Raw genomic sequence first — 72089 nt, forward strand, 5'->3', positions numbered from 1 at the left:
AACAATAATAATGGTATATTACCTGTCGGATCGACCTTTTTAGGGAGACTTTTTTGAGCTCCCTTTTGCAGTTTCTTTTCCCGCAATAAATCGCATTATGATTTTAGTTCGAAGAATAATGTTTGATGTGTATACAGTACATAAATAACTGACGACAACAGCGAGTATTACTGAAAGCTGCAAGCTGCGGATTTAATTTTGGGAAAATGCGAGGCACCTTTAGTAACACGGGTCGCGGCGCTGCTTTGTACAACAAAAGCAAACACGGAATTACGCAGAGAGTGCTGCTAAAATGCAGAGACATTTACATGAATTTCAGAAGCACGCGTATTTGTTACCACTTTGCATAACTTTTGCTCGCTCTACATGTTATTATGCAGTGCTGTTGGTTCCCCGCTTTCCTAGCTAACTGTATGCTGTGTTCATCTATGACGGAGTGTACTTGGTTATATTGTGGGCAACGCGAAGCGTAAACAATATGTTTTTATTTTAAAAGTTTAGAAGTTATTGCACGTTCGTGTCATTTGTGTTCACTGATAACCTACTGACTCAGTCAAGTGTATGTCAATTTACTGATTGATAGCGGAGCTGTTAATGTGTTCTGGTTGTTCACGCTCATCAGAGTAAATAACGAGAAATTTTCTGTGTGACGGATGTTGATTTAGTTACAGCTCAACTGCTTACTATTTTTGGACGAAAGGATTTTTCTTTCTTACCGATGACTATCAAATAATAGAACCCAATAAATGAATATCGTTAATACAACAATACTGGAGTTTCATGCTGTCAGTAAACTATTCAATGTGCTGTTTCTCGTCATTTGGTCCCTTCAGGATGTTATGTCGTACAAATATATTTTGATCTGATGGAATTCACACTCATACTTCAATTTCTAGTATTATAAATCCATATGGGCATAATAAATTGTGTATACAATCGCAGAAGAGAGATGTTAAGAATCTTTTACGGAAGGTGTTAACTTAGCTAATGAAACATTAACGCTGGCAAGTCCATGCACTGAAAAATGGAAAATAGAAAAACAGCATGACGAAACATATATAACGAGTGATCCAGAACACCAGATACTGTCTGTTGACTCAGAAACGTTCCCTCAGAGGATTCTGCCTGGGTGCTAACAGAGACACATGTTCCAAGGATCTACACATTTTTGTATACAGCTTAACAATGTTTAAGAAAAGGCAGAGAATTATTGTGTCCCAGTTTCGTTAGAACTGTAGTGGTGTAAAAGTCATGGATTAGCATTGAATTTATTCAAAATAGTCTTCCCTGTTTCAATACACAGCTGAAACCATTTGAAAAATGATTTGAAACAATCACTGTAGTCTTATTTTGGAACTGCATTTAGTACGGCAGTAGAACTTTTTTGGATGTCTTTAACTGCATCGTAACTGTGTCAATTCATTGCCAACTCCAGTTTTATGAACAACTAGAAATCGGTTGAGTCCTGATTCAGGTGAAAACGGTGAGTGACGTAGGAACTGTGATCCGTTTGTTGGCCAAAAACTCGCCCTCAATCGCCGCTTTGTGGGCTGGGGCGTTGTTGTGGAGGAGTAACGATGAACATAACGCTCGGAATTTGGGTCGAATTCGATGGATTCACGCCACAAACGTGATGTTGCCTCATTTCTCAGCCATTTATCGACGACTGTTAGCGACTTACTATTACATCTGCGGCCAGGACGGCAGCTACAGCCATACTTCAAGGATCGTAATACCGCAACTCGCCCTGAGATGGCACTGCAGTTTGGAATTTCACACAAGCAGTCCTGATGGACCCGGTACACACCGTGTTTCAAATCTCAAACACTTCGCTTCTCTCTTTTCAGGTTTTCCCTCAGTACATGTTTCACTTCTACACAGTGCTCTATCCAAACGCACAATTTCATAAATTTATTCCTCAAATTATGCCGTATGTCTGATGCTACTAGGCTTCTTGTGATCAGATGTGGCCTCGTCCGTCAGGTTCATTTGCTTTCAAAGTAGCAAAATTCCTTCGTTTCTTTCGTGGTTACTCATTTTAATGTTAAATTTATTGCTAATCTCAGGTTTGTTACTCCTCAACAGTTCCTACTTTCTTGCGCTTACTCTAACTTTTTTTTCCTTTTTTTTCTTTCACTACTTCCCCGCCCATTTCCCCCTCCCCACACTTCCGCATGGGAGATGCGGGCACGTAGTGAGCATGTTGCTCTTTTGTGCCTGATATTGTATTATGTTGTAGAGATCGGGAACATTTATGCCTTGAGTGAGGTTTCGTTATTGCTCTTCTATCTGTAGCGTGGTATATGGTTGTATATGATTGCTGACGCTAGCATTTGCCCAAGTGCTGACGGAGACCTTACTAAAACCTCAGTGCAGATCTCTTACTTCTTGTTTAGGTTTTTATCTTTTTTTTCTTCATCTTGTGTTCTATTTAGCTATGTATTTGTTTATTACGTTTAATTATTTGCTTCATCTTGGTTTTCGTTTTCCTTCTGGTGTTTTATTTTGATCTTCCTTGCCTACGGCGTGCACGTGACTGTTATCTGTGTATCAGTTCTTTTAATGTAGTTTTTTACGGTTTTTGGAGGTTAATGGTGTTTCTTTTTACGGTAACTAAATTCAGTCTATTGTTCCTTGATTAGTGTGGTTCTGGCTTTTTTTGTTGTAGCTGTTAGCGCCTGTTTCCGGTGTTACTTCAAGCCAATTAGATCTAACGTAATATTTTTGTTGGTGGTTCTGGGGTTGATTTTCGTTGCTTTTTTTAGTATTCTTATATCTGTCGTCAGTATTTTTTTGTATAATGGTTCCGTTTGTGATCCTCACAGAAGCAGTGTATTCAATGCTGGGGCAGACGAAAAGCTTTTTAGGTGTACACAGTGCTGTCTTTCTTTTTCTACATTTGTCATTTCTTCTGCCTCTCAGTATTCACAGTGACTTAATATCACTCTGTTCTTGATATCCTGGATATTCTCATTACATGACTCAGCAAATGAAAAAGTCAGCCCAATGCAATGAAAACGTACGTGATTGTCTTTAAATATAACAAGTTATCAAATTCGAAGCAAACACCGCAAATTTCAAACAAAATTTGTGTGGGAGACAATCCTAACAAAATACATGACGAAATACGTAGAGAAGCCTCTGTGTAAACAAACAAATAAAACTGCTTACCTCTTTCAAACGCGAGAACATGCACACTTATCACAAAATATTATCCTCCATGGAACGAAAGGACTTTCCTCAGAACACTGCTGACTCGCATTACTAAGTACCCGCGTAATAAGGCCGGTGTAGATCGAACGAATGGATCATAAAAGCGACGCGCCTCCGCCGTGACCGGAATGGTCGCCGCCAGCACGGAGATAGCTTTTGTGGGTCACGCCAGCGCAGCGCCTGGAGTGTGTGCTACCCGGCGCTCTCGCCGGCGCCGTAAGACGGGAGTGGTGCTGTCTGCACTGCCGGGTCCCCACGGGGGCATCAGCGCCGCCCGGGAGGAGCCGCTCGCCTAACTGCGGCCCTGCTCGTTGCGCTGTCCGCGCCGGCAAACATACGGCGGAGCCACGACCAGGCGGCTCCCGGGAGGAATAAGGAACGCCCGCTCCTCCAGATAAGCCCGCGCCATGGACCCGTCGGCCATTTCTCTTCGGGAATCCCGCCTTCGCACCGCCTCCTTTTCCGGGAGTCCCTCGCGCATCTGATGGCAAACGCCGCAGCGCGCCGTTGGTGTCGCCTCGCGCTCTGGCGGCCGTCGTTCCTGTGTCGCTGGATTGTCTCCCGGCTCTTCCGGCGCCCCCTGGATTAGCTGGGGCGGCGGTGCCCTGCAAGACTAATCCCCTGTGCGCTCTCTGGCGTGAAGCGGCCCCCGAAACCTGCCGAGATAAGCGAGATCCGCTCCGTCGCTCTGCCACTTTCGAGGACAGGTACTTCAGCCGCCTACTAGGCGTAATAATTAGATTGTCCGTAAAAAAAGTAGTTTCAGCGAGTCACCTCCGGTATTCTGTCGTTCCGTCGAGGGATGAAATCCTCGACTCACTCCGTTGAGCGCTGCCATTCATGGATTATCGTGTTTGTAATCCTGCATTCACATATACTCTTTTTTGTTAATGCTATATGTGAGGATTAAAAATATTCTACACTAAAGTTAAACGACAAATTGCGACCATTGTTCGCAACATTGCGATTTATTCACTTATTATTATACTAATGATTGAAAGGTAATTAATATACACCCTACTAGAAAAAAAATACAAAAAGAAAACTCCACACCACGAAGAATTTATCCGAGAAGGACGCAAACAGGTAGATGTGATGTAAATTAACAGACTGATATATGTTCAATAAAAATCCGCTGCAGCTGTCGTAAATTCTTTTTAAAGGCACGACCGGTTTCATAGTTTTAAATTACATCATCAGCTGCAACTCAATAAAAAAAGAAAGAGACCATAAACAGCTCTCGCAAAGTCCACATGACAGTGATAAAAAGTGTCCGGAAGATGAAATACTTACGTAACCTGGTGTGACAACTTTTACTGCACAGTCCCAATCCTTTCTTTAACACTTGGGAAATTTAGAAAAATACTTTGGTCGCGGATTAGAAAACGCGACATGAAACTGGAATCAATGAACAAATGGACGATAAAAAAACGATTATCAAACGTAGGGGAAAGAGGGGGGCGGGCAAGGTATAGAGTAAAGTATACCTCAGCTGAAGACTTACCGGGACGGAACTCTGCGACTTCCATATACTGACTGACTGGATATCAAATCCTAGGCCCCGGGAAGAAGAGGCGCATGCGCGGAAGCGTAAAGAGCCTCCGAGTTAAGGAAAAGTTTGGGAACTGAGTATAAAAAAGTAAACGTATTAATAAAAATTCGGCCTGGTATCTCATTGACTGTTGTGGAATTGTATTCGTGATGAGTCCTACCCTGAACTAAGCACTGATGACCAGCAGAGACGTTCCTGGAGACCCCTCACCGGACAGCTGTAAGATAATGAGCTGATTATCGCCACCTGTACTATCTAAAAACCAGGAGTGATGGACTGGGGTGCCATTGCTTCACATAGCAGAGCCGCTTTTGTTGTTCTTCTAGCACAATGACAGGTCGACGATATCCTACGCCCTGTTTTCTGGCCCTTCATGGCAAGCCATCTCTGCCTACATTCCAGCAAGTTTATGCCCGCCCGTACTCGGCGAGAGTTTGTACTGCTTGTCTTCGTGCTTGCCAGACTATACCTTGGCGAGCAAGGTCGCCGGATCTCTTTCCAATTGAGAATGCTTAGAGCATTATGGGCAGGGCCCTCCAACCATCTCAGAGTTTTGACGATGTAACGCGTCAAACCGAATTTGGCACGATATCCCTCAGAATGTCCTCGAGCAATTCTATCACTCAGTGCCAACTGTTTGGATAATGGTCAGAAATGCACCAACGCTTTACTGAATTGCTCAATTTGTGAAGTTCTTTCTCTTGAATAAATCATCCAAATTTTGTGAAATTATGATCATTGTTTGTCTGTACATGTACATGACAACTACGACTTCCGTCCCATTTGGACAACTCCTTTGCAGTGCCTCGTTTTTTGTCCTGCATTTCAGTGTATTATTGACCATAACTGAGGACTGGCACGTACATAAAATTAATTCTTTTGTACTTAATGAATGTGGAAGATCATTAACTTATTTAGAAGTTCTGTAATACATAAATTTCTTACTTTGCTCGTCGTCCCTACTTTCAGTTTCAACCATCTCCTGTGAATAAAAATTTACCTTTGCTCTGTCTTTTTTCAGCCTTCTGTCGTTTATGCCCTTCTCCTACTTTGCTGCCCGCATCTCGTGGTCGTGCGGTAGCGTTCTCGCTTCCCACGCCCGGGTTCCCGGGTTCGATTCCCGGCGGGGTCAGAGATTTTCTCCGCCTCGTGATGGCTGGGTATTGTGTGCTGTCCTTAGGTTAGTTAGGTTTAAGTAGTTCTAAGTTCTAGGGGACTGATGACCATGGATGTTAAGTCCCATAGTGCTCAGAGCCATTTGAACCATTTTTGAACCTACTTTGCTGGTACACTAGCTAAGCACCCACACCATTCTCCAGTCTCTGCATCCATCATTCTTGACATAAATGTTCATGCAGTACGAGTTGGATTTAGTTATGTGTTATGCACCTGCTGAACATGTGAGAACTCCTGACAAGTGGATTTTCTCTTAATATGCTGTAATGATTAATAGAAACTCTGATCATTTAAATTACGTGCAACTGAGACTACGAAAACGGACATTGAAGTTCACAGTCATATGGACATTCAAAAAAGTTGTTGTAATGAATGAAGGCACCAAAACGGTCGTACTCTATTGTCCTTGATTATTAAATATGTTGAGACTCTGTCAGGAAATATAAATACTACAGAACATCGAGTTGTGATATTTTAAAAGTTGTTTGACAACAAGCAGAACGAAATAATTTTACTCGTCTATGGGACAGTTGCTCTTAACAACAGCCCAAATTATCATTCCAGTAGACGCCTGTGTGCTTCACTTTTCTACACTATATGCGTAACTGGTGATTTTATGAATTACTTCCAACTTTGATTTTCGTTGAACATGTTAATTAGTTTATGACTTGTTCTTCAGCATCTCAGTCCAGGTCGTTTTTTGGTCTTCGATCCTACTAGATGCCATGATATAAATGCTGTCAAAAATTCTCAACGACATTAATCCAAACACATAACTAACACACAAAGATAATGAAATTAAAAGGTTTATGTGAGTTGATATAAAATTTTGGTGCAAGTTTTTGCATACATGATACGATAACTGGAATCTACAGAAATTAATTATATGAAAGAAATTAATTTTAAATTGTTATTATGAACAATAAACAAATAAATTCTGAATATCTGCCGTTTAGAATGTGGCAATATCACACAGTCAGTCATTATTTATGAAATCATTACAAAGTGAACTCTTCAGTAATGCAATGCAATGTGAACCAAATATCCTAATACCCTATAAAAATGAACTCCTGTAGCTCAGGTTCATATTTTGGGTTATATTCTCCCATCGTCCTTTCAGGGATTAGGCTCTTCAGCGTGTTATGCTCTCAAGTTACCTTTGTATCAGTGTTCCTAAGTCTCTTCAACCAATATATCTGCATTAGAGCGCTGTATTCAGAATCCTTGTATTACATCTTTTTTCTAAATCCTCTTCTAAGTTGCTTCAATGCAAATCAGCTATTCTCCTATTATATAATTTTTAATCTACTCCCTATATGCAGTTTCTTATTTTATCAAGGCTCATTCGTCCCTGTAATGTCCTGTCGAATTTCATTTCTGTAGCTTGTGTGTGACTGTGGTCCTTCTGTCTTCATGTTCGCATTTCACTACCATGTAGAATAACTGGCACTGCTACCATTTTCTACAGTTTCAGCTGTGTTTTGATAAATGTTATTTTCAGTTTTCTTTGAATAGTTCTACGGACTGCCTGGTATCTTTCTAATTTATTATTTGTAGCTCTAGCATAATTATGTGTGATATCAGAGCCCAAATAATTAATATTGTTACAAAACAATGCCATCCAAACAAGTCACTGATTTTATAGGGTGCCTGCCTTGAAAGGATGGGTTACTGATTATGAGATAGAAATTTGAACTTTATATTCCTTAACAATCTTATGTAATGAATAAATATTTCTGTGATAATGTTAATAATTTTCATTATATCTAAAACATATTTCAAATAGTGAAATGAGACTTTAAACATTAACTTACCATGTTGTACAAAGTAATGCAATATTTTGATGTGAAAGTTCAAATTTTTCGTTGTTGACAATGCTACACTTTGACTGGCAGTCAATGTTCATGTAAAATAATCTCAGACCATACTTAGCATTTGTCAAGACACAATAAGTTTTCCACATTATTCAAGTGATACTAACCAAAAAGCCATTTACTTCATTTCCCACTACAGTTAATATTTTTACGTACTTTCAGATACTACTCATTATAGCCAGCAACAAAATTTCTTCATTAGCGAATCCTTAATTAATCCTCATTAATCCATAGTCCCATGTAATTTTAATGAACATTAACATATCGTTTTAAATCATACATTACAACACATTCTTATCACAGAACAAACAGATGCACAGTTACATAACATTTATTTTTGTCTCTGTCCATACCTATAGTTACCAACACAAAATACTTATTTTCTTCCATTAATATATTTCCATATGATCTATGGAACATAATCCATAACATTTTACGATTGATAATCCCTAAATTAAACTTCATCATATTCTTTACAATAATTGAATACTTCTTACAGTAACTCACAATTGAACATTATCATAATTATAATCATCATCATCAGCAGCAGCAGCATTATCATTGTCACCATCACAATAATTCATAGAGAACGCTAAGACATCAATACAATCTAAGAATGATTGTAACATTTCTTCACCATCCTGTCATCTTGCAGTAATTCTCATTATTTCAACCCAGAACTGCTTGCTCAAACATGAACATGGTACATAAATGTATGTTCCATTACAGATACACTAAAGATAAGAAGTATTCAACTACATAACTAACGTTTATTTCAACATTATTTCATCCTTAATTAAGACAAGAACGCATATTACCGACTTCTAAGATTTTCATTAACTTAATACAAAAATAACAGTTTTCCTCTTGCAATAATTAACAAGTGTTTCAAAGTATTAATGGGATTAATTTGAAAGTTGTTAATATGGGTTTAATACTCACATATTTATATCACCAACAAAATACCCAACAACTTCTGCTCTTCCATAGTATTGGTCACGAGTCATTGACTGTGAATATGACATGACTGTAAAAACAATAAGTCTGACTCCCCATCTGCTATTAAGTAACTGAACATAAATAGAATTTCCTGAAATACAGCATAATACTTAGTCAAAGATAGCCCCAGTTATTAGTATAACTGTAGTGTAAATCTACTCCAAAAGATATGGCAGTGAAAACTGTATGTCAATAGTTGTGAGCTATAGCAAAATGATATAAATCCCATTTCATCATCATTGCTACCTAGCAAAGAGAAGACAGAAATGACAGAGAGGGATAGCTTCGACCAATGGAGAGAAAATATCTAGATTGCTGGATCCTATTACAGTAGTGAACAAATAAACACAACATAACAAAGATCATAGCACAGTGTAAACTGTGGATCATCTTTAAACAGTCAAGTAGACATCGTACAGCAAAAATCCTAGCATTAACCACAACGTGGCAAAATCAAAACTTTATTTAGCAAAATAGTGAAGAGGTCTTTAATTTCACTTAAATACACGTAGTATGTAAAGTTCGTTTTTGGTCACACAGTAATTTAACTGGTGGATTTTTTCCTTAAATAATGTACACTGCGGTACATTTTCGATTATCGTCCCATACCTAGACACAATCACACCTGTACATTTTACAACTATCTTTCCCTTAGGTTATGTGTCAGACACAAGCTGGCATGGCTTTACATTCATATACGTCAGTTAATTTTCTCTCAATGTAACTGACAGGTCAAACAAATTAGACCATTTACTACACTACTAGAAAGTTTCTTTCAAACTGTCTTAAATGGTTTGCAAAATTAATCCAAATATTAATCCCACCAGACAATCTAATGTTATTTACTAAATTTAGATAGCTTTTTCCAAATCCATTCTTTATGTATAAAAAATTTTGAAGAACTTCTGTTCTCATCATTGAAAACCAGTCACCTGTTACCAATACAAATGCCACACTTCCACATTCTTCCGACAAAAACTCATCTTTCCTGAACACAATCAAGTACTTGATTCAGAATATGAACTTCTACGTAACCATTAAATTAACTCTCTGCACAGAACACCAGCCTTTGGCACCGGTATAATTTCGAATTTGGGCCGTACAGCGCGCAGGATGTCGCCCTCCTCACCCCTCCTCCAAGGGAGTCCCAGTAATCCTTCGGACGGCAGGTGGGCTCTATTAGCATCCAGATCTTTGCACCGAGCTGTCACCCATTCCCACTTTATTCGACACCTACTGGATCTCATGGACCAGTGTTCCCTAGAAAGTAAGTTTCCTATCAGTGTGAGAGACTATTATTCCTCTTTGTTATACACCTTGTCCCAGGGCCTCGTGTTCCCTTTATCTGGAAGTGATCTAGGAGACCAGCTTTCGTCTTTACATACATTTTGGAAAGACTTTGCTTCTAGCGTTTTTTATTCATATTTAGTTCTGTGTTGAAAAGTTCGATATAGTAGATGTAAGACAAGTAAGGATGCAGTTAGTTCATCCTACGCATGGAACATCTTTCTTCATGAGTTAAGAGGAACACCGGTTTCTCAGACCAGTATAACATGTCAGACGTTTTCAGCCTATAAAATAGGTTTCAGAAACTAGTTCGTTAAAGAAACACTACAATATAATATATGAGTTCTTTATTGTGTTGAAATTGGGTGTTACAAAAAGGTACGGCTAAACTTTCAGGAAACATTCCTCACACACAAAGAAAGAAAATATGTTATGTGGACATGTGTCCGGAAACGCTTACTTTCCATGTTAGAGCTAATTTTATTACTTCTCTTCAAATCACATTAATCATGGATCGGAAACACACAGCAGCAGAACGTACCAGCGTGACTTCAAACATTTTGTTACAGGAAATGTTCAAAATGTCCTCCGTTAGCGGGGATACATGCATCCACCCTTCGTCGCGTGGAATCCCTGATGCGCTGATGAAGCCCTGGAGAATGGCGTATTGTATCACAACCTCCACAATACGAGCACGAAGAGTCTCTACATGTGGTACCAAGGTTGCGTAGACAAGAGCTTTCAAATGCCCCCATAAATGAAAGTCAAGATGGTTGAGGTCACGAGAGCGTGGAGGTCATGGAATTGGTCCGCCTCTAGCAGTCCATCGGTCATCGAATCTGTTGTTGAGAAGCGTACGAACACTTCGACTGAAACGTGCAGGAGCTCCATCATGCATGAACCACATGTTGTGTCGTACTTGTAAATGAGTCGCATGTCAACACAAGCACCGAAATCAACATTACCTTCCTTCAGTTGGACCAACTGGCGGTGAATCGAGGAAGTACAGTACATACTGACGAAACTAAAATGAGCTCTAACATGGAAATTAAGCGTTTCCGGACACATGTCCACGTAACATCTTTTCTTTATTTGTGTGTGAGGAATGTTTCCTGAAAGTTTGGCCGTACCTTTTTGTAACATCCTGTATATATAGAAGAACACAAATAAGGAACTGAGTCAGATAAATGTGTGGCACCTGGAGAGGGAAGCAGCTTTTCCAATAGCTGCAAGGGAACAGTCTGGATTGTTGACTGATCTGGCCTAATAACATCAACCTTGCTGGTAAAGTGAACAACTGAAAGCAAGGAAAACTACAACTGTTATTTCTTCCGAGGCCATGCAACTCTTCTGTATGATTAAATGGTGATGGAATCCTCTTGATAATATATTCCAGAGGTAAATAATCCCCCATTCGGATCTCTAGGGGCGGGGAGGGGGATTACTCAGGAGGATATCATTAGCAGGAGAAACAAAACTGGCGTTCTACGGATCGGATCGTAGAATGCCAGATCGCTTAATCGGACAGGTAGGTTGGAAAATTTAAAAACAGAAATGAATATGAAAAGGAAGAGAAGGAACAGTAGTAGGTGAACATGGACAGGGAGAAAGGAATGGAAAAGAAGCCACCTGGTAGAATTTTGCACAGAGGATAATTTAATTGCCACAATTTAATTACCACAAACACTTGGTTTAATAATCATGAAAGAAAGTTGTATATGTGGAAGAGGTCTGGAGACACTGGCGGGTTTCAGATAGATTATGTAATGGTTAGACAGGGATTTAGGAACCAGGTGTTAAATTATAAGACGTTTCCAGAGGCATATTTTTATTCCATCCACAATTTTTTGGCTATGAACAGCAGATAGAAATTGAAGAAATAGCGAAAAGGCAAGATTTTAAGGAGATGGGAACTGGATAAACTGAAGGAACCAGAGGTTGTAGAGAGTTTCAGAGTGAGATTTATGGAGCGACTGACAAGAACAGGGGAAAGGAATACAGTAGAAGAACAATGAGTAGCTTGGAGAGATGAAATAGTGAGGGCAGCAAGGGATCAAGTAGATTAAAAGACGAGGGCTGGTAGAAATCCTTGGGTAACATACGAGATACTGAATTTAGTTGATGAAAAGAGAAAATCTAAAAATGCAATAAATTAAGCAGCGAAAGGGAGTACAAACGTTTAAAAAATGAGATCGACAGGAAATGCTAAATAGCTCAGTAGGAATGGATAGAGAACAAATGTAAGGATGTAGAAGCATATATCACTATGGGTAAGACAGATGCTACCTAGCGGAAAATTAGAGAAATATTTGGAAGAACGGGAACCACTTGCATGAATAACAAGAGCTCAGATGGAAAACTGGTCGTAAGCAAAGAAGGGAAAGCAAAAAGGTGGGAGGAGTATATAAAGGGTCTATACAAGGGAGATGTACTTGAGGGCAATGTTATGGAACACGCGAGACAATACTGACCCTACGACTTCTCATAGAAGATAGGTTAAGGAAAGGCAAACCTACGTTTATAGTGTTTGTGGACTTAGAGAAAGCTTTTGATGATATTGACTGGAATATTCTCTTTCAAATTCTAAAGGTGGCAGAGGTGAAACACAAGAAGCGAAAGGGTATATACAGTTTGTACAGAAACCAGATGGCAGTAATAAGAGTCGAGGGGCACGAACGGGAAGCAGTGATTGAGAAAGGGGTGAACAGCGTTGTAGCCTATTCTCGATGTTATTCAGTCTGTATATTATGCAAGCTTTAAAGGAAACATAACGAAATTGAAGTAAGAATTTAAGTCCAGGGAGATGAAATAAAAACTTTGATGTTTTCTGAAGACTTTGTAATTCTCTCAGAGACAGGAAAGGGCTTGGAAGAGCAATTGATTGGAATGGAAAGTGACTTGGAAAGAGCATATAAGATGATGATCGTCAAAAGCAAGAAGAGGCTAATGGAATTTAGTCGAATTAAATCAGGTGATACTAAGGGGATTAGATTAGGAAACGAGACACTTAAAGTAGTACATGAGTTTTGCTATTTTATGCTATTTGGGAAGCAAAAAACTGACAATGGTAGAAGGAGGGAGGATATAAAATGTAGACTGGCAATGGCAAAGAAAGCGTTCCTGAAGAAAAGGAGCTAGTTAACATCGAGAATAGATTTAAGTATCAGGAAGTAATTTCTGAAAGTTTTGCTATTGAATGTAGACATGTATAGAAGTAAAACATGTACGATAAACATTTTAGGCGAGAACAGAAAAGATGCTTTGGAAATGTAGTGCTACGGAAGAATGCCGAAGATTAGATGGGTACATCATGTTATTAATTAGGAAGTGCTGAATAGAACTGAGGAGTAGAGAAATTTGTGGCACATTCTGAATAGAAGAAGGTATCGATTGGCAGGACACATTCTGAGGCATCAAGGGATCACCAACGTAGTACTGGAGGGAAGTGCAGGGGGGGGGGGGGTGCAATAGTTACTCGGAGATAAAAAGGCTTGCACAGGATAGAGTAGCGTGGAGAGCTGCATCAAACCAGTTTTTGGACAGAAGATCACAACAACAACAACATACAGCTGCTATCTGTAAATAAAACGTAGAATAAAAAGAAACTGGAAATACACATATCTAAGGAAAAAACATAAAGTATGGAAGCAATTTAGACAAAAAATTCATATCACAAGAACACATAGATCAAATGACTGAATGCTTGACACACACTCTTTGCATATTTTCATTGAGTACTGCAAGCAATTAAAAGTGTTGCACTGCATGAAATTGTAACTAGTCTTCCTCTCCCTCTGATATGGGCACTAGCGACATGTTTCTCTTTCCTCAAGACAATCCGTCCTTGATTAATTCGATGAAGAAGAATCGACCTCTCCAGGATGATTGGTTGTCAGGCAACTTTTTATTACTGTCGTTTCAGGTACCGGCAAGTTCTGAATAGTAAGCCGTCAACTAAGATGGTTTTCTGCCAGTGAGGATCCTAATTTGAATATGAAGTCAAACCGACATAAATTTATAGTTTCGTCATATGTTCTGTAGATGATGTAGCCGCTTCTGCAGCTAATGGATATCAAATGATAAAAATTTGTCAGTGGCTCTCTTCCGATTTTTCGGTTGACCGAATACAGGCAGCACTTCATGCAGAGCATGTCGCCCCCAGAGTCGTGCAATTACAAAATGAAATTATCTCCGGCTTCTTATTGTTATTCTTACTTGTCTTACATCTAATATATCGAACTTTTCAACACTGACTACAGTATTTTCCTTAATTATCAACCCAATTTCAACTTCAATTACGATGGGCTTCATCACTGGTTATTCCAGTAATTGACTTATTTATTAACATTGCTTTTATCTAGTTTCTCCCATAAAGTTCCTAATTTCCGTTTCATTTCGTCTTTCAAGAGTGTAAACTGCTACACTTAGTCAACTATTCTTTTCTTTTATCTGACTAGGCATTCATAATTCATTTGTTCCACATTAAAACATATTTTCGTTACGTTCTTGTCCATTTCTTCTAATTTCTGACGCAAATTATATTTAGTGTTTCAATATTTGACTACTTTATAGTACATTTTTTGTTTATAAGGTTTGTGATTACATTTTGTAACATGTTAGTTAATTTCTTCATTTCCTGTAGCAGATATTCCATTTCCATTTAACTCAATCCAAAATTATAGTTTTAGTCTAAATTCACTACTCAGTTTTTTATATTTGAAAGCATATGTTGTGCCATGAATTAGCAACTCAGAGTGCAGTTGAATTCTCTCCCCGCTTAGCATTTTGCATTAGTGCTGATAGTGTATTTCTAACAAAGAAGAGGGTGATTGTTGCTACTGGTTCACCTAATGCAGTGTCATTCGGAGGCTAGACGTGGCCGTGCGTGATGGCAGAAGAACAAGATGACGCTGAGAAGAAGAACTGGCAATAACTTGGATCCAGTGCCTGGGGCCACGGACAGTGGCTGGAGAGACTTTGTTGTCTGCCGAGCTGTGCATGGCACACTGGCCGGTGTAGTTTATCTAGACTGACTCAGGGGGTTAGTTGCTGATGGTGGACCCATGTATTTGGATGACGGGATGGTCGCTATCATCATGGAGACCGAGTGGAGCCTCTGTGGGCAGAGGCAGCATCTAGACGACCAGTAACGAGACAAAATAGCTAGCAACTTCCTAAGAAGACTTTCAGCTGGACAAAGCAAAGCTGGAAATTAGTGCAGCAAAGCAGCGAGAAAGCGTGAAAGTCTCCGGAGTCTCCGCTTGTATTCGCTTTCTGTCAACAAGAGGCACTGGCTCCAGTCTGCATCCAGCAGATGAAATTATGCAAGGATACAAGTTGTTAGCTGCAGTCTGTTAAAGGCGGGTGTGCCACACGTGTTCAGTGTAAACCTCTGTAGCGTATACGACTGTGTCGGTCTTGTTCAATTTGAACTGAGCAAGGGGTCACATTGCAACCACGGTGAAGCTGCTGTAGTGGCTATTGAGATCAATTACATTTTGACTTCACACTACTGCTGGCGTTTCCTGAGTTTATGTTCTCAAATATTGTGGCTGTGGTCAGAAGCAGTCGTTCTGGGGTGTTCTTTTATTTACATTCTGTTCTCTAGTACACTGATGAGCCAAAGAAACTGATAAACCTGCCTAATAACGCTTAGGGCCTCCGCAAGAACGCAGAAGTGCCGCAACACCACGTGGCATGGACTCGACTGATGTCTGAAGCAGTGCTGGATGGCTGTCCATAAATTTTTTAAAGTACAAGAGGATGGAGATCTCTCCTAAACAGCACGTTTGCAAGGCATCCGAGATATGCTCAATAATGTTCATGTCTGGGGAGTTTGGTGGCCAATGGGAGTGTGTGAATTCCAGAAGAGTGCTCCTGGAGCCACTGTGTAGCAATTCTGGACGTGTGACGTATCGCACTGTCCTTCTGTAATTGCCCAACGCCTTCGGAATGCACAATGGATATGAATAGATGCAGGTGATCAGACAGAATGCTTACGCACGTGTCATCTGTCAGAGTCGTATCTCGACGTATCAGGGGTCCCATATCACTCCAGCTGCACACGCTGCACGCTATTACAGAGCCTCCAGTAGCTTGAACAATTCCCTTCTTACATGCAGGGTCCATGGATTCATGAGGTTGTCTCCATACCCGTGCACTTCAACATTCGGTGAGGCAACATGTTCCCAGTCACTACAGTTCAGTGTCACTGTTGACGGGCTCATGCGAGGCGTAGACCTTTGTGCTGAGCAAACATGAAGGGTACACGAGTGGGCCTTTGGCTTCGTAAGCCCATATCGATGACGTTTCGTTGAATAGTTCGCACGCTGACATTTGTTGATGGCCCAGCATTTAAATTTGCGAAGGATTGCACTTCTGTTACTTTGAGCGATTCTCTTCAGTCGTTGTTGGTCCCGTTCATGCAGGTTCTTTTTTCCTTCCGCAGAGATGTCGAAGATTTGATGTTTTACCGAATTCCTGATAGTCACAGTACACTCGTGTAATGGTTGTACGGCGACTATAACACCACGTCCAAACTCACTTAAATCTTGATAAACTGCCATTCTAGCAGCAGTAACCGATCTAACAACTGCGCCAGACACTTGCTGCCTTATATAGGCGTCATCGACAGCAGCGCCGTATTTTGTTTACATATCTTTGGATTTGAATACGCATGACTGTACCAGTTTCTTTGGCGCTTCAGTGTAAATTGACTGTGTAATATTAGTTGAGGGTGTCAGCACTTGGTGTGGTACATTTTGGGATACAGTCCTTTGAGCTAAGTCATGATCATTGCGAGTGTCTCTTGTCATCCTTTTACTGTTGCATTACTACTTGAGGTACATCGTTTGTGCCCCTTACTGCGAAGTCGAAGAGATATTAAGGGGTAGATGATTTTACCATGTGCTCTGTTGTGTTAGATAGTAAGTTTAGCATTGTGGTAATTTGTGTGCTGAATTCTTTAGTTGTGCATGCAATCGGAGTTGTTTAATTTGAGTAATAAATATATTTAAAATTTTTTGAGGACTTACGATTTCTTAAAACCCAGTCAGTTCACATCCCTATCGATTTCGGTCCCACAACCGATGGCCGAGCGTGGTCATGCATTGTGGTGGCGTGTTGTTAGCACCTAAGGTAGCAGTATATTTCTAGTATTTGCACTTCTTTGTTGTCGTGTTGCAGAAAATGAGGCCAGGGACGTTCGTGACGTGAACTGCTGCGGAAGGACGAGTGGCCTATGATCCATGATGTTGCCATTCGCGGACAGGCCATCATAGGTATGATGCCCTATTTGTCCCAACATCTTCGCCAGGTGATGGTGGAACCAGTTGTGGATATCGTCAGGGGCGTTGCAGGTAGTAAGTATCGAATGTGCTATAATACAGTTAGGCTTGACTGAAACTTAATTGTTCATCAAGTTTTTGGAAAATGAGGTCCGATCACAGTGACAGTTACTAGGTTGAAGGGTAGGACAGCTCATTTCTTGAACTGGTTGAGTGACGTGAACTGGTTAATTAAGGTTGGAGTATACTATGATGTAGAAGACAAGGGCCGCACAAGTAGGACTGACATGAAACGATATGCTGCCAGCTACTCTGGAGCAAACTAGTAGGGCTGATTTAAATATGGTGCAGGAAGATGACAACTGTCTGGTGCAGAAGTAAGTGGCTGCAGTTGTAGAGATGGGACAGTGGAGTAATCAGTTCACTAGGTTACCCCACCCTGTATCAGGGATAATGGAAGAAGAGCGTTCTCAGTGAGTTTCATGCCGGGTATGGTACAGTTTTTGTCCTTGAGTCGAGAAGGTTTGAGCGTATGTAGAAAACGGTTAGTGAGCTCAGGAGGCGATCTCCATTGTTGATTTCTCTACGGTGCTGAGAGACACGGAACAGCAAATAGCGCTGCGCCAATGTGTCTCCACTTAATCCCCATCATAGCCCCACTGAGATGTAACATTTTGTTCCATACCTCGGTGTGCAGGCACTGGCGTCTCCTTTATACACGAAGCAACATGTAACTCACGAAATGGGGTCATTGTTAATCCGATTTATCATGTATTGATTAATGCAGGATACAATACGGACCTTTTAGACGTGAGCAGCCTCAGAGGCCCAAATGTAGATTCCGACCACATTTTCGTATCGGTACGAGTGAGGTCTAAAATCTCCAGTGCTTCTGAAAGAACCCAAACCGACAAACTCAAATAAAAGTAGGCACTCTAGAACCATCTGCAGTCAGAAAGAAGTACCAGGAAAAGTATAACAAATCACGGAACGGCAGAAGAGAGCAAAACTATCGAGGGTCAATGGAAATTGTAAGGAATGCAATGCAGGCGCCAGAAAATGAAACGGTGGAAACTGAAGCAAGAAGCTTAAGATCTCAATGGTTTGATGAGTATTGTAAGGTGGCAGAATGAATGAAGGTCAATTCTGAACCTTACATAAGAATTTAATACATCGTAACAGGAAGGTGAATATGACACTTAACTTAATTTGGTGGTAATGAGCAATTGCCTTTAAGTATGAAATGCAAAAGGGATGAAACTCAATCGACGGTATTAACACACCACTCCTATACAATGTATGTCAAGGAGCAGAAGGTGAAAGAAGCAGCGGGTGGAAACATTTTGTGTAAAGCCAGTGTGAGCAGATGCAGAGGCTACACCCTCTGAGGCACTACAGAAAGCTCTTAAGGGGGCGCGTCCCGCAGCGAGAGTCAGCGACCAGACAGGTGACGCATCCTGCATTGCGAATAACGGGACTAGTATGATAAAAGAAAAAAGTAAATTAAATTAAATATATTTCAATTTGTTCAATTTCAATCTAATAATTATATATGTATTGTGTTTCACACTAGAATATCGTGTTCCCAGTTTCGCACAGTTTTGCCACAGGAAACACGAAAGAGGTCGAAGACGTCCATCTTCTGGTCGGCTCCTCGTCGTTGTCAGAAGGAGGCTAGTTTTTGATTATGCAAAGGCTTCTATTATTTGGAAAAGAACAACCCGGATTCCATTACGTAATCAGTATGAATTTTATAATTACCTAAGCGACCTTTAACAATGAACAATAAAAGAATTGCATTTGCAAATGAAATCATTAATAAATGGGGCAAAAAATGGTTCAAATGGCTCTGAGCACTATGGGACTCAACTGCTGGGGTCATAAGTCCCCTAGAACTTAGAACTACTTAAACCTAGCTAACCTAAGGACAGCACACAACACCCAGCCATCACGAGGCAGAGAAAATCCCTGACCCCGCCGGGAATCGAACCCGGGAACCCGGGCGTGGGAAGCGAGAACGCTACCACACGACCTAAATGGGGCAGCTATGAGTTGTACAGAAAACAAATAGCAGCCTTCTGTCTACGACCAGGATGCTGAAGTAAAGACTTTGTTATTGATAAAAATATTATGACATGGAGGTAAAAAAAGGAAAAGAATAGATTAAGAAATCTGGTAAACACTAAATGTATTCAAATAAATCTCACAAGAAATTAAGGCTTATTTATAAACAGTATAACTTAGATATGTAATTTTCTAACTGTGTTGGTGCGATCAGATTTCAGCCTGTCCTCTGGTCCCTTCTTAGTTCACCTCTTTATCAGAAATTACACTCATTACTTTTCTCCTTCCTCCGAGACAATTCTTGCACCGTTCGACACATTCATAACAATAACTTTCTGATTATAGTATCGAACATAAATTACTTGAATTTTATTAATTACGAGGGTGAATCAAATGAAAACCTTACATTTCTGTTAACAAATCGAAATTTCGCACCGTTATCCTGTAAGTAGGTAAGTGTGCTACAAACAGCGTGCAGAATGGCCTGTAGTTGGCAGCATAGTGTAGATGTGCACAAACCGTCGCAGTATCAGTATAAAGACGATCGCCCCACTTGCGACTTGCACAAGGGAATAACAGCATTCTGTTATTCGGTTTTTGCGTAGTGAAGGTGTTAAACCTACTGAACTTCATCGACGAATGAAGGTTCAATACGGTGATGCATGTTTGTCACAGCAGCAAGTCTACGAATGGAGTAGGAAGTTCGCAAATGGTGTTAGTTCAGTGGAAAATGCTTCCAGGTCGGAGTTGTGACTCCACAGAACATTGAAGCAGTTGAAGCCATAGTGAAGTAAAACAGCTGAGTGACACTGAATGACATTGCAGCATGTTTACAGATTAATCATGGGTCAGCACACCACATTGTGCATGATGTGCTCCAGTTTCACGAAGTGTCTGCAAGATGGTTGCCACGGCAGCTGACTCCTGAAATGAGAGAACGACATGTTGATGCTTGTGAAGAACTTCTTCGGCGCTTTGAACGAGCAGGTGATGGCTTCCTTGAAAGAACCGTTATTGGGGACGAAACCTGGCTTCACTTCCAACAAACGGGAAACGAAGAGAGCGAGCAAGGAATGGCACCGCTCGTCATCACGAAAAACAAAGAAGTTTCGATCAGTACCGTCAGCAGGGAAGGTTATGCTGCCTCTCTTTTGGGACGAAAAAGGCGTCATTTTAGAGCATTTCATTCCTAGACGGACCACTGTCACCAGTGAATCATACACAGATCTCCTAAAAAATCATCTGCGGCTTGCAATCAAATCAAAGCGACGTCGATTGCTGTCAGCATGACAATGCAAGGCCTCTCATTGGCTGTACAACAGTTGCAACAATCACAGACCTGCATTTTGAGTGTCTTCCTCATCCACCATACTCACCAGACCTTCCTCCAAGTGATTTCCATATGTTTGGACCACTCAAAGACACAATGGAAGGAATGAAGTGGCGTTCTGATGAAGAGGTACGCCACGCAGTGCATGAGTGGTTGCGCGGACTACCAAAAGAAGTTTTTTCTAATGGAATTTATGCACTTTGTAAGCGCTGGAGGACTTGCATTGAACATGGAGGAGATTATGTTGAAAAGTGATACAGCTTTGTACCACTTCGCACAATAAATAATATTAAAAAAAATTTCCATTTGACTCACTCTCGTAATAATAGTTGTCTGCACTCTGGCAAGACCGCTCACTTTTGTGGCTTAAAAACGACCTTCTTTACGCTTTCACATTACAAGAGGAAGCACGATAAAATATGAAGATCTACAAAGGTTTTTACCGTCATATTTTTTATTTAGATCAAAGCGGAACACTTAGTTCAGCTTCTGTTAAAATGTTTCTTTGACTCCGCAATCGATGCATTAGCGTTTGCGCTAGATGCGCATCTTTACAGTTACGTAAAGTATATAATACAAATATCTTTCAAAGAATAGGTCTCATCTCATAATTTGATCATTTAATACACAGCTAGGTGAATGCCTTTCCAAGGGTACTCACAGCTTTCATGCGACGGAAAGCCCGAAAATATTACACGAGTCACCAGAAGTAGGACAGAAAGAAGCTTTAGAAAACGGCATTTAAGAATGCCAAATGAATACGAACAAAACTAGTGATGAATTCGATCACATTAACTGCAAGTGCTACACACGTGATAGGCACATGTAACATTTTAGGCGTCTGGAGCAGACACTAAACGTCCGATTGGCGGAAACGCACCAATAAGGAGCAAAGGGCCGAGATTTCGACGCACTTCATTGGTAGGACCCTTGCAATTGGCAGAGAATGTTTCGACAAAATAAGAGGAACGCTCCTATTGGTCGAAAAAAGCTGTGACGTGAAGAACGAAAGAACCTAGATGGGGAGAGATTTCGGCTACGAGAAAGACAAGACAGAAATGAGGGGACTCTTCTCTGAACTGGTGTCGAAGTGCAGAATAGAGCGCATAACGCTCTGTACGACACAGAGTCGAAATTTGCGTGAACACTGCGTTCACAGTGGCTGACCACCAGCTAGAAATTAGCTGCAGCGTCGATGAGCTCTGACTGTGGAGAAACTAACCAACCAGTTAGTTAATTGTTGTTGCGAGAACTGAGAGGTCATTATAATATGCTCGCTGCTCCAGCCATGCGTGTGTATATCGCCTTAGTCTGAGACTGTGTATGAGTTCATGTTTTCTCGCATGTCGAGAAACATAGGGAGACTTTCTGCCGGATAATTCAGCAAAGGTTTAATTAGATTTTATAGGAATTTCAGTGGTCGAGAGCAGCCAGGCAGATGACAACTCATCACAGCTAAGGCAAATGCCGTGTGCAGAGGCGTAAACTTATTGGTTCACCAGTTTGCATCCACTAAAATCTCGGGTAATCTTTTGCTCGACTTGTCACAAAACTAACAATCCTCCATAGACTTGATTGTCATCCTAAAAATAGGCCAAACTTTGAACTGGGTTCGGATGATTTATCGTAGTACTGGCCAACATGATATCACAATTGTAAGAATGATTATGTAAAGAAACTTCTAGTTGAAATTTAATGTTGTTGTGTTTAGGATTATTTAACTTGCTGAGCGTTACAATTTAATACTGTTGTGTTTAGGATTAGTTCACTTTCAGAGGCCGAGATGCGTCATTTTGATAACTCCCTTAACATTGTCACATTGTAAACTGCGTAAAAGCGTGTATTTCCGTGACAAAATTGCAGTATTAAACAATGTCATTACAACTTACACAGTAGTGTTCAATCATAGAATAAGAAACCACCTAACAATAACCTTACAGTATGACATACAGTATGACATACAGAGTGACGGTACAGTCAAACTGTGCAGTGGTGGAAGATTATAAACAAGAAAGGAGGGCTGAAGAGAGTATATAATCTAAGAAGGAAGAGAGAGTGATAGAAGCCATCATCAAAGGGAGGAGCCGCTGAGGAATCAGAACTAAATAGGGAAATTTTGTAGGTAGTTTCCACCTAGAAACCTTTCGGTGGAAAACTGGGTTGGTAAAGGGCGAAACAGGAGGGGAAAGTTGGAGGAAAGAGATCTGTGAAAGAAGGTTCTGACAATTCGATAAACTGAACTCTGCAGCAATAATAATAGATCTCATTGACGTACAAGGATTAAATGACTTAGCCGATTTACTGACCCAACAACTCGGAAGAGCTGGGAATTGCTTTGAAGAAATTCAGTAACGCTAGGTCACCAACAACAGATAATATTACTTCGGAGCAGTTAAGCAAGGTGGCAGTCCGTTAGAACAGATTCTCCTGAAAATAGTCGTTCCAGTGTTGGACGATAAAAAAATTCCCGCAGTAATGGAGAGGTGGAACTACACTGGAGGCCGCCTTTGTGACCGAGCGTTTCTATGCGCTTCAATCCGGAACCGCGCTGCTGATAAGGTCGCAGGTTCGAATCCTGCCTCGAGTATGGATGTGTGTGATGTCTTTAGGTTAGTTGGGTTTAAGTAGCTGTAAGTCTAGGGGACTGATGACCTCAGATGTTAAGTCCCATAGTGCTCAGAGCCACTTGACTCATTTGAACTACACTGATGAGCCGAACACTGTGACCACTTGCTTAATAGCTTATTTGTCCTTCTTTGGAACCAAATACACCACTCTGCGTATCAGGTCAAGGATCAGACAGTTTGTTTGTAGGTTTTTGGATGGTATGTGGCATTAGGTGTCTACGCACAGGTACTTTATGTCGCGTAAATAGCGTGCCGCTGACTTGAGTACGCGGTGGTGGCACGAAATAGCGTCCCAGATTGGTTCCGTAGGGCTTACATCAGCCGAATCTGATCGCCGAGAAATCAACTTGAGTTCACTATAATGCTCCTCAAACCATGTTGCACGCTCCTGCCTCCGAGACACGGTCAATTATACTGCTTAAAGATGACATCTCTGTCGGGGAATGCCCGCATCTCGTGGTCGTGCGGTAGCGTTCTCGCTTCCCACGCCCGGGCTCCCGCGTTCGATTCCCGGCGGGGTCAGGGATTTTCTCTGCCTCGTGATGGCTGGGTGTTGTGTGCTGTCCTTAGGTTAGTTAGGTTTAAGTAGTTCTAAGTATTAGGGGACTGATGACCATAGATGTTAAGTCCCATAGTGCTCAGAGCCATTTGAACCATTTTGAATCTGTCGGGGAAGACATCAAGCATGAAGGGATGCAGGAGGTTCGCAGCTGTCGGTGTGTCTCCTATTACTTCCACAGGTCGCACGAAAGCGGAGGAGAATGTCCCTCATAGCATAATACTGTTATCTCCAGACTGCGTCCGTGGCACGCACGATTTAAAATTTTACCTATATTAGTTTACAAACTTTTTAGCTAACTTTTGGAGAACAGTACTGTGATAACTGACAGTCTCCAAAATGGCAGGAAATTCGAAAAAATTACGAGCCCCATTGATCGCAGGATACTTTTTAGCTGCGTTTTCGATTATTAGGGCTGACGTGAACTTTTTTGTGGCCTCACTGGCCTTAGAACTCGCTCCAGCCACGAAAATGCGACAATTCAGTGGATCACGATACTAGCTGCCAACCTCCTGAGTTCGCAATTGGAACGGCAAACGACAGGAAGGGGCAAACATACTCCACTAAGATAAAAATACTGGAAAACTCACCTTTCCGAGAGTAGGTGAAAAGAACAGAACGACACAGCATTATCCTCAATTCGTATATGCTAGCACAGACATAGTCTGAAGATCTGTGTTCACAATCTTAGTGCTTGATGAAATAAAGACAATTTTGAGTGCACACTTCTATTTTTTGCCGTGTAAATAAATGAGCTGTAAGAAATTTGTTATTATTAAAATTCTGCAAACAGTGGGATGACAGAGATACTTCTCAAATTTTTGGATAAACGCTTTTCAGATGTTGTATTTACTCGTATTTAAACTGTAATTTCACGGAAGTTACACTGAATGACGTTTCAAGTGCTGACGTAACCTATTTGTATGAAGCGTTGTAATTCAATAACAGTATGTTGGTATTTCTTAAATCCTTCTGTAGTACTTTAAAAGCGCGGATGATGACGGCAAGGTATATTTGAGAGGTGGGCGGGGGGGGGGGGGGGGGGGGGTAGGGAGAGGACCAACAATGAATTGTGACAACACCCATCCGCATCACTGGAACCAGACCTTAGACCTGCGCACGTACTTTGCTGGTGGATTCATTCTGTCCTCCGGCTGTGACATAACGAGAAATCCTATCTTGACGAAACTTGAAATGTATGTATGTATAAATTCAGCTACTCTACATAAATTACGCGCTTTGAGATTTTGGGTCATGTCGATCCATCTTCAGATCTTCGTCAGTAATAAGTTGCTTGCATTGGTGTTAGGAAGATGGATATTACGTACAATACACTATTCTGGAGTATTGCTGTGCTGTGTGGGATCCGCATCAGATAGTATCGACGGAAGGTATCGAATGCGCTCAAAGCTGGGCAGCTCTTTCTGTATTATAGCGAAAGAAGCGAGAGAGTGCCAAGGGTATGATACGCCAATTCGGCTAAAAATATCAAGGGCAATAAAATTCTTCTGGTTTTGAGGCCGCATTGTCAACTATAAAATTCCGACGTTTCTGCGATTATTGCAAGACGCATTCCTGAGGGAGTATCTCTAACTGCTGAATGAACACTAGTTTGGTTGCTTATATACTATGGAGGAGTGCTGCCGTTGGATTTGAGGGTGATCTTTGCATTGAGTGTTGTTATCGGCGAAAATAGACGTTTTCCATTGGAGATCCCTTTATTGCTTGCCATTGGTGCAAATCGGTGAATAGGAAACTGAGCGGTGACAGCAGCGTAGCGTTGTTTACTAATTGCATAGTATCGACTAGGGAGCGTCAGCACTCTGTGTACCCTCCGCCGCTGTGGCCCACCGCGCGCCTGTTGCTCTGCGATAGCTGTCTTTCCCCAAAGCTGTCAGCGCTGGCAGCCAAGACACTGAGAGTCGGTACCCGTCTTCTCTATTCAAGCTGTCGAGTAACTTGGCTATTCCTACAGCCTCTCTAATCTTCCTCTTCAAACTAAACGGCTGTTTCGCCAATACGCTGGCCCCTCGAAACTCGATCTTCATCCTGCGCTATTGCTGGTGTTCTGCCACCGCTGATTTGTTGTATTGTTTGAGACGGATTCATTTCTCGTGTTCAGATAACGTTGTTCTTATTCGACGCCCAGTCTCACCTTTATACAGCAGTCCACATTCCGACTCGCTTTCAGAAACTCCGGCGGCATGAAACTTCCCGATGGAATCTTTCGTCGAGACCGAAATGTCTTTTATTTTGTTGTTTGCTACGAAAAATCGGCTTAATACCTGGCAGACGGAGAATTTTGCCCAGACGTTCAGTACCCCCCTTGTTCATATGGTAGCAGGACGGTGTGCTGTGGATCGTTCTGCATCTCCCTGTTGCCCTCCTCCTTCGGCGTCGTAGTCTTATGTATCATCCTCATGTCGTAGCTTTTAGCTCCAAAAATGGACCTGAGGTTCTGTAGTTCAGCTTTGAGATTGTGTTCCTCACTGATTCTGTAGGCTCTCATTGTTAAAGTTTGCAGGAGCGATATCTTTGGCGTAGGATGTTGGTGGGAGGATGTATACGGGTACCCGTCCGTGTTGGTTGGCTTCCTATAAATTCTGTGTCCAAGCTTCCCGTCAGGCTTACGGTAAACTTCCACATCTTTTCTATCTCTGTGGTTAAGTGAGTTTTGCTGTGCTGCTGATTGAGATGTTGGTGGAAGTTCCGAAGCTTGCGCTTAACCGCCGATCCTGTCGCAGCAACTCAGCAACGATGTCTGCAGCAAGGGAAAGAAAGCCAATCTGCAAACCAACCGGGTTCACAACAGCCTAACCGTGTACCCAATTTCGACTGACCGCCGCAGATCAAATTACAAGTTCTTTTCCCAGTTACTTGAAAAATCCATAAAGAAAAACATCTGTAGCAGATTCAACCAAGAAGATAAGGATAGACGCACCAAAATTCACCAGTCCCTACTGAGGGGGGTGGATGATACCATGGTGAGTGTTCTTCTTGCCACTCTGTTGTTTTACAAAGGAAAAGAGAGGAGTCGCTGTGGTTGGTGTCCTTCTCGCTGCTCTCTCCACACAGATGTAGATACACGATACCTCCATAGTAGGACAAAGTTTGTGTCATCGCATGCTGTATTGTTGCCGAATTTATTCAAGATAGCGGCCACAGATGTGGCAACATCACAGTATTATCATGGTGGGAATAATTTATTTTTTTTGGGGTGGGGGTGGGGGGGAGCGGGCAGTTGGTAAATTGAGCTACCTCCACTAACCTAACACCACGCCCTCCCCTCCCTTCCCTCTCGCCATGCCTCTGTTCCCTCACCTCCCCCATTTAGGAATTGGTAGGAATAGGACTCAGTCTGGGCTGGGCTACTAGATAGGATGGACGAAAGTATTTTGAATGCAATTCAGTACATTGTTTATGCAAAATAGATGCAGAGGCCCTTGTTATTGAGAAGGGGGTGTAGCCACATAATAAGAGGAAGAGAAGTTGATATATAAACCCTCACGCTGCTGAGACGTGTGATTAGTGAACACCGAGATGTCAACGAAGCAGATAGTTATTCAGGCGCGGAAAGCCGTTCTAGTGGAATTACGGTCGCTAGGGTTATGGCATATGAAAAGACAGGAAACACCAAGACAGGCCTTTATGCCGGTTACTGAATCTCTCAGGCTGTTCTCAGCAAAAACAAAACCACACTACAACAGTGGCGTTGCCATTGACAAATTGATTATCCGTCACGTCCCTGGACAGATAGATAGAAGGCTCGACATCAGGAGGGTAAGACCATACAAGCTGTGTACGCAGCCTATAAATGTAAATGATGACACAATACAGATAGGTGATAGGCAGTTTGGGAGAACACCTGGCTTAATGAATCCGAATTTCGTAAGAACCACGAAAAAACCCCGAATTATTGAGTTAATGATAAGGAAATGGACCCTGAAATACTGCAATTGACTGATATACATAACATCGCAAAAATCCAGGGCAACAAGAAATATTAAACCACTATAAAACCAATTCTTAAAGGTGAAAACCGACAGCGGCATCAGTGGTGATGGTACTGACAGTGAGCATAAAGCAGTGAACAATCGAATGCCATAGTATATATTTTAAGACGATCCCAACGAGCTAATAGATCGACTACACCTGCTCATGGCATCTACTGCTGCAGGTAATATAGCGCATTCGAATGAAGCTGTTTCGGCAATCTCTGAGATAAGGAAGAGAGGTATCATCGAGTGAGAATGGACACTGTACTCTGAAAACTGCCTATAGCGTCGTAAACATAAAGGTTTGGATGACTTATGGCAGGATGACCTTGTAAATATGAGAGAATATTCACATGAGAATAATGTTTTCAAATATATTTTAATAGTTATTGATACATACTTTAAATTTGCCTGGCCATTTCCAGCTGGAAAGAAAAGAAAATAGAGAAACTGAGCTGTGCCGCGGCTCGCGTTTGTTCTCTTTGTAGGTTTCCGCCCTCTCTTCGAGGCCAGGCGGTATTGTTTAGTTGGCATGGTTGCGGCTGTTTGTCTTCTTCTCGTGTTGACTGGCACCACTCGGTTTCGCAAGCGTTGCCTGTCCACTAGTGGCAGTAGCGGCTGTTATCGATATGTAGTAACTGTTGCCTTACCTTTGAGGCGCCGTCGTTGTTTTTCGGGGTCGTGTGAGTGGACCAGTTTGGTTGGGGACTCAGGAGGAGCCACGTCCGAGCAGTGCCAGGACACGCCGGGACCACTGGCGGCACGCATGGACTGCCGGATGGAAGGGCTGTGGTCACGAGGGTGTACGACCTCGTCGTAAACCGGATCCAGCAAGCTTTAAGGTAGTGAAATCTCCACCATTGTGATATCTTGCGATTCTTCAGTGACTTGGGTTGGTGTTGCTGCTCGTAGTGTCGCCGAGGCGAAGAGCAGCGAGTGGAGTGCTTGGGGAAGGCGGATCTGATAAGCTTTCCTCGACTTCTCGTTACTATTTGCTGCGTTCAACTTGCTACAATTTGTTAAGTTCAACCAGCGGTAATTTTGCTTGCCTGGTGGCCGCTAACGCCCCAGTTACCTGCCCCGGGGGTTAGTGTATGTAACGGCAGCTTACGTTTCCTCGCCTTGCCACTCTTGTCCGGTAAGGCATGTAGTTTTGACAGCGTCCTTGATTGTAAGCCGGTTGGTGATTCTTCTACTCTAGTGATAGTGGCTCTTTTATCGTTCCGGGCGCTCTAAGCACAGTATTCTCGGGACGTAGTGCAGACCGCCGGTTTCGGCTTTAGCATATTGTTACATCGTGGCATTTGATTTATCGGACGTCAAGTAGCTTCAGCAAGATAGATAGGCTTTTACCGATTATCGGCCGTCTATGAGGACGTATCGAATTCATTACCGTAGCACCTCATTAGTTCATCCAATAGATGACGCTATCTGTATCCATATAAAGTAAATTGGGATCCACGAAATTAGTTTTCACAAACTCATAATGAAAACGGTACATGTGGAGTTTGGATAGTCTAGTATGCAGTCCCCACATAAATAGGTTTCGTAAGCTCTACCGCAGTCCTCGCCGTCTCCACAGCAACAAAGTTCTTATTGAATACGATGACCCCATTAAAATTGGATATGGAAACGAATTTTCGGACGCCATAACGCCCATCCCATTCGGTTCTAATCAAAATTTCACCTCGTTCCCTCAAATTATCCATTTTCTTCCCGAAAATTGAATTATTCATTAATTTATAAAAATCTTTTTTAACGTCACACATCGCGGAAGCTCTCTGTCTCGTATTCAACTCAATATACTACTTCAACCAGGTTGCTGCTTGAAGGAGATAGCCCAAATGATTCTAACCGGCTCCATATCCAAGCTGAGACACTGCTAAAGATTACAATAATGAATAATATATCTCCGCTTCTCCCCCAGCGTTGTCATCAGTTTTGGCGTGGAGCCTCCTCGCGGAATTAGTTGCTCTAGACAAATCGGTGTGCGCGTCTTCCAAACTAATATTGTATGCGAGTTCCGTCTCTACCACATATCCTACATCAGAATCAGGTGCCATACCCCCTCCCCCCTCATGATTTTTCCACCTGATCCATTGCATTCGTCTTCAGACACACATTGAAACTCGCCAATCGCCAATCGGCCGCACGTATATAAGTTATTTACAGTCAAGTACATTACGTAACTCGAATCAAGTGACTCGTTGTACCTGTCATCCGTCCGTGGGTTATTTGCTTTCGCATGCCTATAGATTGGCGAAGTCCCAAATGGACCCCTCGCTCAAAGAAATGAAGCATGTCATCATCGATCAAAAATTCGATACTGCTCTTCGTTTTCTTGAGCTTTGCGTCCCAAGACAACACAGGTGCTGTGTAATAAAGGGCGTGATCCAGAGAATATGTGATCATGCAGAGACTTCGGAATTTCTCTAAAACATCCGCAAGCAAGCGCACCTTTGTGTCCATGTAAAGCTGTGCTTTCTCCTAAAGTGGAGGTGTTGAATTCCCGCCAGATGTTCACGGCATGCTCATACATTTCATTCGTTATGGCATTGGCCGTAAGTTTGCTGCAAAATGCAGTTATATCAGGTATCCTGGTTTCGGTGAGTTTTGCCTTACCATCCACATACTCGTATGGGGAAACTCCTAGTCACAAGTTGAAACTTTTCTTCGTCGGGAAATGCAGTTCGAGTGATATGCATATCCCTTCGAGGTAGAATTTCAACGGATTTCTGGAGTGGTACCTGCATAAAACATAGCGTGTCAAGGAAGCGGAGCGTAATTCGTGGCGTCATTTGTTTGGAGAATGAAATGTATTTCTCGAAGCTCTCAGGTAGGACACTGACCTGATCTTTCTCCATGTCGAAATCAGCCGACTGCTCAACTAGAAATTGAGCGTCATACCCTCTTAAATTATGGAAGAAAACGGGTACGTGCCTTGGTAACCAGTACTTCAAATTGCACGTATTGTGATCGGCGCCACAGAACTCCGGAAGATAACAGATGTCCCTACGAGGAGTTTACACTTTTCCGTCTAATGGCAGCCCACAGATACGACAGTCAACCGCGTTATTGTACAAATCTTCATTTCCCTTCGATTTGGTCATGAGAACGTTGACGGTGTAAAGCTTATCAACCTTCCATGAAAGTTTTTCGAGCTCAGTAAGCAGCCAAGCCGTTGGATTATCCCCGTGATAATATTTGTAACGGTTAAGAACTGAATCATGGGATCAGCCAGCAGGCGTAATAACATGTACTTGGTCCTTCGAAGCTCACTCTACTGGATGCTCTGCATATAACTTGTCTGAGGAAAAATAATTGATTCACCTTAAGCAAATATGCTTCACGCAGTGACTGGTTGGTAGTTGGGGGGCAAGAAGTCAGAAAATATCTTCGATCCAAACGTAAAGAGAAGCATGTTTACATTTATATCCCGCTCACCGGCAAATTTTGAGACATGTAGGGGGCCGACAACAATATGCTTGTCCTGCTAATGTGACTTGCTTTTCTTCTCCAGGCCATAAACATGACCTATATTCCTGTATTCGGCGCCTCAAATTTAATCATGTCCTGGGTCTTGATAGGGAACTCGATACCATCGAAGTTATAACACACACGATTATTAGCATGCAAAACAAGAGTGATCTTTTGTACTTTCGACTTAATGCATGCCTTCTTAGTGAGCTAAATATCCTCCATTTGCCGGATCATAGACGTGTACGGATGCCCAGATGTGGTATTCGGCTGAGTGTTTCAGTTGACCCTCTCACTTCCATCTCACAAAACCAGGCCAATGTAGCACTCAAGGTGGATTTACGAAACACTCGGCGACTGACGCGCTCCATGTTATAGCGCCATTTGACCCCCAAAGATAACGAAGACTTGTCTGTTCATTGCCATAGCCAACTTTGGGGGTGGGATAGTTTGACGCAGAGCACCGTGCTGCATTTAATGGCGGGATACCGAAGATCATTGACTTCTTTGAGGAGCTCTGTTCCCACGACAGGGAGGCACGCCCTTAGAAACCCGACATGGTCGCGGTTCGCTCCTGCAGGATTCTCGATCCTTGTGAACGAGATTCGCTCCTCAAAGGCGTCTGCAGTCACCGAGTATTCTAAATGCAGTATGGTGTCACTGAACTGATGTCCTTCACAAAAAGGACGGGAGACTAGCCACTAATAATACTACTGCTACTTAAAGATGATGAGGTGCATCCTGTTGAAGACTGGGTCGCCGAGGTACACAAGGGTATGCGCCGATGAACACATACCTTCCGTTTCCAGCGAGGGCGAACCGTCAGAGCAGGAGTAGGATGAAGTGGCGGCCAGTGACCCCAGTGGAACACACTGGTTGCGGCGATGGTGATGCTGCTGTGGCTGCTGCTACTGCATACTGGGATCTTCACTACCGCCAGCCGGCTGAAGTGGCCGTGCGGTTAAAGGCGCTGCAGTCTGGAACCGCAAGACCGCTACGGTCGCAGGTTCGAATCCTGCCTCGGGCATGGATGTTTGTGATGTCCTTAGGTTAGTTAGGTTTAACTAGTTCTAAGTTCTAGGGAACTAATGACCTCAGCAGTTGAGTCCCATAGTGCTCAGAGCCATTTGAACTACCGCCAGCCTTTGGTTTGAAGCGCTACTGTCCATATACTTTGTATTAGGCCTCCTTTTCCGTGTAATATAAAGGCCGCCGACTGGACGCTGAATACAGCCATTAGCAACAGCCGTGTGTTTTAAAGTTGTTTGTTTTTGTTTTATACATTATGTGTAATGGTAATATTCTGTATAATAATGTATTAAAATTTGCTGTCTTACACCGCATTAGGTGACATGAAGAAGCATCAGTAATCATTCGTGTAGTTGTCAGATTCCTCAATATGCTGGAAACACCTTACTGTTTCGTTTTATGGTAAGTGCAAGTAGTTAATGGCCTTATCTTTCTCTACATGTAACGAAACTTTTATCTTATTACACATGTTATTCAGAGTCGCTCTCTAACTCTGAGCACTTATTTCATCAAAGTAATGTCTGAAGTATACTGTAGTTTTCCTTAGGTTAGTTCCAGTCAAGCTGTTACTTGTGGCCAAACCCTCACTTTAATGGTAAATTTCATAATTAAATGGAAATAGTTAGCTGAAGAAATAATTCTACAGTCTCTCTTGAAGATAATCGTCAATAAGTTACCAAATTATTCTTTGTATTGACGAACGTTCATCAACTGGTTTGTTGGTATATGGGGTTGTTACATCAAATGATGCCAGCACAGACTCATCAGGTACCTAATGTCTTTTAAAATCTGGGTAGAGTTCCTGACTATTTTTTACCTTTGTGAGGATCTGGAAAACGGAAGTTTTCTTAAGCTTCTTGCTCAAGAATTTATTATGTTCATAGTTTGTTGATGACCTATTACCAACATTTGCCGATGTTGTTTTATTAGTCTTGACCAGTGAGCGTAATTTAGGTTTGCTGATGTTCATTATTTTAATATATCGTTTTCTTTTTGTGGTTAATATGAAACAAAATTTATCGATTTTTTCCTGATGGCGAGGTTAAATTTCTTACAGCCAAGCTTTCTGTTTGCCTAATAGTATTCTCGTTAAAAATGGCCCAGATTCACTAACAAACTCCTGATCACAAATAATGAAAATTACATTATTTCTGTCCACCTATGTAGCAAGAACTGTATTTTCTTCCTATTTTACACAAACAGTATTATCTACTACCATATTACAGCACATCTAGTTCTCTTTTTAAAAATGTGGCACTACTAACAGCGGCAGCAATGGCATTACTTTTACTCTTTGCAGAAGTGTCTATAGCAATCTTTATATTTGCTTTCATGTCCTACATGTCACATTGTTTGGATTTAATGTGAATATTACGCCTTCAGAGTTTTCTGTAATGATGGTTCCACATCTTAAAAATATCTTTTAGATAACCAATTCTTTAAGAAAATAAGGTCCCTAACAACATGTTTAGAAACTTTGTTCAGTAAACATTTTTCTTTCTTTTTCTTTTTACTGTGCCTTGAAAGTATCAATTACGAAACACTACCAACAGAAATCTGAATACAGTTCACGGTCTCTAAAAATTGCTCATTTGTTTTTTTACTTATTTAAAAAAAGCTAAGTACTATTAGAGAGATTATATACACCTAAGAAATCTCTTGTTTACAGTTTTGTCCATAAAACCTCTGATTCAGATATTACTGTATTTGCAAGTCTGACGAAATCCTTAATAGTAGGCCTGACATACTAGGAATGATGTTGTGCTTTACATATTCTTTGCTGAAATGGGTGTGTACTTCGTAGTTATTTATTTTATTCCTGATTTTCAGCAAAGTATGAAACTCACCACTTGCCTGGTTACTCAAAATATAAAAATATGAAAATGCAAATACCAAACTTCAAAACGCCATGAACGCCTTAGCGGAGCATTTATTTCTGGTTTTGGAAGAGCATGCTACCTACTTCAGATCTGTAAAGTGGAGACAAGTTAAGTACAAAAGTGGTGGTCAGATATCTACATAATATTTTTAACACAGTGTTGGTCCATAATGTACCATATGCACTACACTTGAAAGAATCTTGTTCATGTGTACAATAATTTATGTCACATGAAAAACTAAAGCCAAAATTAAAATAAATTCCAATGATGTACAAATGGAGACTATGAGATAAGATTGAACAGAATTTTTGGAGTTTGGGTATAACCCTTGCAGTTAGTATTACTAATGCACAAAAATCAATGTTCAGACACAATATTGAAAATAGTTAAGATACATACAGCAAAACTGAGGTTTAAAAATTAAATTGTGGACAGTGCAGTGGCTTCTAAAAAGGACAGACCGGAAGGTCTTTTTAAAAAGAGTTAAAAAACACATGAGTAATAATAATAAAACTACTTTCGGAGATCGTCTTACACACACGAAATATGTAACTACTGTTATTTGGAATAATATGAAAGTGTTCACAAGGTTCCTAAAAACCTGGATGTCTTAGAAAACTTACAAATTTATGGTTACAACAAAAGGTCTTAATAATTTGCTGAGTAGCGAGTTGGATCCAAGCAGTTTTTTTTTTCAATACTTCACGATCTATTTGGAATGTTGTTACAGTTTCATTCATTAGAAATACATCACTCAGTAAAATCAGAAATGTCAATATCTTCTGTTCCTTTCTATGGTGGCATTAATATTCATAAGGCAACATTTTTATGTTTAGGCTTTTGAAGGACATTTTTCTGTTCTTCATACGTTAATGAATTTTACTGTGCAAAACATAACTACTAAGACCATTATGCAATTATGTCATAAATTACTTAGACATGGGGCTACATATGGCTATACAGTACCACATACAATCACTATTGGCAGGTGTTTACATGCATAACTTTAGATCTTTTATAAATAGTTTTATATGTTTTATTATGCAATCCTTAACTGTCAGCATCTCCATGCACTTCTTTTATACATCACACAGACATTAGACTACATAATATTACATGGTGACACTTCTAGTAGCTCTGTGTGGCTCTTTTTGATAAGTTTAGTACTTGTGTAATGGAATATTATTGACTACTTCTATCTGTTGTATATTTCAGTAATTTGTAGTAGCTGACACACAGAACACCATGCCACAAAAATATAATACCACTGCTGGTTGAGTCAAGCACGTCAAAAATATTGACTGTACTTAATATGAAAGTCCCTGCATTAAGAGTAATAGCATATAGCTGCATTGCTGACTTAGATGCAGACATCAAGCTACTAAGAATCTTATGGTTCTGAAAAGTTCATACAGAATTTCATTAGTGCACAAATTGCTGGTGTTATCTCATTTCTTGCATGTTACTGTTCTGTTGATTGCGTGCAGAACAATTATGATGCCCACTTGAAGTTTCAGCACCATTAAATAGTCACATTTTAACTTTTATTTTCTATGTAAATTTCTTTTTATTTATTTTAAATTCTCTGCTTAGGATCCACAATATCGTGATTTGTATGTGACAGTAGGAACTACACTCACTATGCTTGTGTCTCATAATACGAAGTGTTTTGCCCTGTATTGTTGCACTCAGGTTTTGGATCTGCAGTGGCCCAGTGAAAACATTATATGAGTGTATTATATCCACTTGTAGTGTACCTATTACATATATGACTAAATAATTTCTACTCAAAGTATCCATCGGTTTTCATAACACAAGGAATGTTGCTTTTTCTCTTTTGTATGCAACTGCTTTTTCTTTTTATGGTGAACTGAAACGTGAACATTGTGGGATACAACATGCACGCAACATCTGCTGCACATAATAATTCAATTATGGTTACAACGTCCAAATCATGTTCTCTAAGGTAAAGTAATGGTTCTGTTATAGTACTATACACTAGTAAGTGGAACTGTTTTTTTCCTGATGTTTCCTACATGTGTGCTACTGGATTATACCAAAATGTCAAGCTGCAGTTTCAGTGGCTACCTAGAGCTCATGCTACATTGTACGTAATATACAATATAAATGTTTTGTATACACTGGTATCGAAAATAGCAGTTAAATCTCAGCATAGGTATACTATCTGCAATGAATCTATATGTATAATGTACAATGTGCAGGGTGTATCAATAAGAATTATCCGGTCTGGTAAGTATTTATTTCTGAAAATAATAAACATATATAGTGAATTTTGGTTTTTGATGAACAGGAAACTCAAAAAGCTTTTTTTCATACCTTTTATAGGTTTTTAATAGACCACCTTGCAATGCACGTCATATGTCAATGTGATACTCAAATTGTTCCCACGATGCAGCGAGCATGTCTTGAGTTACAGCATCCACAGCTGCTGTTATGCGATGTCTCAGTTCATTCATTGTTATTGGTAATCATAGCACATAAACAGGGTATTTTATAAGCCCCCACAAGACATAATCACGTACAGTCACGTTCGATGAACTTGGAGGCCTGTAATGTAAGGCTGAATGATTTGATCAGTGCGGCTGATCCGTCGTTCAGTAATCCTTTGTTTTAAAAATTCCCGCACTTGTAGATTCCAGTGTGGCAGTGCCCCATCTTGTTGGTAAATGAAGTCATTCGAATCACTCCCCAACTGTTAGAAAAGAAAGTTCTCAAACATATCGAGATCTGTGCTTCCTGTAACATTGTTCTTGGCAAGAAAAATATCGATCGTGCACCTTTTTTCGTGAAACTGTACAAAACACGTTAAATTTTGGACAATTCCTCTCATGTTGTACAACGTCATGTGGCTGTTCCATACCCCTTATTCTCACATTATGACGGTTCACCTCTCCATTTAAATGAAATGTTGCCTCGTCACTAAATGCTAAGCATGGAACAAAGTGTCATCCTCCATCTTGCCAAGAACTAAATTACAGAACTCCACACATTGTTTTTTATCGCCGTCAGGAAGAGCTTGCAGTAGGTGAATTTTGTGTGATTCCATGTGTAAGGACGACGCAACACACGCCAGACCGACATCAGGGGCACGTTGCGCTGTCGATTGCACAGCGAACGGATCTCTGCGGACTCTTTGTGAAACTATGTGTGACGCGTTCGACGTCTGTGTCAGACACTCTGGGACGGCCTGGCGGCTTGCCTTTTCATAAACAACCTGTTTCTTGGAACTGTTCATGTCATCGTGTAATGCTCTGTGCTGTAGGAGGATCCACACCATACCTAGTACGAACGTCACGATGAACAGTTATCACTGACCCGCACTGCGCAAAACGTAGAACACAAAACGTTTTCTGTTGTACCGACACCATTTACACTAGAACTGAAGTGGGTACACACTGCTGCTACCTAGCGGAAACCATGCAGAACTCGAGAGTGTGCTCTTTTCAACAGTACATTGTTCATGCACGTATCTGAAATAACATAATAGTTATGTTTTTTTTTAAATCAGATGATTCTTTTTGATACACCCTGTATAATACTGCACTTAGTCTTTGGTGCATACTAAGCTTTTACTACTGCTACCTGGTTTATTAGAACTACATTTTCTCCTCTCATTATACCAATTCTTCGTAGACCAAACCAGCACCTAAACTTCGATCTATAAGCTACGAGCTCAGTATTGTAAAGTATTGAAATGGCTGTAGTTTGTAAACTAATGTCCACAATATTTTCATTTGTAACTAAGCGGACAAATTTGTGTCCTTTTCGGCGTCTATGGTTTGATTAAATTCACACAGACATCGTGCAGAAGCTTTCGTTGTACTTAGAAATTATAGTGTGCTATTAGTATTGTACAGCATAGGTTATTTGTATAAGGAGAATGAGATTACAAATGTAAAATCTTTTTATGTTGCCTCTCTACAAATATAAATTAAAAAGTAAAAAAACATACGAACCATCTATTTGTATCTTGTCCTCTACACCTGCGGTGGTGCTTTAACGATTTGTTTGTCATGTAGTTTGAACGTAACATAGGTTTTGCTTCTTTAAACACACTAAATGATAGTTATGGACATGCAGCACTTTCTTTTATGGTTAACAAAGAACTATTAAATTCTTAAAATTTTTTAAGTAGTTGCTATTTAGATGAAAAAATTACAAAAAATTATATTCTGACTTGGATTATTCCCATTATAACTACATTGTAAACATATTTAGGTTTTATACGAAACACTTTAATTTAGTGTGTTACTACCATGGTGCCACCTGGTAGCTGACTGTAACATCTCTCGTGTTTACTGCACTGTCTTATGCAGCCTTTAAGCTAGCTTGAGCATGTGTATGGTTGTTTATATAAAATTGATTTACCTTTGCTGATATATTATGCCATGCATTTTTTTAAATCTCTGTTCATTTTATGAGAAAAAATATTGTACTCGTGGATGACATTCTTTGAAGTGGATTGTGTAAGGTATATTATGTATTATGTTAAAAACGTTACGTACATATCTCACATCCAGTTTTATGCTTGCCCAGTTTTCCTATACTGATTTGAAGCGGCAGCTTGGTTTACAGAAACCGATAATCTGAATAAATTACTAAAGCATTCGTGGCGTTTTGAAGTCTGTTACTTCTATTTTCATATTAATCTAGATCGCCCACAGAGTGGAGCAATGTCAAGCATATTGTTATTATGAAAGTTATTTCTTTGTCAACAGCTACTTTACATTTCCTTTACTTTCTTTAAAAAAACTATTTCATTTGCATATATAGTCTACATTTTTTTAACTATTTTATCTATCCATATTATTGTCTGTGTTTGTCAAGTCTTACATCTTATCTGACCGCTTTCTTTAGAGGAAATATACATATTCTTATGATACTTCTTGCGATGTGAGGGCTACAAAAAACTCCTCTCTCTTTACATTCTCCATGACAACATCAGCCTACTGATCCCATTACACCTAACTTCTCCACTGATTGGGTCATCCTCATATCCTCATTTTCATATTCCTTATTCCAGTCTGCTGATAGGTTTACACACATTTGTGGCGCATCATCATGCCAGATTCTCACATCTCTTTCAGATAATAGCAAAACCGCTTTTGCTTGCTTCTATATCGCAAATGCTTATTAAATTCTGTCAACTACAGGCAACGTATTAACCAGGTTAAAATACGTCTTTATGCAAATTTCGTGTCTTAGATTTTAGAAAACCTTAGCTTTAATTGTGTTTCATGCAAAGTACTTATATATTTTCCTAATATTCATTACTTCATATATTACAGCCGCTATTTTTTACTTTCTTCCCAGTTCTTTTCTAAGGTCACAGTTTTTCATTGAAAGTCTTAAATTCATTAATGCAAACTTCTCGGTCGTGGTTGTTATGTCATAGATCAGGTATAGCCAAACGGATGAAAGATTCTAATATTAACAAGGTTCTTATTTACTAATAGCTTAGTTATAAACATGAAAACGTCTTATTCTTACTCAGTATGGGCAGGAAACTCTATTCTACTGATAGGAAAGGTAAGAAGAAGGAGTAAAACTAGAAAGAAAATAAGATTTTATTCAGCCATGACTGCAAAGTTCGCATGTCTACCTATCTACCAAAGATGGACTGATTCCCTACGACTCTTATTACCGCTATCTAGTTTCATTCAGGTCCACAATGTTTCTGATATTCAATTCTTTCTTACTTTTACAGTGTCAGTAACCATTTGCGTACGGCTTACCTGTTATTCTAAATAGGCCTTGGCAATCATTAACCATCTGCTTTCCAATGAAATGCACATGAATAATTTTGTAGTTTGGAAAAATAATTGCTGTTTGGCTCTGATTAAACTCACTCTTTGCTTGGCTCTTTGATAAGAAATCAACGCTAATTAACGCATCCATACTAACACCTAATACAATTAAATAAGAATGATATTTAATTACCTCTCTTGTACCTACAGCTATCAATTCCTCTTGTTTCACTGACCTAGAAATTTTTCTAGTCGCGCCTACTATTTCTAAATCAGATAAGAGTCAACTTACTCTTGTTAAGAATAGAATCAAAGAAAGGTTGGGACAACACACATGCCCGACACACATGCCTCATTGCAACAGTCCAGAAGACAACGCACTCTAAAGCCTGAAAAATTGATTTCTCTAATAAGGTAGATTATTTAGCTTTGTACAGGTGCTCAAGGAATGTTTCAAGCAAATCATTTTCAATCTGCCTTCAGTTAAAATAATCTCTTTCAATTGCAATTGCTTTCACCCTTAGTATAATGGGGTCACATTAATCGTCATCAATAATTACATTTTCTGCTGCATTTTCTAACCAATACACCAATTCAGACCAAAGCATTTGATGACGACCTCTTTTACTCTTGTTTGCTGCACATCAGCTAAACTTTTTGATCAACTGCATTCCTTTGCAACACAGTTTTTTAAATTACTGCCTGATTCTACTTCTTTTGACAAGTTATGGTAACTCATACGTTTCTCTACATTATTATACTTGCTACGCCCTTCATCTTCCTCTTCAAAACTTTGTGATACTGAACCTACTTCCTCCAGAGGAATCTGCAGATTACTATCATTGTCGTGACAATAAGCATTTACTTCATCTTCGTTACTACTTTACTGCATCTTCATTACTACCTGTCACAGAATAAACGGGTTTGCTACTCCTGATTAATTGTGGTGTTTTCTTTTTCAATTTTCCCATTCGTCTACTGTATACAAAACTTTCGCTACTTCATAATCAGTGTAATTAAAGCACATTATCATTACTGATAGTTACTATTAAAACATCATCCCTATCATTAGTTTGTGTGTGTTGGTTTACTACTGTGTGTTAGTTAATTACTGGCTGTGTTGTTACCTCCGCCTGGTGAGCGACAGTTTAATCATAGAATGAAATTAGTTTTCCTCACGTGGCCTATTACTCTCGTTAATTAGATTTTGAAATCGGAACGTATTTTGTTATCCGTTCTGTCACAACGGCACATTTTCCATCTGACTATTTTCGACGTAATTTCGAAAACGTGGCGGCTGTCTAACTCCTCTCCATCTGTTTCTGCCACAGCAAATGGACTCCGTATTTCGAACTTCTAAGCTCTGCCCATTTCCGCTTCCACACAGTTCATTTTTGTTGCTTACATTACTATTCGGGACACTATTATACTTTGGCAACTGTTGCTCGTTAACTGCCCCTGTAGCATATCTAAGTATTCCATGAATCTACAAACAGTGTCGCTAGACGCGCAGTTAATTCTTTTTTTCCAATATCAGGGATGTTCTAACCTCATAATTATCATTTCCTGTTTCATCTTCTCTGTCAGATGTGACAGACGTGATAGCCAGTTTCTGGAGAATCCCTTAATAACTTACCGACTAGGGGTGCACTTTCTACTTCTCCGGTTTGTTTCTTTGGGCCAGTATTCACTCAGAAAAGCACATTTGAATTCAGCCAGTGTTTTACGTCTTATCATGACATCAGCGTGCAACATAGCACGTATACTGACAAATGTATTATAATGAATGTGATTTTCTCAGGCTGAGAACACCCATATAGCAACAAATCTTCGAAATCACTCCAGAATTTTACTGTGTGTAATTGCTTATCTGAATAAAATATAAATAAAGAAATTGGCAGTATGCAATTAAATAGGCGTTAACAGAAACAAATCTAAGTTCTAGGGGTGATGAGGGACTGATGATCATAGATGTTAAGTTCCATAGTGCTCAGAGCCATTTTTTGAACAGAAACAAAAAACTGTAGAGAAGAGTTGCAGAAGCTACCAGAGGTCTTCTACTTTTTGACAAATACTTCTAAAGTCAGTTTTTACCTCTTCGAACTCAGTTTGAAACATGGTCGTTTTAGTATTTATCTCTTCAAATTGGCTAGAGAAAAGCTCGAATTCCTTGCCTATTTTTTCTGTTAACTCTTTTCTTAGCTGTTTATCTCATTCCTGAATTCATTACGAAAATATTCATTTGAAAATATTAAAAAAATTGTTAACTATTGCTCAACTTTGATTTTAAAATCATTATAATTAGATTAATTTTTAAAGTTTAATCTGTCTATATCAGATTTTAAAACATCCTTCGCGGCATTATGACTGGACCCTAACTCATACTTTAAATAAGTTTCTGTTTTATTCTCCAAGTCTTCGATGCTGAATCCAGTTTCAGTGCTTATATTCCAATTTATTTTGCAATTCATTGTTATACAGCACAATCTGAAACAGACCAGTACACACCGATATGACACTCCAATCGAATAACCTCCGAAGTGCAGATGTGTCGGACCGAGAAGGAAACACTCGCTCCATAACTGCTTCCAGCATCGGCAGCAGATTTCGTACCGCATCCTTTTACTACAACATTACCTGTGTCGTTGTTAATTGAAGACTGACGTCGATTACAATTTTTCCCTGTGGGAATCGGTACTTTGTATACTGTAAAACATTCATAGCCAGATAACGTTTAAACTGCAACCTTCAGAATTCTCAAACGGAACTGAGGATGTATAGAGGCCTCTGAACTGTCGCCTTCAATTTGCTTCACCTTCACTGAATAACAGTATCATATTGGAAGTTCGTACAGTTCCATTATTACTTATATCACATACTGTTCTGTCATTTTAGCTTTGTATCTTATTCACTAGGTTCAGTTAATCTAACTTGTTTTTCAGATTTTGACTTGCAGATTAGCTCTTGCTTAATCATTTAAAAAATCAAGGCGGTAGATTCGTGAAAATTTCTACTATATGTTTTGGTGATAAACTGAACCTAATTCGAAGGGTAGACCTCTTCAACTCATATTGCAAAAGTATGAAAAGATATAATATGTCTCTGGTTGTGGATCTCAAGTCCTGCAAGTGGTGAATCACCTCCTCATAATACACCAATCGTCAACCAAGAATTACCACTCACAACCTCTGTGGTTGTACAAGAAAACTGAATCTTGCAACCAACAAACGTAATTGGTCCTTGAAGTAGTTCTTGTTGTCCTGTTTCATTTGGAGTAATTGAAAAACTGTCCACACTCTTGTAAACAGGCATTCTGTTCCTCCTTGCATATGTTTTGGGATTAAAGGATCTTTATTAGGAATGGTAATACAGAGTAATATCTCCTTGTACAACAATATACTTTGTGAGAACACCACTGATCTTGCACCATACATCCAGTCTCTCATTGGTATTAATCTTCCTCCTATTCCTTGTGTACAATGAAAATGGTTTGTCTGTGGTAACTACACATGTTCCATAATTCCTGTTTGGTAATACTCCTATCGCAAAAGTATGAAAAGATATAATATCTCTCTCGTTGTAGGTCTCAAGTCCTGCAAGTGCAGCTGCCTCGAGTCAAATGAGCACGCTGTTGCCTCACGAGCAAGATATACAGTCCCCTGACGTCATAGCGATAAGCTTATCTGGGCGTGGCAGGAAGTAAGCCCGCTCAGCAGAGCAATGGCGGCACTGGAAGGGACCCTTTCCAGCAGATCGCGCGGCCCTCGTGGCGCCCAGCGAATCTCGTTCAAGGTCACCAAACGTGATTGGTCCTTGAAGTAGTTCTTGTTGTCCTGTTTCATTTGGAGTAATTGAAAAACTGTCCTCACTCTTGTAAACAGGCATTCTGTTCCTCCTTGCATATCTTCTACGACGGTAGGGCAAAGCTGTGTGTTCGTGCGGCTGCCTCGAGTCGAATGAGCATGCTGTTGCCTCACGAGCAAGATATACAGTCCCCTGACGTCATAGCGATAAGCTTATCTGGGCGTGGTAGGAAGTAAGCCCGCTCAGCAGAGCAAAGGCAGCACCGGAAGGGCGCCACGAGGGTTTCAACAGAGCGCGATCCACTGGAAAGGGTCCCTTCCGGTGCCGCCATTGCTCTGCTGAGCGGGCTTACTTCCTGCCACGCCCAGATAAGCTTATCGCTATGACGTCAGGGGACTGTATATCTTGCTCGTGAGGCAACAGCATGCTCATTCGACTCGAGGCAGCTGCACGACACACACAGCCATGCCCTACTGTCATAGAAGATATGCAAGGAGGAACAGAATGCCTGTTTACAAGAGTGAGGACAGTTTTTCAATTACTCCAAATGAAACAGGACAACAAGAACTACTTCAAGGACCAATTACGTTTGTTGGTTGCAAGATTCAGTTTTCTTGTACAACCACAGAGGTTGTGAGTGGTAATTCTTGGTTGACGATTGCTATATTACGAGGAGGTGATTCACCACTTGCAGGACTTGAGAGCTACAACGAGAGAGATATTATATCTTTTCGTACTTTTGCAATAGGAGTATTACCAAACAGGAATTATGGAACATGTGTAGTTACCACAGACAAACCATTTTCACTGTACAGAAGAAAATAGGAGGAAGATTAATGCCAATGAGAGACTGAATGTATGGTGCAAGATCAGTGGTGTTCTCACAAAGTATATTGTTGTACAAGGAGATATTGCTTTGTATTACCATTTCTAATAAAGATCCTTTAATCCCCAAAAAATTCTTATCAGCTACTGAAGCATCTCTATCTTCTAATGGGTGCGGGAGTTCCAACTCCTAGGGAGGTGGGTGGGTATTATAGCATGGCTGTGTGCGCCGCCATCTGTTGCACAAGGCGGGTGACCTTGAACAAGCTTCGCTGGGCGCCACGAGGGCCGCGCAGGATCGCGCTCTAGTTTCAACAGAGCACGATCCACTGGAAAGGGTCCCTTCCGGTGCCGCCATTGCTCTGCTGAGCGGGCTTACTTCCTGCCACGCCTAGATAAGCTTATCGCTATGACGTCAGGGCGTGCGGGCGGGTAGAACTCTTCAACTTTAATATTAAAGTTTTTTTTTTTAATTAAAAAAAACAAAAATTTAAAAGGTAACTCAGGTAGCTTCATGAAAACTTCTGCAGAACGTTTTTACAGCCAACTGAAACAATTCCAAAAGTAAACCTTCCTAAGTTTAATATTACATGCTTGTAATCACATAAAAACTGGAATTTTGAAGACACTATTGGATTATGCAGAGAGGGTAAACTTTCGCCATTAGATTAGTTTTACATGATCCGCCAAAGTTTTACAACAATTTTTAAACGTTCAATTTCACGTAAATCTACGTGAACCTCTTTGCTCGCTCTATTCACGGTATTCATCAGGTGGTGCCACCCTGATCTTTGCCGAGCGACAGAGAAAAATAAGTGTCTCGCTAGCCCCAGTAAACTTACTTCCAAGCGCCCGTTTACCCACACTGTTTCCTCAAATTTTTGTTACAATCAACAAAATTTTAAAAAGATTGATTAAGACTCCCAACCAACTCTTTTTAATTAACACTAGCTGGTATCCAACGCATTGCTCCCGTAGAAGAAATAATTGCAGAAATATCATTTGATATTTGAGAGTTATCTTGTTCAGTTAGGGATGATAGATAGAATTGTATTTATTTTATTAATTGTTTTCAGCCCATCGGCACTAAATAAATAAAAAATCGTGATTAAGACTGTTTCATTAATACTGATTTAATTTATAACAATCGATGTTTCTCCACAACCATGTTGTCCAAACATTCATTTTGCTGTCGATAGTGAATACATTTACTGGAACTAAGTGATATGTGAAGAAGTATGAATGAAACTCAATTTATTTTGTTGACTTTGTTATTCAGATGCTTCAACATTTTTTTCATTTTTCCGTCTTCGCCAATAACAAAAAATATCTTAGCTGTCAGACCCGTGAGCATACAACATACAACTGGCCACGTGAAAAACTTGGATCCTCTATATTCAATTCGCACAAATGATTGACCTTGTATCTTGTTGAGGGACATTCAGAATATAAACCGAATAGGTAACTGCAGTCGTTTGAAATATAATGGCGTGGTCCGTGGGAATGATGGGAATCCATGGAATGATCACATTCTCTCCTTTCGACTCTCAATTAAGATCAGTTGCCTCGATGACATTCGGCATCAATTTCTTCACAATGAGTCTTGTTTCATGACACAGTCAGGGTGGACTAACGTTCAGCAAGAGAATAATTGGCACGCCGACTTTGCGTGACGATTCTTTCAGTGGCACACCAGGAAGATCAAGCGAACTTAAAAGCTCGATTGGATAGTTCACAACATCGTCGGCATTCACATTCGGTGGCTGGAATGTCGACACAAAAGTCCAATGGAAATACATTTTGTGGAAACATCAACTGGTACTTTACCTTCACCAATGTTCAACGGCAGTTTAGAAACTGTGGCTGCAGACACACTGCGCTGCAAATGTATGAGCATATTGGTCTTTAATGTGAGTTTCCGACTATGTCTACAAAGATGTACTGGTTTGAGATAAGCACTGAGCTCATCAGCTGATGTTGCTGTCGGTATCATTGCAAGATTTTGTCTAAAGCACGCAGACAATAAAACGAGAGCGCCACCGAACGGTTGTACATTTTATCGTAAATCTTTAAAGAGTAGGATAAAGTGGTTCAAGCGATTTCTTATAAACCGTGATGCATTGTCACCTAATGTGAGTTAACTGCACCATGCCTATACTCTTCGCGCAAGTGCAAGCAATAGATTTTGTGCTAAGTTCCTAAGGGGCCAAGCTGCTGAGCTCATCGATCCCTAGGCCTACACACTACTTAATCTATCTTAAAGTAACTTACGCTAAGGACAACACACACACACACACACACACACACACACACACACACACACACACACACACATGGCCGAGGGCGGATTTGAACCTCCGGTGAACCTCCGCGAACCGCGGCACGGCACAATACACTACACGGCCACCCCGTGCGACTGCAAGCAATAATTTGACAAAGTATTATCGCAGTCACATGAACGTTTTTGCAGCGTGTAAGATACAAACAAACGAACAATCAAACAAACATTCACATTTACATATTAGACATGCTAGTAAAAAATGCAGTCCCCAACAATGATCCAAATACTTATGACGTTCATATATTAAGGTCAAATTTTTAATCTCTCCTACTCCAATACAAAAAAATGGCTCTGAGCACTATGGGACTTAACATCTGTGGTCATCAGTCCCCTAGAACTTGGAACTACTTAAACCTAACTAACATAAGGACATCACACACATCCATGCCCGAGACAGGATTCGAACCTGCGACCGTAGCGGTCACGCGGCTCACAATTTACTCCGCTATATCGAACTCTTCAACCGTTTTAAAACTCTTTTCAGAATAGAAAGTGCAGTATAAATTTAGTTGACTTCTGGATCATTGCACACAACGATAGCTCTTTGTAACCATTCCATTAGGTACGTGGAGCATTGCTGCATGTGGACCTGGTGATATTCTGAATTAATTTCATCTTTCATTTTCATAGAACACGTTAATTTTCTTTTTGCAACTTATTGTTCTTATACACACAACCATCACCTCATCAAACTCCACGCTAGGACCTCACGCCAAAATGTGTTGACACAACTTATTCAAAGACACAGAAGTTCTAAAATTTACTGACTTAAAAGAATATTTTCATTTTAAAACTCATGTACTGGTTACAATAATATGAAATTAATTTTATAAAATGACATAATTATTTGAAAAATTTAAATTTTGTTATGTGATGAGAGGAAAAATATAAAAATTATTAATATCTTGTTCTTGGCTGTGACATGTTAGAAGAAAATAGTTATTTACATTAAGATTACATCAAAGGTAAATCTGCAATGATCTGTCTGAATTTTAGACCCGAAAGTGAGAAAGGGCACAAATCGATACCAATGAATTACATGAAATGAGAAAATCGTTTGACCTGTACCTAAGAAAACGTGACGGAAGGAAGGTAAGATTTTAACAGTGCATCGACGATATGGTCACTGTAGATGGTGCAAAAACTCGGACTGGATCATTATCATCATCATCATCATCATCATCAGTTTTCTGCCTAAAGGCAGGTTTTCACATGGTAGTTCTCCAGGCTGTCCAGTCTTCTGCCATCCTCTTCAGGTCTGCATAATTTCCTCTTCCCTTTATGTCGTCTATCACCTTGTATCGCCTTCTTCCTCTCGGTCTTCTCTGGGTAAGGATGGTAAAAATATTGGGTACGTGTTTTCCTAAATAACTATTCACGCATTTGCCTTAAGGGGCTCCGGAACGCCCTATACTTGCAATGTTAAAATAACGCTTATAAATTACATCTTTCCTCACAAAGTATTTGAGGTAGGAAGTTGAACTTTTTACAGATTATTTATTGGAATATGGGCTACAACTTAAAACAGGGATTTTACAAAATTTTACTTCAGTTACTAAAGATGATTTTTTTCAATTGTAATGAAAATTCACATTTTTTTGCAATTTTTTATTTATATATTCAAAAATATACAATTTTTTGGAAAAAGGCTGTGTTAAATTATGCAGAAGGTACTGTGTAACATTTACTAAAAGTTTGAAACAAATATGTTTGGAAGATCCTTAGAAAACATGTAATTAGTATGAGAAAATAAAAGTTTTGGGAATCGAGCGACAAAGATTGGATTAACTTTTTAGTGCATTCCAGGTCCATAGGATGGATTATCTTCATCCTCTGCAAACTCCTCCTCCAGCTTCCTCTTGTTCTTACTCCTGTTTACTCTTGCTTGTATTTCTAGACTCTTTACAGCCCCGTCTGCAGCCCGAAGGCGTTCCTTGTCTAAAGCAAGCATCGCTCGTACCATGTTAGAACCTATCTTCATTCCCATATTTCTAAATACCTTGCACCTTACAATGTTGCCATCATTGAAAGTCGCAACAGCAACTTTACTTTTACTCATTATTATACTTCAACAAAACAGAGACTCAAGAAACAGAATTAATTACGAATATTTTCGAAATAACGACAGAGTAAATAAACATGAAACAATCGACAATCACACCAGCGATATATATTGAACCATAACAGGTTAGCCACAACACATACTTTATCTCACATCACTAAAACGTACCTGATGAACACGGACGTTAATAATAACACCATTTGACAGCAGTTTAACAGCGCCACAGTGGGTCACGCCCATGTACAACACATTTCAAAAAAAAATTAAAAATAGTTGTAGTCTTCGGAATTGAATAAATTATATATCTATTAAAAGGTAATAGTCTGCAGATTCAGAAAACGCAAAAAAGTAAAAATTGAACTTTTCATGATTTTTGAGCCTTACCTAGCCCCTTAAGTGAAAATCTAAATGTGATCAGCTGGACGGGGTTTGTAACTGTCATCGTTCCAAATAAGAGGCTAAGGTTACTGTGTTAGCTCCACCTGTCATGTTCTCATGTTCTCTCAACAGATCGTACATGGTGTTCATTAGGCGTTAAATGTATTTGATGTAGTCATACCTAAGTTTATGAGTGACAAAAAAGCATAACCCCAAGTATAATTACATCTAAAAGAGTACATTCAAACTTCATGACAGATCAACATACAGAGAAGTTAAAAAATAAGACATTTTCTACAATGTTCGAAATACTTTTAGCTCATTTTTAGCCATTTTCAGAAGAAACTGTTTGTCACTGTCTCCAGAAGAGATGGCGATCGAATTCTTAAATTTTTTTGTACGTTGAAAGTGCTCCATTGCATGTTACATTGAGAAGTGGAGTCTTGTGCTGATCTGCGTTACCAATATCGTCTAATGGAACTGAAAGTGAAAATTTACAGCTGAGGATTAACTGTCCTGACGTTCGTGAAGGTGGTTCCGAAATTTAGTCCATGATGTCATCCTAGTTACGTCACCATCTGTCTAGTACCTAACGAACGTGTGTATCCGAATACTCTTGATCATTTGCAACAGAAAGTTCTGGAGATTATTAATTATGTTGGTAAGACTCAGTTTTTCGTTATCTTTGGTAGTATTTTTAAGTAAATGTGACATGATGCAGAAGTTTTGTCTCTTTGATATTGGTATTACGAGGGTCATTCAATAAATAAAGAGAAAAATTGGTCTGAAAAAAAGCTTTTATTTTGCAAATCAACAGTTTTTCCACTTTTCATCATAATCCCCCTGAACATCTGCGCACTTGTTCCAACGGCTACAAGCTTGTTTATTCCAACTGCAAAGAACTCTTTTATCTTGATATTTGGACCAATTTCCTACAAAGTTTTTCACGTCCTCGTTGTCCTGGAACCTCTTCTCACGTAATGCCTCTTTCAGTGCACCAAACAGATGGAAATCACTAGGTGATAAATCAGGACTGTAAGGGGGATGAGGAAGTACTTCCCAGCCCATCTTGCCGATGGTTTCACGGATTAGTTGAGCAATATGAGGACCTGCGTTGTCTGGCTGGAGAACCACACCTCTCCTCTGAGATCCACGACGTGTTTCTCTCACCTTGTTTAAAAGCAAATCTGAGTAGTGTTGGCTGTTCATTGTACGCTGCTCCTCGAGACAATCACAAAAAAATCTGGAACGTCTGCATGCCAAAACACCGTCGACTTTTCCTGCTGCTGCCTAGGTTTTGAATTTTTTCTTGACAGGTGTGTTGGTGTACTTTCACTCCATGCTTTGTCTTTTTGATTCTGGCTCATAAAAATGAACCAAAGTTTCATCACAAGTTAAAATTTTGTTGAGGAAGTGCTCACCTTCTTTTTCATAACGTTTCTTTAGCACTGTGCACTCTTTCAACCTTGTTTCCTTGTGTTGCCGCGTCAACTCCTTTGAGACCCATCTTTCACATGTTTTGCGGTACTTCATCTTGTTACAGATAATGTTATGAACTGTATCAGTACTAACATGAACCACAGTCACGCGGTGTTCAGCACGAATAATGTCATCAATTCGACTTTCAAGTGAGGGAGTTGAAACTGCAACTGGTCGCTCACCACCTTGAAATGTATTTTTGAGGTTATAAACAAAACAGTTTTGATACATCAGCTGATCACGGCTCATCCCAGTGGAGCCAACTTAAAGCTACAAAAATTACCAAACTTGCCCTACTAACAGATTTTTCCCCAGACCAATTTCTCCCCTTAATTACAGAATAAGCCTCGTATACAGTAATTAATTCTTCCACGGACGTATATCAGTATGTGACTTTTTATCAGAACGCTTTTTGTGCCCACTTATAATTGATATATTGTTAGAACAAGAAATCCTTAATGTTCCAATACTTGACGTCAAGTATCCGCCCTTGTTCCACATCAAAAAGACACAACTGTTAATGTAGTTTGGTTTATTGTTTTATAATTTTCGTGACTCAGAAGTAAAGTAAATACTGGAAAATCTAAAGTTTTCTTGTATTGTTTTTGTAAGCACCGTGGTGTATTTTCTGAAGAAGCTCCAAACTAGAAAATCTAAGAGCTTACATACTTTTTGCAATTCTCTGTAAATCTTTTGTCTACTACGCAGAATGGGCCAATGAGCTAATTGTTTATGACCTATTACGTTTGTGTCACAGGTAGGAAAAATAGAGCCAACTCGATAGACAATAGCACTGCAGAAATCCATTGCAGGTGTGAGTCCAACGGATCTCACACGAGGCTTGCCGCTACGCTGGACATCGGTGATAGGAGACGGATGAAAACGCGAGACAAATTGATTGGCAACTCGACAAGACACAAATTTTGTACCTACTGGAGAAACTTATTAACAGCACTCAAATTTACATATATATGTTTCTTAAAGTGTGTCTATTTCCTTCAGGATGGGAGAAGATTCTGTCACACAACACCAAATCTAGCCGTCACCATCCTCTTGTAGCCCAAAGTTGATTTATTAATTGTGAAGCAAGTTACTAATTCGGACGGCTGGTCACATTTTCACAGCACTTGCCACAATGAGATAGTAACACACTGCAGAGAGTGATAGCAACACTCATTTCTTATTCTTCGTATTTGTTGTGAGTTGAAGGCTCGTAGTCCATTCTAAAGTATAGCTTTTTATACTGGTCTGGAGGATGCTTAGATTGATTCTATTAAATAATATGAACAGTGCTGAACTTTCTGGTGTCGACAATTATATTTTCAGTCATTTGACTTCACAATACAAATCCATATAATGCAAGACGCTAATGCAACACACTTAACTTGTACTCCATCCTCGTATTTCCAACTCATACTACTAATTACTCAAAAACAAAGATTTACCTCTAATAACATGTAGCAAAGAAAATGCAATCATAAATCGATCTATTTGTGCAAAATCTTATTTGGAACATACATTTCATAAATAAAGTACAAATAATGGTAAGCCGGTAATGCTCGCTATTTAAATTTTTTTATTTTTTGAAACCTCCAGCTTGCGCTGCGATGTCAATATCGAGATCGGATTGTAGTATCTGGTCGCCGCATATCTTTGGCGAGTAGGGTTCCCGTGCCCCGCGAGGCGACAGAACGGGAAAGAAGGGGGTTGATGGGAGTCAGCTCTTGACTGTGCTTGAGGAGCGACGTCGGTGTCTGAGGGCAAGGCCGCTTGGTCGGTGGGCCGTGAGGAAGCAGTCGGTGCAGTGTGGGCTCAAATCTCCTACTGTGGAGGGCCGGTGTTGACCCTATGGCGATCATTGTGTGGTCATTCAAGGGCTGGGTAGTGTTTTCTTGGTTCTTTCCTTGGATTCCGACAAAGAGGTGAACTTAAGAATTCTAAAATGGTACACGTTGGTGGCTCGTTTATCAGATGGATAGTATAAGCTTTGCTTCGGTACGGCAGTCTCCAGTAAGAGCACTGCTTGGGAGGAGAGCGTTGATATTGGTATTATCTACTTAGCTGCTTTAAAGTAAATGACTGTTTTGGATCGAAGCTGGATCCAAGTGAGGGACCGAACCATTGCTTGCTTATTAAGAAACTTAAGTCGACCCCCTGCACGTTGAACTGTTATTTAGTTATAATAAGTAATTCAAAACTCTGCTAGTCCTTCTGGTGGCATCATACTCATTCACCACAAAAGAAGAAACTGAAGTGACCCCTCTGACGGAAAATTCATGTTGACACACTTCTGGAATTGTGATGGCGTCTTTCTCGTGGATGTGATGCCAAGAAGCTCGACCATAAATTCAGAGGCATAGGTGAAGACGCTGGGACCGTTTCCGACGTGTTCGATGGGACAAGAACTCAGCAGAAGTCTTACTCCAACGCGATAATGCACACCCACATACAAGTCTGAGCACCCGGGAATACATCGTCAAATTGGGTTGGACATCATAGCCTCATCTACCATACAGTCCAGACCTGGTACCCTCGGACTTCCATCTCTTAGGGCCACTTAAAAATTCTCTACAGGGAACATACTTTGAAGATGACAAGAGTGTCAGTCATGCAATAAGATAATGGCTACGCCTACAGGACAAGAACTTTCACCAGTCGGGAACACATGCTCTACGAAAATGGTGGCGTAGGGCCATAGAACGTGTTGCAGACTACTTAGAAAAATAGGACCTTGACAAGACATGTTGATGAATGTTGTTGTGGTCTTCAGTCCTGAGACTGGTTTAATGCAGCTCTCCATGCTACTCTATCCTGTGCAAGCTTCTTCATCTACCAGTACCTACCGCAACTTATATCCTTCTGAATCTGCTTAGTGTATTCATCTCTTGGTCTTCGATTTTTACCCTCCACGCTGCCCTCCAATACTAAATTGGTGATCCCTTGATGCCTCAGAACATGTCCTACCAACCGATCCCTTCTTCTAGTCAAGTTGTGCCACAAACGTCTCTTCTCCCCAATCCTATTCAATACTTCCTCATTAGTTATGTGATCTACCAACCTAATCTTCAGCATTCTTCTGTAGCACCACATTTCGAAAGCTTCTATTCTCTTCTTGTCCAAACTATTTATCGTCCATATTTCACTTCCATACATGGCTACACTCCATACAAATACTTTCAGAAACGACTTCCTGACACTTAAATCTATACTCGATGTTAACAAATTTCTCTTCTTCAGAAACTCTTTCCTTGCCATTGCCAATCTACATTTTATATTCTCCCTAGTTCGACCATCATCAGTTATTTTGCTCCCCAAATAGCAAAACTGATCTACTACGTTAAGCGTCTCATTTCCTAATTGAATTCTCGCAGCATCACCCGATTTAATTCGACTAAATTCCATTATCCTCGTTTTGCTTTTGTTGATGTTCATCTCATATCCTCGATTCAAGACACTTTACATTCTGTTCAGCTGCTCTTCCATCTCCTTTGCTGTCTCTGAGAGAATTACAATGTCATCGGCGAACCTCAAAGTTTTTATTTCTTCTCCATTCTAGCGTTAAAAGGTTTTTTGGCTTTTCACATTTAACCAAATATAACATTGATGATGATAATTCATGGCAATGTTTGCCGACAAGCTAAAGAATGCAACCTTTTAACACTAGATTGCGTACTCACGGCAGTTCTCCTTGTCCGTTTCTTGGTACGACTTGGAAAGAGAGAAAAATTAATGAATGATCGACGATGCGTCGGTTCTCGATTGTGTTTAGGAGACGTACGGATTGATTGCGTGAAATAGTTTCTCAAATGACCTCTTAACACGGATTGCTTTCACGCAATCAGACTCTTCAATGAAATTACCTAAGGGACCTATTTGAATAATAAAAAAAATTGGAAATGAATGCAAAACAGTGAAATTTTGTAAAATAGTTGTCAGATCGGAAATTGAACACGTTAATGGTCTTCCAAATACAATCAAGACACCGCGATAAAGAGCGAACCTGTAACAAAGGTCATTTAAACATAAACATTATTTGTGGTTAATTTAAAGAAAATAATAAGCATAGATTTTCTGTACAGTGAAGCATCAATATATTCTCAAAGAAGAAAGGCGTAAAACTATAAACATTAACAAATTTACAATGAATACAAAACTTACATTTTTATGTTTTTCTCATAAATGGAGCAGTCCAACAATCGCTGCTTGTGTATGTGTGATATTTTGTAAAAATTAAATGTCCTGGCGTGCGCGTAAGTATTTTTTATCGTCACAAGGTTTACAAAAGCGTTCCTTTTTTCTTGGTGATAACGTGGTTTTTCACACTAAATGAAATATAACTTGTAGCGGTGCTACACAACACGTCGTAACAAGTCTGCGACTAAACATCAAGGTAATGAAGTACATGTTAACATATCGGCGACCAGAAGTACAACCAACTATAAAGACTCTAGAATTTTCCTAACAAATGATAAATTGTTCTTTTTTCTGTTTCGCAGCTTCTTGCTATCAAGCGCTGCGGCAATGATTTTAAATATCTACGCCCAGCGAGTCATAGTGTTTAAAAGTACCTTGTTAAACGCTGGCCGCGCGTCTTGGTATAGGCGCAACTTATAAACAGATTTCGTTTCTTTACTCTCGCGTTGTCATGCTTAGTATCATTACAAACTACAGCTCGATGGCTGTCCTTTTCTCATATGCAAAATGTCTGAAATCCAATAATATTACATTGCTTCCCGCGTGAGGAGCGATGACTCCGTCAGGATCATCGCGACTCACGCGTAGTTGTGATATTATCGCTTTCGTGAAACAACTTAGTATTACTTGCAAAAATTCTTTACAATAGATTTTACACACTACATCAGGAAAAGTGGTTAACATACAGAGTATCAGGTAAGTACGACTGAAATTGATAGTAATTTGTCCATAGGGTAACTACATGACAATTGAACTGTGCTCTTTCTAATGTATTGTTCAAGGATAACAAATGTTCATTTCTCGGTAAAAGATAATGAAATTAAGATAAAGATACACATACATAGATACATTATACATGGCATAATAAATATTACAAAAAAAACAGAAATAAATTACTTGACTTCGCAGGAAGTCTGGGTGCTGTGTGCACTCGTGGAAAAAAAATGTTAGAAAAAATTGACATTCTTGTTTTACAATGACATATTACAGGAATATTTTTCTCGTAGTTTCGTCGAAGTTTTCTTGCAGTAAATATGTAGCACTTTACTTATTTGTGGCTTTCATGACCTGCAAAAAAAAAAGTTTCACTACACTTGGGTAGGTATGAGTTGCACTGGGAGTGGTAGAACTTCGGGTATAAATGATAGCACTGTACTTGAGTGGGGAAATTGATTACACTTTCACAGTGAAGGAAAAGTAGGGCATCACTTTCACTGTGGAAGTTAGAGTAGTTGTCGGGGTGTGATGTTGCGTTGGAAATACGTCGTGGGTCAGGAACTGGAAGACTGGTTCTGCAACATGTTGAGCCGTATGGTGGCGGTCTCTATTTCACTACTGGACTCGCATTCGGGAGGACGACGGTTCAATCCCGTCTCCGGCCATCCTGATTTAGGTTTTCCGTGATTTCCCTAAATCGCTTCAGGCAAATGCCGGGATGGTTCCTTTGAAAGGGCACGGCCGATTTCCTTCCCCATCCTTCCCTCACCCGAGCTTGCGCTCCGTCTCTAATGACCTCGTTGTCGACGGGACGTTAAACACTAATCTCCTCCTCCTCCTCTATTTCACTTGACACATGTCCGTGCTTCCATTTATGTTTTCGTACATGAAAAGTACAGAAAAAAAATCTGTATTAGAATGTGCTTACTTACTAATAACTTAGTCTAAAAGAAAATTGGATTAGGTAAGGATAACAATTGTTTATGTACATAAGGTCTCATTCTCTTAGGAATGCTTAGTTCTCATATTTATCTATTTTTCTGGTTTTATTTGGTTCGACACATTTTCGTCATTACTCGGTCTGGTCAGTAAATTCGGTAACAATTATCAAAATCGAGCTTAAAGACTCTTCCGATTAGTGTCTTTATAATTTCACAAGGTACATGAGTGCTTAATTCATTGCTTTATCATATTTTATTTTGAATGCATTTCAAACACATTTGGCATCCGCGCTCGTTGTGTAAAGAAAAATTGATTGTTGAGCGCTCAGCGTACACAGTGTTACGTCCGTTGGTCACAATCACGTGATAATAACTTGACAGTTCCACAACGCTAGCAGCAGTATTCTGCGAGAAGCAGAGCGTTTGGTGTCTACTAGCCGTGGTGTGAGTTTTTACACAGTTTTTCATCGACTCTGGATTACGGAAGCAGCCAGATGCGGCGACTCCCGCAGCTATTTCGAAGAATGTGTCCGTGGAAAGGCGTACAGTAGCGTTTGTGGTAAGTACATCACATATTCACTTTCACTCTTCGTCTTTCTACATCGTGGTACAAGTACTTATAACATTACTTCACACGCGGTATTTCACACGTGTCCTTGGAGTTATCACCTTTTCAGGTCACACGTTTTTGTTAATTCGTGTTCACATTTATTTGGTCATGTTAAGGTTCACAAGCACCACTTTTATACGTGTCCATTAATTACTTGTCTATAGTCGGTTCACACGCAGCAGCATATACGTGTCCATTTATTGCTGACTGCATTATTACTACAAAGTACAGTTAATATTTAGTATACATATCATGTCTAAAAATTATTTACAAAGAAATATTTAGTCTCTGTGACTACAAGGCCTGACGAAAAGCGTGTCTCTTGTTCGTAGTTTGTGCTTCCAAGGCACTTTAGGTTTACACTTTGTTCGAAATCTTGTTATTCTTTTCTTTTTACAATAGTTACTCTTTTCTCAAGTTCAGATCTTTTATTTTCTCTCTATTACTTCGTTAGTTTGAAGACATAGCCAATGTGGCTTCGTTTACGTGATGAACAGTTCGTGTTCAAACTACCATTGGGAAATTGGGAAGCTTGGTGTTCCCTGTCGTGCAATTGCACATAACAAATCTTAATTGAACTCGCAATTTGCGGAGAATAAGCATAGCCCGTCGACAACCAATGTGTCACGACTATCCATTCGTATAGCCTGTATGTACCAATCATGCAACCAGTTCGTAAAATTCACTTCTCTACCGGATAAGGTAGGATGGTAAGGATACTGGTTAGAGGAAAACACAAAAGACTTTTATGGAGTGAAGAGATTTGAAGGCACAGTGTTAATGACGTATCATATGATGAGCTTAACATAAATTATTATCACCTTAGTTTTTCATGACAAATAGTATAATTAAATCGATACAGTAGTTTCCTTGTCGTCTGATCCAGCTCTCTAAACAATTTTGTATGCATATCTAAAATTACTTAAACCATGCATTAGCAGTGAACTGTGTCTGTTAAGTATCTTCTGTTCCATGTATCATAAAATTGGTTTCCTAACAAAAAATCATCGTATCTCGCGGACCTGAAATAGATATTTCAAGTACTAAATTAGTTTATTTATAAATGATCTTTGTAGGTATTTCAGCTGCACTGTGCCGTAAAATTGTTATGAGCGTATACGGTTTTCTCCGTATTATAATAAAATAATTGAGTTGCGCACTTCTTTCCTGCTACCTGTATCGTTATTGACTTACTTGATTCTTATATGCTAAGCTGCTGCTTTTTGCCTGCTGCGTTTCATAGGTGGTCTCATAAAATTTGTTGTCACACACTCCTTATGCATAACATAACATTTACCTCATTAGAGTAAGCGACCTTGATAATTTTTTTTATTTTTTTTTTTACCTACGAGCAATCATTCTGGTCTGAATGATCATTTTAATTTATTTCATTCAAGAGGAGAGAGCTTTGCTATACTTAAAACTAGTGGTAGCAGGTGGCACTTAGCACGTCCCTACTATAATATTTGTCAGCTCTTTCGGCTGTGGCCGTTCATGGCTCAATTAACTTAAAACTAACTTACATCTAAGGCAAATCTTGCTCTCCAACAATAAATGTGTTTTACTTAAGGTGCTCATATAAATTACTTATCTTGTTGTGGCAGGTCGACAGGGTGTTAGTCCTGTGCACTACTCTTACATACGTTGGTACTTCACACATAGTATGACTACTTATAGTGTGTGTATATTTTATTTTAGCAGCTTAACTTAACAGATATTTTCAATGGTTGACTCGGTATTTCTTCAAGTCTGCGTGATGAAACAATCCTTTTATTCGTCCAGATACAGGGTCAGCTAATAGATAGCAACCAATGCGCGGCTTTCTTAAGATAATATATGGTCCTTCATACAAGTGCTGCCACTTGCGATTCTTATGATGAATCAAAGATGGTTTGAAGTGGGTCTTTAATATCACTCGTTCATTTATACGATACGATAAGACTTTGCTAATGTGTTTGTCATGCGCCTTTTTTCTTAGGTTGGCATGAGTTGTTAAAGATATGAGAGCTTGTCTTAACTTGTCGTCTAATGTTACTTCAGGGTGTTGTAATTTTGGGATGGGGTCTACCATTCATTTCTTTCTAGTCGTTTAGAGACTAGTTCTGATGATGTGAAACCAGTTGATGTGTGAGGTAAATTATTAACAATCTCTTCAAAGGGTGTGACGAAATCAATCCACCGTGTCTGCTGGTTTGGAATATACGTTCGTATGAAACGATTGAACTCTTTGAATACTCTTTCTGTGGGATTACTTTGCGGTCGATACCGGGATATCAAAATTTGTCTGATGTCGTTGGTTGCAAGGAAATTTCTCCATCGTTTCCCCACGAAAGTTGATGCGTTATCAGATAACATGGCTTCAGGCTTGCCAAAGCGAGGAAAATAGTCTTTCTCAATACGTCTAATTAGTGGAAGTATATTAGATGACTTCATTGCATAGAGTCTCACGTGTTTGGTAAAAAGATTTAACAATACGACCAGATACTTCACACCTCCTCTTCCCTGAGGAAGTGGACCTGCATAATCCAAACTGACGATTTGGTTTGGTCTTTCTGTACGTATCGGGTTTAAAGGTAAGGCATTTGACAAGTTGAAAGGCTTCGCCTTTTGGCAAATGGAACAATTTCTTAATAATTGGTGCACCTTCTTGTGAAGATTAGGTACATAGCAGTATGTTGAAATCTTGCGTTTGCATTTTTCTGGGCCATAGTGACCCCAGGAGAGGTGAGTGTACCAAATGAGATGTTCAACATAATCTTTAGGAATACAGATACACCACCTTCCTGTCAACGGAGAAGTTCGGTGAAACAAAACTCCATTGTGTACTTTATAAAATATTGACAACGAGTGATCAGGGTTGTTTTGAAGAAGCTGTTTAATTTCTAGCCAATTGCGATCTGTGTCTTGAAGAGTATTCATTTGACGGCAAAGACGCAGAAAGTAACTCCGATGTAGAGGATCTTTCATAAGAAGAATTTTGTGATTAGAAATCTGTTCTATTAATTCAGTAAGCTCCGGCAATCCTTCCGGCATACGTGACAATGCATCAGCAATGATGTTATTCTTGCCCTTTACGTAAATAATTTCAAAATCATACTCTTGTAGGAATAAACACCATCGAGTAAGCCGAGGATGATACAGTTTGCAAGAGAGTAAGAAGCTCAGTGCTTGATGATCTGAGTATACTCTGATTTTATGACCATAAATATAGTAATTAAAGCGGCGAAAAGCCCACACAACGGCTAATCCCTCTAATTCGGTTACCGAATATGATCTCTCACATTCGGTTAAGACCCGACTGGCAAAGCTGATTATTTTGACTTCCTCCTGCCCATCAGTTTTGTCTATTTGAAATAAACATGCACCTAATCCTTGAAACGATGCATCGCAAGAAATGCAGAAATCTAAACTCATGTTTGGATGACATAAAATGTTACTCTTTAGAAGAGCTTCTTTGATCCTGTCAAAGGCTTTTTGGCATTCAGAAGTCCACATCCAGTGGACGTTTTTCTTGAGCAAATTTAGCAATGCGGGATTGTTCATTGATTGATTCGGAATAAAGCGACGGAAGAATGAAGCTAATCCAATGAAACCTTTTAGTTGCCTTTTAGTGCAAGGCACAGGGAAATTTTCTATTGCTGTTAACTTGCTGGGATCAGGTGAGATTCCTTCCGAAGAAATTATATGTCCTAAAAACTTGACTTCTTTCTTGGCAAATTTGGATTTTTGTAAATTTGCGGTAACACCAAAATCAGAGAATCTTTGAAAGATCTTTTGTAGGAGAGTTAAATGTTCTTCCCAGGAAGTCGTTGCGATCAGTAAATCATCAACATAGACGGTGACTTGGTCAAGTAACTCTGGTCCTAGCACATAATCAAGTGCTGCAATAAAAACACCAGAACTAATGTTGAGACCGAAAGGTACTACACGAAAATGATAGGATCTGCCGGCAAAGATAAAGGCTGTGTACTTCCTCGATGATGATGATAGTTTCACCTGCCAATAGCTACTTCGGAGGTCTATTAAGGATAAGAACCTCACACTATGGAATTTTTGTAGTTGTTCCTCCAGTGGTTCTGGTCTTGTGCACTCTGGAATGATGATTTTATTAATATTCCTTGCGTCCAAGACAAGTCTGACGCTTCCATAGTTTTTGAAAACAGGTAACAACGGGCTACTGTAGGGAGAGTCGGACGGTTCTATGATTTTCCACTTAAGCATTTTACGTACTTCTTGTTTGACGGCTTCTTTACGGGACTGCGGAACTGAATAGGTTGTTTTGCAAAAAGTATCATGGGGTTTCACTCTCATGTTAAACTCATAGTCTGCTATGATACCTGGTTTTCTGGAAAAAATGTTCACAAATGTTGCTAATAGGTCGTGTAGTTTATACTTCTGTCTGTCGTCGAGTCCGTCTGTTTCCACAATTTTTATGCGTAACTCGTCGGCAGTTGGTAATAAGTCAGGGTCATTGTTGACGTCACTGAACTCGTCAACCGCACGGTGGTAATGTTGCCTGTCAGAAAGTCTACGTATTTTCACTTTACGTTCCAGGTTGGTTATCCTGACTTTGGTTCTCATTAGATGAATGACCAGTGTCCTATCATCTAGTCTTAACGTGCACTTACCTTCAGCTAAATCAATGATGGCACGATTTCTTCGTAGAAAGTCCATTCCTAACAAGCATGGCACTGACAGGTTCTTTACTACTAAAAATGTGCACGGTATACAGTCGGATTTAAATTGTATTGTTGCTTGTACTTGCAAGCTAACCTTCTGTACTAGGGAGCCTACTGCTCCGGATACAGTACATCCTTGTACAGGAAGTGAAGGAATTTTTGTTACAGAGCATACCTTTTTATATACACACATAGACATAGCATTAATATTTGCACCTGTGTCGATGATAGCAATGATTGGTATATCATAAATGTGAATCAGAGTTGACGCTTGTACTTGGTTTTCCCAAAAGTCGTTGTTTTCGTAGATGTTCTTTTCGTCTAATAGTTCGTCCCGTAAGTCTCTGTCGTCTTCGTATCTAATTACGTTGATATGTCTTTTAATGAAGTTGCCCCCCATTGGTTCCGCAGCTTCCCCGTGGAGGCCTAAAGAAGCTGCTAATGGTTTTCCGGCTGGGGTGGAGCTGAAATGTCAGTTATTTTTACTTGACTAGTATTTTGCGACCTACCAGGTCGAAAATTTGCGTTCGTATCCCATACGACTTGTGCATCTGTTGATTGCGTGTTATTTGACATCGCGTTTGGTGCTTGGTTCGCCTGTGTGTAAAAAATAGTCGGATTTCCTTGGCTATTATAACCGGCGGTGTCAGGAAAAGCATCCGACGAATTGTCCTGACTATTGTTCCTGAACTGTTGGTTGGGTTGGTGAGAAAATGTCGCATTTTTCGGCTGTAAAAAATTTATTTGCTGAGAGGGAGTGAAGTGACTCGGCTGACTGTACTGTTGTGGTCTGTTATAATTGTTCCATTTCTTTCCCTTGTGACGATTTCCATTATTCGTCTTGTTGTTCTGGTACTGGTAATTACCGTTGTGATTTATCGGTGAATTACCGTATTGTTGCTGTGTGTTTTGATAAATCGGATTGTATCTATTCTGGTGTGGATGTTTGTTATATTGTTTGCCATTACGGCGGTTGAAACTGTTATGATTGCCGTAAGGCTGAGCGTTTGGTTGTCCCGTGTTATGTTGGTACGACATTCCATTGACGCAATTTGTTATGTGCTGCTGCGGTGCGGGCGGTCCATTATTATAATTATTCCGCGCGCTCGCACGCACATCCTCATAGATCTTATCCAAATTGTCAAGAACAGAAAGAAAGGCTTATAGGTCTTCTTCACTCACATTAACTAGTTTTTCTCTTATTGACACAGGAAGTTTTGACTTTAAGATCATGATTACATCTTTGGTTGAAATGGGCGTGTCCCAATACTGAATTTTACGTAGATATTTTTCAAAATAACGTCTCAAACCTCCTCCTTTGGTGTTGAAAGGTTCGGCGTTGTAAACCTCTTTTCGGAGTCTTTGTTGTATACCTGAACTCCAGAATTTATTCAAAAAATGCTTTTCAAAATCTACATAGGTGTGACATTTGTTTATTATTTCTGTACCCCAAATTGATCCTTCACCGTGTACATAGCCTAAGATGAACTGTATCCGCTGCCTGTCGTTCCATGATTCTGGAAAAGCGCCTGTGAATGATTTTAGAAATACCATTGGATGTATATTTCGTTTTTCAGGTATAAAAGGCTGAAAAGCTCTGTGTTTTAGCACACTCTCGTCTCGCATTAGTTCAACGAGTGTTAGTTGATCGGCATGACTACGTGACGTAGAAGTTTCGCCACGCGTATTATTTACTGTTGGTGAGAATTGTACGTGACACTCGGGATATTGACGATTATCGTGTTCTGGCGGTAGCGAATACTCACTTTGATTGTCACCTTGCAATTCCGTAACTTGTCGTTTTAGTTTATCTATATCATTGCTTAGCTGACGTTTCCATTCCGGAAGATCGTGGCTAAATGCTCGTCTGATTTCACCTAATTCACTGGTTAAAGTGTCACCAGAAGTACCGGGAGCGGTTAAGATTTCTGCTGTAGCAGATTTAACCGTACCCTTTAGTTCAGCGTGTACCTTGCTGACAATGTACTGTTCTTTGGATTGCATCCACTCTTCAAATTCCCTATTAAGTGTATTGCTTATACCGGTGTTGACATCTGCGATCTTTTTGTCAATATTGACATCGGGTATTTGCTGAGCAAGGTCTTCGACTCGCTCGCCAACGTGGTTGACGCTTTCTGTCAATTGGCTTACTCTCTTTGAAACATCACTGTAATGTTTCAAAGAGTCACTCGCAGTTGATTTACACACATCTATTTGGGCCTGCATATCTATGAACTTGCTATCAATATTGGTCTCGGCGGATTCCACCATCGAAAGAACACTATCAATTTTTGCGTGTACGCTTGCGTTTAGCTCGCTTGCGTAAGCAGTGGTAATGGCTTTAATTTTTTCCTCCATGGTGTCATTCGAATTTTTTATTTGTGCTTTGATGTCCTCTATCCTTGATTCTAAACTGCTGAACCTGCTGTCACTTTGATTTGCTAACTGACTGATTTGCGTTCCAAGATTGTCACTTTGGTTTGTTAACTGACTGATTTGCGTTCCAAGATTACCCATGTTTGCTTCAAAACTGGTTCTCATACCAGCAAACAATTTTAGTATATCTGACAGCGAGCATTCACGTGACTGCGACGCGGTCTGTGGCGCCGACAGCTCACGTGTCGCTTCGTCCTGTGTTGTTCCCTCACTACGAGATTCAGGTTTGTTTACACCCGCGCGCGGTCTAAGTTGCCTTGGTTGCTCATCAGCCATCGTAAATTTAAAGTAGTTACACTGCACGAGCTAGAAAAGATATTTTTTTTTTTAAATTATGATTTTCACTTGTCAGGTGCGCCAAGGATTTCGCGTCCTGATTTCTCAGATATTGCTTGCGCGTTATAAACAATTGAAACTCTGACACACGAAAATGCCAATATGGCAACGAGAGAGATAAAATAAATGAAAAACACTTATAGAGCACTGAAACTGGCGGCCATTGTGGTTTACTAAAATGCACAACAATGGAAATTCTTGCTAATTATTTCTAACTATTGTAAGCGAAATGATGTGATAGAGGCGGATCTAATAGCAAAAGGAAACAGAAATTTGGAAATTAAATTGCTTGAGGAAAAGGAAAAAAGCGTAGAGAGTGAATGTCACGAGCCGACTGAATGCTCGGTACGCAAAGCTTCAAACGTAATGAAAAATCGTACTCACATTAGTTGTCTTGCGCGCTGCTATTTATTGCTGTTGTGGATTCTTGCTGCGATTTTCTGCATATGCGTCCTTTTTTTATCACTGGTTTTGGCTTCCAATTTTCTCCAGATGGTAGCATGAAAATAAAAACAACAAATTAGTTTTTTAGTTAGGTCCCTGTTCGGGCGCCACATCTAGCGTTAAAAGGTTTTTTGGCTTTTCACATTTAACCAAATATAACATTGATGATGATAATTCATGGCAATGTTTGCCGACAAGCTAAAGAATGCAACCTTTTAACACTAGATTGCGTACTCACGGCAGTTCCCCTTGACCGTTTCTTGGTACGACTTGGAAAGAGAGAAAAATTAATGAATGATCGACGATGCGTCGGTTCTCGATTGTGTTTAGGAGACGTACGGATTGATTGCGTGAAAATAGTTTCTAAATGACCTCTTAACCCGGATTGCTTTCATGCAATCAGACTCTTCAATGAAATTGCCTAAGGGACCTATTTGAATAATAAAAAAAATTGGAAATGAATGCAAAACAGTGAAATTTTGTAAAAAAGTTGTCAGATCGGAAATTGAACACGTTAATGGTCTCCCAAATACGATCGAGACACCGCGATAAAGAGCGAACCTGTAACAAAGTTCATTTAAACATAAACATTATTTGTGGTTAATTTAAAGAAAAGAATAAGCATAGATTTTCTGTACAGTGAAGCATCAATATATTCTCAAAGAAGAAAGGCGTAAAACTATAAACATTAACAAATTTACAATGAATACAAAACTTACATTTTTATGTTTTTCTCATAAATGGAGCAGTCCAACAATCGCTGCTTGTGTATGTGTGATATTTTGTAAAAATTAAATGTCCTGGCGTGCGCGTAAGTATTTTTTATCGTCACAAGGTTTACAAAAGCGTTCCTTTTTTCTTGGTGATAACGTGGTTTTTCATACTAAATGAAATATAACTTGTAGCGGTGCTACACAACACGTCGTAACAAGTCTGCGACTAAACATCAAGGTAATGAAGTACATGTTAACATATCGGCGACCAGAAGTACAACCAACTATAAAGGCTCTGGAATATTCCTAACAAATGATAAATTGTTCTTTCTTCTGTTTCGCAGCTTCTTGCTATCAAGCGCTGCGGCAATGATTTTAAATATCTACGCCCAGCGAGTCATAGTGTTTAAAAGTACCTTGTTAAACGCTGGCCGCGCGTCTTGGTATAGGCGCAACTTATAAACAGATTTCGTTTCTGTACTCTCGCGTTGTCATGCTTAGTATCATTACAAACTACAGCTCGATGGCTGTCCTTTTCTCATATGCAAAATGTCTGAAATCCAATAATATCACACCATGGATTTTAATTCCTACTCCGAATTTTGTTTCCTTCACTGCTTCCTCAATACACAGACTGAATAACATCGGGGATAGGCTACAACCCTGTCTCACTCCATTCCCAACCACTGCTTCCCTTTCATGTCCTTCGACTCTTATAACTGCCATCTGGTTTCTGTACAAATTGTAAATAGCCTTTCGCTCCCTGTATTTTACCCCTGCCACCTTCAGAATTTGAAAGAGAGTATTCCAGTCAACATTGTCAAAAGCTTTCTCTAAGTCTACAAATGCTAGAAACGTAGGTATGCCCTTCCTTAATCTAGCTTCTAAGATAAGTCGTAGGGTCAGTATTGCCTCACGTGTTCCAACATTTCTACGGAATCCAAACTGATCTTCCCCGACGTCGGCTTCTATCAGTTTTTCCATTCGTCTGTAAAGAATTCGCGATAGTATTTTGCAGCTGTGACTTATTAAACTGATAGTTTGGTAATTTTCACATCTGTCAACACCTGCTTTCTTTGGGATTGGAATTATTACATTCTTCTTGATGTCTGAGGATATTTCGCCTGTTTCATACATTTTGCTCACCAGATGGTAGAGTTTCGGCGGGACTGGCTCTCCCAAGGCCGTCAGTAATTCTAATGGAATGTTGTCTACTCCGGTGCCCTTGTTTCGACTCAGGTCTTTCAGTGCTCTGTCAGACTCTTCACGCAGTATCGTATCCCCCATTTCATCTTCATCTACATCCTCTTCCATTTCCAGAATATTGTCCTCAAGTACATCGCCCCTGTATGGACCCTCTATATACTCCTTCCACCTTTCTGCTTTCCCTTCTTTGCTTAGAACTGGGTTTCCATCTCAACTCTTGATGTTCGTGCAAGTGGTTCTCTTATCTCCAAAGGTCTATTTAATTTGCCTGTAGGTAGTATCTATCTTACCCGTAGTGAGATAAGCCTCTACATTCTTACATTTGTCCTCTAGTCATCCCTGCTTAGCCATTTTGCACTTCCTGTCGATCTCATTTTTGAGACGTTTGTATTCATTTCTGCCTGCTTCATTTACTGCATTTTTATATTTTCTCCTTTCATCAATTCAATATATCTTCTGTTACCCAAGGATATCTACTAGCCCTCGTCTTTTTACCTACTTGATCCTCTGCTGCCTTCACTACTTCATCCCTAAAAGTTACCCATTCTTCCTCCACTGTATTTCTTTCCCCCATTCTTGTCAATTGTACCCTTATGCTCTCCCTGAAACTCTGTACAACCTCTGGTTTAGTCAGTTTATCCAGGTCCCATCTCCTTAGATTCCCACCTTTTTAGAGTTTCTTCAGTTTTAATCTACAGTTCATAACCAATAGATTGTGGTCAGAGTCCACATCTGCCCCTGGAAATGTCTTACAATTTAAAACCTCGTTCCTAAATCTCTGTCTTACCATTATATAATCCATCTGAAACCTATCAGTATCTCCAGGCTTCTTCCATGTATACAGCCTTCTTTTATGATTCTTGAACCAAGTGTTAGCTATATTAAGTTGTGCTCTGTGCAAAATTCTAACCGGGCGGCTTGCTCTTTCATTTCTTAGCCCCAATCCATATTCACCTACTACGTTTCCTTCTCTCCCTTTTCCCACTACCGAATTCCAGTCACCCATGACTATTAAATTTTCGTCTCCATTCACTACCTAAATAATTTCTTTTATCTCATCATACATTTCATCAATTTCTTCATCATCTGCAGAGCTAGTTTCATATAAACTTGTACTAATGTAGTAGGCGTGGGCTTCGTATCTATCTTTGCCACAATAATACGTTCACTATGCTGTTTGTAGTAGCTTACCCGCACTAATATTGTTTTATTCATTATTAAATCGACTCCTGCATTACCTCTATTTGATTTTGTGTTTATAACCCTGTAGTCACCAGACCAGAAGTCTTGTTCCTCCTGCCACCGAACTTCACTAATTCCAACTATATCTAACTTTAACCTATCCATTTCCATTTTTAAATTTTCTAACCTACATGACCGATTAGGGGACCTGACATTGCACGCTCCGATCCGTAGAACGCTAGTTTTCTTTCTCCTGATAACGACATCCTCTTGAGTAGTCCTCACCCGGAGATCCGAATGGGGGACTATTTTACCTCCGGAATATTTTACCCAAGAGGACGCCATCATCATTTAACCATACAGTAAAGCTGCATGCCTTCGGGAAAAATTACGGCTGTAGTTTCCCCTTGCTTTCAGCCGTTCGCAGTACCAGCACAGCAAGGCCGTTTTGGTTAGTGTTACAAGGCCAGATCAGTCAATCATCGAGACTGTTGCCCTTGCAACTACTGAAAAGGGTGCTGCCCCTCTTCAGGAACCACACGTTAGTCTGGCCTCTCAACAGATACCCCTCCGTTGTGGTTGCACCTACGGTACGGCTATCTGTATCGCTAAGGCACGCAAGCCTCCCCACCAACGGCAAGGTCCATGGTTCATGGGGGGGAGGTGTTGATGTATATCATCACCAAATTCTGACTGTTAAAAATAAATATGTTCTGAGAAAAAAATGTAGGGCATTACTTACGGAAAGACCCGCGTATATGTTCATATTTGAAAACAATATTGTAGACTTAGGATTTTGTTACACTACAACGGTTCCAATCGGGTGATCCGAGAGTGAGGCTAATTTAACTCGGGAATATTTTTCCTTATTGTCGCACATCATGACTCAAAGGTGAGACGAATAATAACCGTGGTTGCTTCAGAACGGACGAGAGATCTAATTTTCCAGCCCGTCCCTAACGGGGAGTACAGACGCTTTCGCCTTGCCGCTTCTCTGGAGTACAGATGCCACCCACGCAGGTAATTCTGATCCACCACGGGTATTCTGTACCCTGGATTAAGGTTAACATATGTGTTACGTCGTGAGCCCGTGGATAGCATGACAGGCAGCAAGCAGAGTTCTGAAATGAACTCTGTATACTCGCTTTAAACTCGCCACATCCGAATACGCCTTCTCTGTATGCTCTGAGACTCAACTGCGAATATCCGCCGCTGCCTGTTTAACTGAAAACTCGTCACTCTGATGCAAATGCACTGCATAGGCATACAAAAAGAAAGCCAGTACAAGAGTTTGCAACGTTAACAAAGCGAGTACTCGAGTTCTCAATTTTAAACAAAGCGAGTACACTAGTTCGCAGGCTAATCCGAGGACTCGCGTTATTGCCGCTACATACGCAACCTTTTGGCATCACGATTATTAACTATGGGAAGAATGAGTATAGATGTATGTAATGCATGTAATGTGTGTGTGTGGGTGAATGTAATCCTATGTGTATATACATAATATTTTTGAGGACTGCTGTAAATATTTTAAAATTTTATCTCTATTTGGCTTCGTTATGGGCCATCTGATCACGTCAGTCGGTTATGGTAAGTCACGAGTATTCTTGCTCCGTTTTGCGCGTCAGTAACAGAGAGCACGTCGACCAGTTCATGAATAGGAAGCGACCAGAGCGTCACCGGTGTAAGACTACTCGATTTCCCGAAACTGTGGTGAGAAGCGAAGAAACCGTTACAAAAAAAAAAAAAAAAAAATAAAGTGTGTGAAATGTTATGGGACTTAACTGCTAAGGTTATCAGTCTCTAAGCTTACACACTACTTAACCTAAATTATCGTAAGGACAAAAACACACACCCATGGCCGAGGGAGGACTCGAACCTTTTCCGGGACCAAAACCGTTACAGCACCGATGCAATAGCTGCGCCTTGATTTCTAATGTACGCAGCAAGCAACATTAGATTTTTACTCGCTCCATTTCATATCGTTACTGCACACATAAAAAAGTTTTGCATCACCTCTGTTCCGAGTGTTCCGGAATATGTGCAGGAAATTGGAATAGAGATCAATAGAAACATCATTTCCACCCTTGTTATTGCTCATGCAAACCACATATTGCGTTTTGTACCACCATACAGCGAGATCTACAGAGGTGGTGGTGCAGATTGCTGTACTCACCGTTACCTCTAATACCCAGTAGCACGTCCTTTTGCACTGATGCATGCATGCCTGTATTCGTCGTGGCATACTATTCACAAGTTCATCAAGGCTATGTTGGTTCAGATTGTCCCACTTCTCAATGGCAATTGATTTGTCAAGTCGTCCAAAAACAGCCCTTTTCACTTTATCCCAGATATGTTCGATAGGGCTCATGTCTGGAGAACCTGCTGGGCACTCTAGTCGAGCGATGGCGTTATCCTGATGGAAGTCACTCACAACATGTACGCGATGGGGCAAGAATTGTTGTCCATAAAGACGAATGCGTCGCCAATATGCTGCCGATATGGTTGCACTATCGGTCGAAGGATGGCATTCAAGTATCATACAGCCGTTACGACGCCCTCCATGACTACCAGCGGCGTACGTCGGCCCCACATAATGCATCCCAGAACAGCAGGAAACCTCCACCTTGCTGCACTCGCTGGACAGTGTGTCTAAGGCGTTCGGCCTGATGGGGTTGGCTCCAAATACGACTCCGATGGTTGTCTGATTGAAAGCATATGCGACACTCATCGGTGAAGAGAACGTGACGCCAATCTTGAGCGGTCCATTCGGCATGTTGTTGGGCCCATCTGTACCGCGCTGCATGGTATCGTGGTTGCAAAGATGGACCTCGCCATGGACGTCGGGAGTGAAGCTGCGCATCATGCAGCCTATTGAGCACAGTTTGAATCGTAACACGACGTCCTGTGGCTGCACGGAAAGCAGTATTCAACATGGTTGCTTTGCTATCAGGGTTCCTCGAAGCCATAATCCGTAGGTAGCGGTCATCCACTGCAGCAGTAGCCTTGGGCGGCCTAAGCGAGGCATGTCATCGACAGTTTCTGTCTCTCTGTAGCTCATCCATGTCAGAACAATATCGCTTTGGTTCACTCAGAGACGCCTGGACACTTCCTTTGTTGAGAGACCTTCCTGGCACAAACTAACAATGCGTACGCGACCGAACCGCGGTATTGACCTTCTAGGCATGGTTGAACTACAGACGACACGAGGCGTGTACCTCCTTCCTGGTTGAGTGACTGTATCTTATCGGCTGTAGGCCCCCCTCTGTCTAATATGCGCTGTTCATGCATGGTTGTTTACGTCTTTGGGTGGGTTTAGTGACACCTCTGAACAGTCAAAGGCACTGTGTCTGTGATACAATAAGAACAGTCAACGTCTATCTTCAGGAGTTCTGGGAACCGGGGTGATGAAAAACTTTTTTTGGTGTGTGTAGCAATCTCAGTGTCAGCCGATGTGCCTCAGACAACATGTTACTGTATCTCGCTTATCGCCAAGTGTGTGAGAGATCAGTTTCGCAGATACTTGTACATGACCAAAATAATTATGAAGTAGAAATTCGTTGCTACTCGATGGACAAATATGGCTCTTAAAGTGACAGTTTTATGAACACCACCATCACCAAAGA

The sequence above is a fragment of the Schistocerca cancellata genome, chromosome 2 (genome assembly GCF_023864275.1).
Source record: "Schistocerca cancellata isolate TAMUIC-IGC-003103 chromosome 2, iqSchCanc2.1, whole genome shotgun sequence".
Taxonomy (NCBI): domain Eukaryota; kingdom Metazoa; phylum Arthropoda; class Insecta; order Orthoptera; family Acrididae; genus Schistocerca; species Schistocerca cancellata.